The sequence below is a fragment of the Rhinoraja longicauda genome, chromosome 26 (genome assembly GCF_053455715.1).
Source record: "Rhinoraja longicauda isolate Sanriku21f chromosome 26, sRhiLon1.1, whole genome shotgun sequence".
NCBI classification, from domain to species: Eukaryota; Metazoa; Chordata; class Chondrichthyes; order Rajiformes; family Arhynchobatidae; genus Rhinoraja; species Rhinoraja longicauda.
Genome location: NC_135978.1, coordinates 1,863,727 through 1,935,815, shown reverse-complemented (window position 1 = coordinate 1,935,815; position 72,089 = coordinate 1,863,727). Strand labels below are relative to the sequence as shown.

General features: G+C 44.4%; 1 protein-coding gene across 5 annotated transcripts; it reads left to right on the top strand.

Annotated features, from left to right (window-relative positions):
• The first annotated feature begins 18,102 nt into the window (after positions 1 to 18,102).
• Positions 18,103 to 69,130, top strand: LOC144606453 (sodium-dependent serotonin transporter-like). 5 transcript variants are annotated; one of them, XM_078422564.1, is made up of 15 exons: positions 18,103 to 18,387; positions 18,611 to 18,725; positions 22,667 to 23,192; positions 29,625 to 29,759; positions 31,889 to 32,108; positions 38,419 to 38,557; positions 44,021 to 44,155; positions 48,002 to 48,105; positions 49,475 to 49,602; positions 51,155 to 51,267; positions 55,093 to 55,224; positions 57,214 to 57,313; positions 57,635 to 57,735; positions 62,421 to 62,588; positions 63,370 to 69,130. In XM_078422564.1, the coding sequence occupies exons 3-15, from the start codon at positions 22,799 to 22,801 to the stop codon at positions 63,445 to 63,447; spliced, it is 1,947 nt and encodes a 648-aa protein (XP_078278690.1). In that variant the 5' UTR covers positions 18,103 to 18,387; positions 18,611 to 18,725; positions 22,667 to 22,798; the 3' UTR covers positions 63,448 to 69,130. The 5 variants fall into 5 exon arrangements, with proteins under 5 accessions (XP_078278690.1, XP_078278691.1, XP_078278692.1 ...); XM_078422565.1 differs by having other exon boundaries at positions 18,103 to 18,414; XM_078422566.1 differs by lacking the exon at positions 18,611 to 18,725.
• Positions 69,131 to 72,089: the final 2,959 nt, after the last annotated feature.

The following is a 72,089-nucleotide window of genomic DNA, read 5'->3' as shown; positions in this document are numbered from 1 at the left end:
GCTGTCTGCACGGAGTTTGTGCGTTCTCCCCGTGACCTGCGTGGGTTTTGTCCAGGTGCTCCGGTTTCCTCCCACACTCCAAAGTCGTACAGGTTCGTAGGTTAATTGGCTTGGTATAATTGTAAATTGTCCCTAGTGTGTGTAGGTTTGTGTTAGTGTGCGGGGATCGCTGGTTGGCATGGACTCGGTGGACCGCAGGGCTTGTTTTCGCTCTGTATCTCTAAATTAAACTAACGGTTTCGAACGGAAACATCACCTGTTCCCTTTCTCCAGAGATGCTGTCTGATCTGCTGAGTTATTCAAACCTTTTGTGTCTAAACTTGGCAGGCAAGTCTGCAGAAACAAATTTCCTGACTGCGGTTAAGATTTCCACAGCAGAGAGCATCAAGTGATTGCTGATGGACACAAAAAGCTGGAGTAACTGTGATCCCTGGTTCTGGACTCCCCCAACATCGGGAACATTTTTCCTGCATCTAGCGTGTCCAATCCTTTAATTGGAGTTACTCCAGCATTGTGTGCCTTTTTTAGTAAACCAGCATCTGCAATTTCTTGCATCTTGACATCAGGTCCAGAATAGACATTTTGCGCCAAAGGGCCTGTTCCAGTGCTGTGCAAATGTTCTGTATGGATGAGATAGGTCAGCCATGATTGAATGGCGGAGTAGACTTAATGGGCCGAATCATCTAATTCTGCTCCTATTGTTTAGAAACTCATGAGCTTGTATGAATGTGATAAAAATGGTAAAGCCCATTATTTGATTGTAGATTTCAATGCCTTATTCATACAAACCAGCTACCTTCCCATCAAATGTATTTATTGTTGGTGAGTTTATTACAATTTTAGCTTATCTTAGGGGAAAAGATAAGAGACTCTTGTGCTGATGAAAAACGTAAGTGTAACTTTGGAATTGACATTGGACTGATCATCAATCAAGATTTAGAAATGTTTATGTTTAGTTTAGTTTAGTTTATTGTCACGTGTACCGAGGTACAGTGAAAAGCTTTTGTTGATTGCTATCCAGTCAGCGGAAAGACTACATGATTACAGTCAACCCGTCTATAGAGTACAGATACAGGATAAAGGGAACAATGATAGTAAAGCCCAGTAAAGTCAAGAATTACGGAGAGAAGGCTGGAGAATGGGGTTGAGAGGGAAAGATAGATCAGCCATGGTTGAATGGTGGAATTAACTTGATGGGCCGAATGGCCTAATTCTGCTCCAATGACATGAGCATATGAGTAAAGTCCGATTAAAGACAATCTGAGGATTTTCAAAGAGGTAGATAGGAGGTCAGGACTGCTCTCTAGTTGGTGATAGGATGGTTCAGTTGGCTGATAACAGCTGGGAAGAAACTGTCCCTGAATCTGGAGGTGTACTTTTTCACACTTCTGTACCTCTTGTCTGATGGGAGAGGGGAGAAGAGTTCAAAAGTGAAAGAAGCAAAATTAGGCCATTTGGCCCATCAAGTCTATTCCGCCATTCAATCATGGCTGATCCATCTTTTCCTCTCAACCCCATTCTCCTGCCTTCTCCCCATAACTCCTGACACCTGTACCAATCAAGAATCTGACAATCTCAGTCTTAAAAATATCAATTGACTTGGCCTCCACAGCCTTCAATGACAATGAATTCCACAGATTCACTACCCAAGTGGGAGGGACTGTGGTGAGACTGGTCCTTGATTATGCTAAAGATGGACACAAAAAGCTGGAGTAACTCGGCAGGACAGGCAGCATCTCTGGAGAGAAGGAATGAGTATGGAACGCAAATTCAATGCTAGCATTTATATCAAGAGGACTGGAATACAAAAACAGAGATGTAATGCTGAGGCTCTATAAGGGGCTGGTCAGGCCGCATTTGAAGTATTGTGAGCAATTTTGGGCCCCACATCTGAGGAAGGATGTGCTGGCTCTGGAGAGAGTCCAGAGGAGGTTTACAAGAATGATTCCAGGAACAAGTGGGTTAGCATATGGTGAGTGTTTGACAGCACTGGACCAGCACTCGCTGGAGTTTAGAAGGTTGAGGGGGGAACCTCATTGAAACTTTGAGAATAATGAAAGGCATAGATAGAGTGGATGTGGAGAGGATGTTTCCACTGGTGGGATAGTCTAGGACCAGAGGTCATAGCCTCAGAATTAAAAGGCGTTCTTTTAGAAAGGAGGTGAGGAGGAACTTCTCAGTTAATCTGTGGAACTCATTGCCACAGAAGGCTGAGGAGGCCAAGTCAGTAGATATTTTTAAGGCAGAGTTTGACAAATTCTTGATTAAACCGTGTGTGAAGGGTTATGGGGAGAAGGCAGGGAAATAGGATAAGGAGGCAGAGATCAGCCATGATTGATGGCGGGGTGGACTCGATGGGCCAAATGGCCTAATCCTAATCCTATAACTTGTGAATGGCTGCTGGCCTTGCTGAGGCAGCGAGAGGCGATGTTTGATTTTTTCAAGCGTACACCACTTACATTCTATGGCACCGTCGCCATAACAAGATTAAACTCTCTGTCACAAAATTCTTAAGGGATTGGACAGGCTAGATGCAGGAAAAATGTTCCTGATGTTGGGGGAGTCCAGAACCAGGGGTCACAGCTTAAGAATAAGAGGTAGGCCATTTAGGACTGAGATGAGGTAAAACCTTTTCACCCAGAGAGTTGTGAATCTGTGGAATTAGAGTCATAGAGTGATACAATGTGGAAACAAGCCCTTCGGCCCAACTCACCCACACCGGCCAACATGTCCCAACTACATTAGCCCCACTTGCCTGCGCTTGGTCCATATCCCTCCAAACCTGTCCTATCCATGTACCTGTCGAACTGTTTCTTAAACTGTTTCTTAAGGGATAGTCTCTGCCTCAACTACTTCCTCTGGCAGCTTGCTCCATACACCCAACACCCTTTGTGTGAAAATGTTACCCCTCGGATTCCTGTTGAATCTTTCCCCTTTCACCTTGAACCGATGTCCTCTGGTCCTCGATTCCCTTACTCTGGGCAAACCGATTTGCTCTGGTCCTCGATCCCCTATTCTGGGCATCTACCCGATCTATTCCTCCCATGATTTTGTACACCTCTATAAGATCTCCCTTCATTCTCTTGCGCTCCATGGAATAGAGACCCAGCCTACTCAACCTCTCCCTATAGCTCACACCCACTAGTCCTAGCAACATCCTTGTAAATCTTTACTGAGCCCTTTCAAGCTTGACAATATCTTTCCTATAACATGGTGCCCAGAACTGAACACAATATTCTAAATGCGATCTCACCAACGTCTTATACAACTGCAACATGACCTCCCAACTTCTATACTCAATACTCTGACTGATGAAGGCCAAAGTGCCAAAAGCCTTTTTGACCACCTTTTCTACCTGCGACTCGACCTTCAAGGAACCATGCACCTGCACTCCTAGATCCCTCTGCTCTACAACACTACCCAGAGACCTACCATTTACTGTGTAGGTCCGGCCCTTGTTCGATGTCCCAAAATTCAACACCTCACACTTCTCTGTATTAAATTCCATCAACCATTCCTCCGCTCACCTGGCCAATGATCCAGATCCGGCTGCAATCGTTCACAACCTTCACTATCTGCAAAACCACTAACAATAGTCAGAGGCCTTCAGTCCGAGAAGCAACCTTCCACCATCACCCTCTGCTTCCTTCCATTGAGCCAATTTGCTATCCATTCAGCTATCTATCCATGGATCGCATGCGATCTAACCTTCCAGAGAAGCCTACCATGCGGAACCTTGTCAAACGCCTTATTGAAGTCCATGTACACAACATCTACAACTCTGCACTCATCAACCTTTTTGGTCATGTCTTCAAAAAGCACCCGGAGAAATCCCACGCAGGTCACGGGATGAACATACAAACTCCGTACAGACAGAACCCGTAGTGCACAACCCGCAGGCATTGCCACTTTCATTTCACTGCACATCGTGTATGTGTAAGTGACAAATAAATTTGACTTGACTTGACTTGAACCTGGGTCTCTGGCGCTGTGAGGCAGCAACTCTACCGCTGCGCCATAGTACAGTTAATTCAGTTCTTCAGTTAATTTTTTACCATCTGTGAAATGACCTTATAACATCATGACCTTAATATCTTCCACTAGAATGCTGAGAATGTGTTATTTGCTTGTATGTGTATTTTACATTCCTGAAGATCACAGATATTGTTCCTAGAAATTTCTGATTAAATAAGATAGGCAGTGTGAGCATATTTCACTAAAAACAACAGTAATGATCCAATTATATTTGTTTCATGTTAAAGTCTTCCTAGAAAGACGGTAATTACAATCGGAAATAGTCATTTATATTCCTCTACACTGCAGGGATAGATTCTTCTAACGTCGACAGAACTAGCAAAGATTCCTGAAACGGAATTCTATCCCATAGTACTTTCACACATATGGACCAAACGCGGACTGGTGGGACTAGTGTAGCTGGGACATTTTGGCTGGTGTGGGCAAAGTTGGGTGGAAGGACCAGTTTCAGGTCGAGACCCATCGTCGGTCAGAAGTAGGGTCTCGACCCGAAACGTCACCCATTCCTTCTCTCCTGCCCTGCTGAGTTACTCCATCTTTTTGTGTCTAACATCCTGGTAAATCTTTTCTGCAAGCTTTCCAGCTTAAACTCAGGTGAGTTTTTAATGGAAAAGCTTATTAAACTAAGCATTGAAAATGTTTGGTTGCTAACTAGATAGGCAAGCAACTGCAGATGCTGGAATCTTGAGTAAAACTTGGAGGACCTCAACAGATCGGGCAGCATCTGTGGAGGGAATGGACAGATGACGCAGTGATCTCCTCAACATACAGAGTCTACTGGCTCAAGCCCAGGGCTAGAAAGAACACCTCTTGCCAGCATTGGCCATATAAGTTTATGTTCATCAGAGATAGGAGCAGGATTAGGCCATTCAGCCCATCAAGTCTACACCATTCAATCATGGCTGATCTATCTTTCCCTCTCAACCGCATTCTCCTGCCTTCTTCCCATAGCCCCTGGCACCCGTACTAATTAAGTATCTGTCGATCTCTACCTTACAAATATCTATTGACTTGGCCTTGACAGCCTTCTGTGGCAATTAATTCCACAGATTCACCACCCTTTTGGGTCGAGATCCATCTTCAAACACCCTGAGGAGATGGGGGAAAGTGAACATACTATTGGAAATGATAAAATATCACCAATGAATCCATTCTAATTTGATGTGGGAGACACAAGTGTGGCTATGGAAGGAGCAACTCCGCTGGAATCACCGACAGGTAAGAGGTGTTTACCTGGTGGTACCAAGCACTGCAACTGAATACAAGAAACTGGCACGAAGCACAGCGGTAGAGCTGCTGCCTCACAGCGCCCGAGACCCGGGTTTGATCCTGACCACGAGTGCTGTCTGTACGGAGTTTGTACGTTCTCCCCGTGACCTGCGTGGGTTTTCTCCGAGGACTCCGGTTTCCGCCCACACTCCAAAGACGTACAGGTTTGTAGCTTAATTGGCTTGGTATAAATGTAAATTATCCCTGGTGTGTGTAGGATAGTGCTGGTGTACGGGAGGATCGCTGGTCGGCGCGGACCTGGTGAAGGGCCTGTTTCCACGCTGTATCTCTAAACTCTAAAGTAAAGTATGATCTTTAAAACAATGGGTTTGTTTGATTTGATTCGGACTTGGCTTGAAGTATTGAAACTCCTCTACAGAATGCCATATATTTGAAGAAGATCAAAGAACAAGATGACAAACCAGGAGCACAAAGAGCCAAAGTAAATCCATGCAAAAAATGCAGACAATTTGCTTTATTTATATACTGTATAGCTGAAAAAATAACATTCTAGCCAGTCAGCACTACAAAGTAAACACCATCATCAGGTCCAGAGTCGAGGGTTTAATTGTCAATTGTACAATTAAATTCTTACTAGCTGCAGTTTAATAAGCCCATAAAAACTCAATAACACACAAATAATATGTAATAATCAATGTTGGCTCCCCCCACAATCAGTCTTGACTCGAAACGTCATCCATTCCTTCTCTCCTGAGATGCTGCCTGTCCCGCTGAGTTACTCCAGCGTTTTGTGTCTATCTTCGGTTTAAACCGGTATCCGCAGTTCCTTCCTAAGCAAAGAAAGGACCAGTCCCCCGGTCACTCCCTCTTCCCCCCTCTCCCATCGGGCAAGAGGTACAGAAGTGTGAAAAAGCACACCTCCAGATTCAGGGACAGTTTCTTCCCGGCTATTATCAGGCAACTGAACCATCCTTCCACAACTAGCGAGTAGTCCTGAACTACAATCTACCTCATTGGAGATCCTCAGACTATCCTTGATCAGACTTTGCTGGCTTTACCTTGCACCAAACGTCATTCCCTTATCATGTATCTATACATTGTGAATGGCTCGATTGTAATCATGTGTAGTCTTTCCGCTGACTGGTTAGCACGCAACAAAAGCTTCTCACTGTACCTCGGTACACGTGACGATAAACTAAACTGAAACTGAACGGAAGAATATTTACATAGAAATGCAAAGCAGATGTATTTAGCATTGCATTAAATACACCCCTCCCTATCCCCCCCCCCACTGAAATAGAATGCTGGTGTTTAATTCTGAGAACATTTCTAGATGCAGTCAAGAGCTACGTCTTTGTTCAAATGAAGTTGAAAATTGATGCTTGACATACACGAAAAAGTACCCCAAGAATGTTCTTGACTGCTTTATAATCAAGCATTGTACACACTGCCATCTGGCAACTAGTTTATTCATCTAAGAATGATTTCCTGTGAAGAATATTGAATTGTTTATCTGTGACAACATGAAGGTTTTGCTAAAATTCTCCACTGTCAGAGTCACTTAATTTGATTTTAGCAGTGAGATTATAGCCTTTCAGATTTATTTTATGTTTCAGTGCAAACATTATACCAGCACAAGGTTAGATCAGAGACACAGGGCGGCACTGTGGCGCAGCAGTAGAGTTGCTGCCTCACAGCACCAGAGACCCAGGTTAGATCCTGACCACGGGTGCTGTTTGTATGGAATTTGTACGTTTGTGGAATTATGACGCCAGAGGTCATAGCCTCAGAATTAAAAGGCGCTCTTTCAGAAAGGAGGTGAGGAGGAACTTCTTTAGTCAGAGAGTAGTTAATCTGTGGAACTCAATGCAATAGAATTCTGTGGAGGCCAAGTCAGTGGATATTATTAAGGCAGGGATAGAATGGGTGTCAAGGGTTATGGGGAGAAGGCAGGAAAATGGGTCTAGGTGGCAGAGATCAGCCATGATTGAATGGGGGAGTAGACTCAATGGGCCGAATGGCCTAATTCTACTCCTACACCTTGCGATTAAAGATGAGGAGCTATTTCTTTAGCCAGTGGGTGGTGAATCTGTGGAATTCATTGCCACATACAGCTGTGGAGGCCAAGCCATTTGGGTATTTTAAGGCGGAGATTGATAGATTCTTGATTAGTACGGGTGTCAGGGGTTATGGGGAGATGTCAGGAGAATGGGGTTGAGAGGGAGAGATAGATCAGCTATGATTGAATGGCGGAGACTCGATGGGCCGAATGGCCTAATTCTGCTCCTATGAGTTATGAGCTTATGAAGCTTAGTTGAACCTTTGATGGGTGAACTATAAAATGCAAAGCAGTATAGCACAGGAACAAGCCCTTCAGCCAACTGTGACTGCCAAACACAAACCAAGACCAACTCTTCACCTCTCTTGCCTCTCTCAATAACCCGGCATAGATGCCTTCAGATCCAAGGGATTTATGATCTTTTATGGACCGGGTCTTTGGTTTCACTACAGACTTTGGTTTTGCACTAGATGTTCTGGGAACCTAGTATTTTCTGATCATTCATTTATTGCATTATTGACTAGACTATAGATACACCAAGGAAACAGGTCCTTCAACCCACCGAGTCCATGTCAACCAGTGATCAACCGTATACTAGTTCTATCCTACATACAAGAGACAATTTACAGAAGCTAATTAAGCTACAAATCTGTACGTCTTTGGAGTGTGGCAGGAAACTGGAGCACCCGGAGGAGTGGGGTGAACGTACAAACTCCGTACAGACATCACCTGTAGTCAGGATCGAACCCGGGTCACTGGCGCTGTGAGACAGCAACTCTACTGCTGTGCCACCATGCCACCCTTATTTAGATGATTATTAGAATATTATTCTGATATTATCAGATAGATTAATTGATAATATTAAACATTTAGGATAGGAAATTAAACCAGTAATGCTTTAGGAATATTTCAGGTTCTTTTAGGAAGGAGATGCGGAGATTTTCTTTTTTAGCCAGGGGGTGGTGAATCTGAGGAATTCATTGCCACAAAAGGCTGTGGAGGCCAAGTCAATGGATATTTTTAAGGCAGAAAAAGATAGGTTCTTGATTAGTATGGGTGTCAGAAGTTATGGGGAGAACACAGGTGAATGGGGTTAGGAGGGAGAGATAGATCAGCCACGATTGAATGGTGGAGTAGACTTGATGGGCCGAATGGCCTAATTGTATTCCTATTCCTTATGACCTTATGTTAAATGCAAAAATGAAATTCTCAAGTAAGGAAGGGGTTAAGTTTAGAATAACAGAAACTTATTTTCAATCTGACAAAATTAAAGGATGAACAACATTTACTTTAAATGAAGTAAAGGGACGATCTGGAAATTGTTAAAAGTTGCAGTGCTGACTTTTAGGAAGGCATTATGTGTGTGTGCTGTACATGGAAAGATAAATAAACTTGAGGCTCTATCGTGATCAGTGTTTGTGTGCTGGCTTCAGCGCCGGACAATATTAACACGTGTGCGGTGCTTGTTTGACAAATTTGTGACGTGTTCTTCTCTTTGGTTGCTTAGTTCATACAACAACCAAACAATAACCTGTTAAAGCCCATTGTGTGGCAGGGGATAAAATCTGATGGCTTGTGGAAAAGAGTGAATAACGCACACACTGCACAATGCAAATAGAGGAGGGAATTGATTTCCCTATTAGAGGTAAGGACAGCTGTATCCTTCCAATAGATAGACACAGAGTGTTGGAGTAACTCAGCGGATCAAGCAGCATCTCTGGAGAACATGGATAGGTGACGTTTCACAGAGTGCTGGAGTAACTCAGCGGGACAGGCAGCATCTGTGGAGAACATGGAGAGGTGATGCTTCACGGATTGCTTGAGTAACTCAGCGGGTCAGGCAGCATCTCTGGAGAACATGGAGAGGTGACGTTTCACAGAGTGCTGGAGTAACCCAGCGAGTCAGGCAGCATGTCTGGAGAGAAGGGAGTTTCGGGTGATCCATTCCTTCTCCCCAGAGATGCTGCCTGCCCCACTGAGTTACTCCAGTATTTTGTGTGTCTATCCACTGCCACCTGTACTGTTCTATGGCTCGAACATGAAACATGCAACATGCAACATTTATCATGGAATGTAGAATATTAATTTTTAAGTTTAGATCAGTTAAGTTTAGCTTCGAGTTACAGCGCGGAAATAGGCCCTTCGGCCAACCGAGTCCGCACCAACCAGCGATCACCCCTTACACTAACACTATCCTGCACAAACGAGGCCCAATTTTACACTTATACCAAACCAATTAATGTAGAAGGTGGAGATAGATCCTTTATTCCGCACCTCTGGTTAATTAGTTTAGATTAGTATAGAGATACAGTGTGAAAACAAACCCTTCGGTCCACTGAGTCCGCGCCGAGCAGTGATCACCCCGTACACTAGCACCATCCTACACACACTAGGGAAAATTTACAATTTTTACCAAAGCCAATTAACCTACAAACCTGCACGTCTTTGGAGTGTGGGAGGAAACCAGAGCGTCTGTGGAAAACCCATGTGGTCACAGAGAGAACGTACAAACTCCGTACAGACAGCACCGCTAGTTAGCATCGAACCTGGGTCTCTTGCGCTGTGAGGCAGCAACTCTACCGCTGCACCACTGTGCCGCACATGGAACATGGAACATCTATATCATGGAACATGGAACAGTTCATGTTCATAAGTCATAGGAGCATAATTAGGCCATTCGGCCCATCAAGTCTACTCCGCCATTTAATCATGGCTGATCTATCGTTCCCATTCAACCCCATTCTCCTGCCTACTCCAAATAACGCCTGACACCCGTACTAATCTCCGGGTGCTCAAGTTTCCTCGCACACTCCAGACATACAGATTTGTATGTTAATTAGCTTTGCTAAACTTGTAAAATTGTCCCTAGTGTGTGTAGAATAGTGCTAGTGTGCGGGGATCACTGGTCGTTGCGGAAGGGCCTTTTTCCACGCTGTATCTCTAAGACTAAAACTAAAATTAAATCTGATTTAATATCAGAGATAAAATTTAATCAGGATGACAGTCAAACTAGGATGGGGGAGTGATAGAGAGAGAGGGAAAGCAAGGGTTACTTGAAGTTAGAGAAGTCAATAGAAGGGTGTCGACCCGAAACGTCACCCATTAATTCTCTCCAGAGATTCTGCCTGTCCCGCTGAGTTATTCTATCATTTTGTGTCGATCTTCAATATTCATACCGCTGGGGTGTAAAAAATAGGGGTGGAAGCTGCCCAAGCGAAATATGAGGTGCTAATCCTCCAATTTGCGTTGGGTGAAAGCCAATGTACCAAAAGGCCTCTTTGTCGCTCTATATACATGAGATGCCACTTTCTTTCGTATAACTAAAATTAACGGATGTATTAACGGAATACATATTGGCTGGTTTGTGATGAATTGATTTCTATACTGCTTCTAATTTGATAGCATGGTTACTACGGCTCAGGGAATTGATGTAAATAGAATAAAATGTAATTTACTTTCTCTCAGAAGGTCTTTAAACATGGATAATAATCTTGATCTTATTTAGTTTCAAGAGATTTATAGGCAAATATTGTACAGAAACTGTCAGATTAGTTATCTAGTTATATTAAACCATAGTCCGTATATTACCAAGAGGTCACTGATGGTTAAAAGATGAGAACATTATTGTTTTCGCAGAGTACAAAATTAATAATGATCCATCTACCTTAATTTAGTTTAGTTTAGAGATACAGCATGGAAACAGGCCCTTCGGCCCAGGTACGCACCAACTAGCAATCCCCGCACATTAACACTATCCTACACACACTATGGACAATTTACAATCTTTACCAAAGCCAATTAACCTACAAATCTGTAAGTCTTTAGAGTTTGGGAGGAAACCAAAGCACCCGGAGAAAACCCACGTGGTCACAGGGAGAACATACAAACTCCGTACAGACAGCACCCATAGTTAGGATCGAACCCGGGTCTCTGGTGTTGTGAGGCAGCAACTACCGCTGCATCACTGTGCCAACCCGAATTTATCTGATTTATCTGCACGGTAGTGCAACAGTAGAGTTGCTGCCTTTTACTGAGCCAGACACCCGGGTTCGATCCTGACTATGGGTGCTGTCTGTACGTAGTTTATACGTTCTTCCCATGACCTGATTGGGTTTTTTCCAAGATCTTTGGTTTCCTCCCACACACCAAAGAGACGTACAGGTTTGTAGGTTAATTGGCTTGGTATAAATGTAAATTGTCCCTAGTGTGTGTAGGATAGTGCTAGTGTGTGGGGATCGCTGGCTTGGTACGGAAGGGCCTGTTTCCGCGCTGTGTCTCTAAAACTAAAACTGAAACTAAATCTGATTTATCTGATTTATCAGAGCCCAGTGAACTAATTGAATGAGTGTTCGGGTTTGCTATAGAATCAAATTACTCATACTTAATACTCAATGCAGGGAACCAAGAGCCGTAGTATCAAAACAAACAGAGGGTGTTGGATATCTAGCAAGGGATTACAGAATAGCACGGGATTGTTTTATTTGGACCAGGTTATAAACCGCAAGAAGACAGCATGAAGGTTTGTTCTTTTGTAGCTGAGCGGCAAGATTAGATTACTGCTTGCAGCCCCCTGTTGGAGATTTCATGCAGTTTAGATCATACAGAATTAAATGGTAATAATGATAGTTTTTTTTTCAATATTGCAGACGGGCAGTGAATGATAAAGTCATCCGAGGATATTGAGCTAATTAGGATGATGCGATGTCAGATAAGCTGTCCATATTTCTCTTTTTAGTTCATAGAGACATACGGCGTGGAAGCGGGCCCTTTGGCCCAACTTGCCCACACCGACCAACATGCCCCAGACCCAACTGCCTGCTTTTGACCCATATCCCTCCAAACCTGTCCTATCCATGTACATGTGTAAGAAGGAACTGAAAATGCTGATTTACACCGAAGATAGACATAAAAAGCTGGAGTATCTCAGTGCGACAGGCAGCATTTCGGGAGGGAAGGAATGGGTGAACGTCACCCATTCCTTCTGTCCATGTACCTGTCTAAATGTCTTTTAAATGTTATAGTACCTGCCTCAACTACGTCTTCTGGCAGCTCCTTCCAAATGCCTACCACCGATTGTGTAAAAACAAATTCACCACTCAGGTTCCTATTAAATCTTCCCACCCTCACCTTAAACCTATGTCTTCTGGTTAGAATGTTGGTGGAATTATGTAATTCTACATTTCATTTAAATTTCATTGCATTGTAGGCCACCATGCCCTTTTTTTTAATCACTGTTGTGATTTATTTACTATTATTTTGATAGACAAGGATCAGTTTGAGTGGTCATCATAAGGTCATAAGTGATAGGAGTAGAATTCGGTCCATCAAGTCTACTCCGCCATTCAATCCATGACTGATCTAACTCTCCCTCCTAACCCCATTCTCCTGCCTTTCTCCATGACCCCTGACACCCGTACTAATCAAGAATCTATCTATCTCTGCCTTAAACATATCCACTGACTTGGCCTCCACAGCCTTCTGTGGCAAGGAATTCCACAGATTCACCAACCCCCTTAGCTTCCTTACCAAAGGACTTAAGGAAATCCACCATTTGCAGACCTCTGCTGTATCAGACTATTTTATATAATCTGTAATGCCCCTGTATTATGTTATGTATTATATTATGTTATGCACCTGTCTAATTGCTGTACCTCGTCTAGTTACCAGGACTCGAGGGTCTGACGAAATGTGTAAGAAGGAACTGCAGATGCTGGTTTAAACAGAAGATAGATACAAAAAGCTGGAGTAACTCAGCAGGACAGGCAGCATCTCTGGAGAGAAGGAATAGGTGACTTTTCAGGTCGAGACCCTTCTTCAGACTGAGAGTCAGGGAAAAGCGAAACAAGAGATATAGACGGTGATAGAGAGCGATATACCCCTCTCTCTCTGCCCCCCCCCCCCCCCACCCTAGTCATCATACTAGTTTCACTGTCATCCTGTTGAATTTCACTGACTGTATAACCTATTACCACCTCCCCACAGCCAACAATGGACCATTGTGGACTCCTCCTTTCCTTGATCATTCTTACTTTTTTGCATATCTCTCATTCATGTGTTCTATATCTCTCGACATCACTGAGTTCTCCAGCTTTTTGCGCCTATTCTCGGGGTCTGAGCTATAGGGAGAGGTTGAGCAAGCTGGGACACTGTTCCCTGGAGCTCACGAGGATGAGGGGTGATTTCACCGGGGTGTATTTCTCTTTAATTCCCCCCCCCTCCTTTGCCTCCCCCCTGAACCCTTCCACCTACTGTATATAGATAGGCAGGTGATTTAGTTTAATTTAGTTTTGAGATACATTGCGGAAGCAGGCCCTTCGGCCCACCGAGTCTGCACTGACCAGCGATCCCTGTACACCAACACTATCCTACACATACTAGGGATATTTTTTTACATTTACACCAAGCCAATTAACCTACAAATCTGTACGTCTTTGGAGTGTGGGAGGAACCGATGATCTCGAAGAAATCCCATGCAGGTCACGGGGAGAACGTGCAAACTCCGTACAGACAACACCCGTGATCAGGATCGAACCCGGATCTGTGGTGCTGTAAGACGGCAACTCTACCGCTGCGTCACCGTGCTGCCCTTATTGATGGGTATATTGATGAATAGATAGATTGATTGATAGATAGTCTGAAGAAGGGTCTTGACCCGAAACATCACCCATTCCTTCTCTCCAGAGATGCTGCCTATCCCGCTGAGTTACTCCAGCATTTTGTGTCTATCTGGATAGGTAGACACGTGGATACATAAATAAATGAGGAAATGAGGGAAGTTTACCTGAACCTGATCTCACAGTTTCTAAACACTTTCATTCCCCTTCCCATTCCCGCACTGATCTTTCTGTCCTTGGCCTCCTCCATTGTCAGAGTGAGGCTAAACGCAAATTGGAGGAACAGCATCTCATATTTCGCTTGGGCAGCTTACTCCCAACGGTATGATATTGATTTCTCTAACTACAAGTAACCCTTGCTTTCCCTCTCGCTCTCTGTCCCTCCCCCTAACAATGGCCTGTTTATATTATCATCGTTACTTTTTTGCATATCTTTCGTTCATTTGTTCTATATCTCTCTACTTTACCGTCTATATCTCTCGTTTCCCTTTCCCCTGACTCTCAGTCTGTAGAAGGGTCTCGACCCGAAACATCACCCATTCCTTTTCTCCAGAGATGCTGTCTGACCCGCTGAATTACTCCAGCATTTTGTGTCTATCTCTGGTTTAAACTAGCGTAGAGTCATAGAGTGATACTGTGGAAACAGGCCCTTCGCCCAATGCCCTCACCGGCCAACATGTCCCAGCTACACTAGTCCCACCAGCCTGCGTTTGGTCCATATCCCTCTAAACCTATCCTATCCATGTACCTGTCTAACTGTTTCTTGAATGTTGGGATAGTCCCAGCCTCAACTACCTCCTCTGGTAGCTTGTTTCATACACCCACCACCCTTTGTGTGAAAGAGTTACCCCTCAGATTCCTATTAAATCTTCCCCCCTTCACCTTAAACCTATGTCTTCTGGTCCTCGATTCATCTACTCTGGGCAAGAAACTCTGTGCATCTACCCCATCTATTCCTCTCATGAGGAACAGCATCTGCAGTTCCTTCCTGTCCACCTAATGACTAAAGGAAAGAGAGTACTGCCCGAGTCATGCTAACACCCAGTAACAGAACTAATCCATTGACAGAGGTGCTTGAATGAATTGACAATCTGCAAAGACATTTATAAATTTAATCTCAAGTGTTTTATTATCCTCCTTTGTCGGCTTCTGCTTATGATTATATATGAGGGATTTCAGATGATAATTTCATATTGGTAAGTCTGCTTGTCTGGGCAGTAATAGCTACAGAATCGCATGCAATGCGGTTTATGCATATTGTTTCTGCAGTCACATCTTGCATGCTGCAACATTCACTTGACCTTGACTTTGGTGGTCAGGACCATGCAAGAAATATTTAAGGCAGAGATTAACAGATTCTTGGTTAGTAAGGGTGTCAGGGGTTATAGAAACATAGAAAACAGGTTCAGGAGTAGGCCATATGGTCCTTCGAGCCAACACCGCCATCCAATATGATCATGGCTGATCATCCAAAATCAGTACCCCGTTCCTGCTTTCTCCCCATATCCCTTGATTCCATTAGCCCTAAGAGCTATATCTAACCCTCTCTTGATAACATCCAGTGAATTGCCACTGTCTTCTGTGGCAGAGAATTCCACAGATTCACAACTCTCTGGGTGAAAAGGTTTTTCCTCATCTCAGTCCTAAATGGCCGACCCCTTATTCTTAAACTGTGACCCCTGGTTCTGGACTCACCCAACATGGGGACCATTTTTCCTGCATGTAGTCTGTCCAATGCCTTAATAATGTCATATGTTTCAATAAGATCCTCTCTCATCCATTTAAATTCCAGTGAATACAAGCCCAGTTGACCCATTTTTTCATCATATGTCAATCCCGCCATGCCAGGAATTAACCTGGTGAACCCACGCTGCACTCCCTGCAGGAGATGGCAGGAGGATGGGGTTAGGAGGGAAAAATATCTCTAAACTTAAACTAAAGTTCTCCTCTCTCTGGCGGGAGTTCTGTGAGACACTCTCTCACCACTAAGAGCATATTATCCACCCACCCGCACCCCCTCACCTGTATCCATCTATCACTCACCGGGCTTTGATGTTGAGACACCCGCCACTCTGCTCCCCGGGACCAGACAACTCCAGCAGCGAGGTCCTACAGCCAGAGCCCAGGAATCAGTATCTCCACTGCCAGAGCCCAGGAACCAGTATCTCCACTGCCAGAGCCCAGGAGCCAGTATCTCCACTGCCAGAGCCCAGGAGCCAGTATCTCCACTGCCAGAGCCCAGGAACCAGTATCTCCACTACCAGCGACCAGGGGCAAGTATCTCCACAGCCAGAGCCCAGGAGCCAGTATCTCCACTGCCAGAGCCCAGGAGCCAGTATCTCCACTGCCAGAACCCAGGAGCAAGTATCTCCACAGCCAGAGACCAGCGGCAAGTATCTCCACAGCCAGAGACCAGCGGCAAGTATCTCCACAGCCAGAGCCCAGGAACAAGTTTCTCCACAGCCAGAGCCCAGGAGCAAGTATTTCCACTGCCAGAGACCAGGAGCAAACATCTCCCAGTGAAAGGAGACCAGGAGGACGATTCTCCCAGTGAGAAGGGACCATGGGGAAGTTGTCCATTGTCAGATGGGGCCAGGAACAAATATCTCCAGTGAGAGGGGACCAGGAGGAAGATTCTCCCAGTGAGAGGGGATCAGGGGCAAACATCTCCCAATGAGGGGGGAAGTTCTCCTCAGTCAGAGAAGACCAGGAGTAAGGTCTCCTCTGCTAGACGTGACCAGGACCAAGTATCTCAGTGCGACAGGATCAGGAGCAAGATTCGCCCAGTGAGAGGAGATCAAGAGGAAGGTCTCCACCGTCAGAGAAAATCAGAAGCAAACATTTCCTCGGCGAGAGGTGACCCGAAGCAAAGTCTCCCCCAGTGAGATGACACTAGGACCAAGTTTCTCTCCCAGTGAGAAAGGACCAAGAACAAACATCTCCACTGTGAGAGGGGACCAGTGACCAGTTGCAAACATCTCCCCAATCAGAGAAGATCAGGACCAAGATCTACCAGTGAGAAGTGACTAGGACGAGTATCACATTCAGCAAAACGGTACCAGGAACAAACATCTCCCCCAGTCAGAGAAGACCAGGAGCAAACATCTCCCCCAGGGAGAGGACACCAAGCGCAAGTATCTCACCAGCGTGAGGGAACCAGCAGCAAACATCTCCCCCAGTGAGAGGGGACCAGGCGCAAGGCTCACGCCGGTGAACGGAGACTAGGAGCAATCTGGAGACTAGTTAGAGGTGACCAGAAATAAGCATCTCCATGGAGAGAGGACATCAGGAGCAAGGTTGCCCACAGTAAATGACCAGGGACAAGCATGACACCAGTGAGAGGTGACCAGCGAGAGGTGACCAACGAGAGATGGCCAGTGTGAGGTGACATGGGAGAGGTAATGTCTGCAGATTTGGCAGAGACAGTAACAGTTTGTGCTACACGTTTAGGCAATGGATAATGACTAATAATATAGGAGAACTCAAATCTTGTGGATGTGTGCGTGTGTGCATGTGTGTGTGTACGTATGTGTGTGTTTGTGTTTCGCTCTTTGCGTGTCAATGTGCTGATGGAAGACGACTCTAGCCTTATTGTAGATGTTAAAAAATAAACTTTATTCGTAATAAAACATCTGTACAATGCGAAAAAACTGTGCAAAACTCTTAATGCATCCTTGGTGTGTCTCCACATTGAATATCACTCGTGTTATACCCAGTGGTGTTGACACCTCCCTTTGCACCTAAACCATGGGGTGATATTTTCCTCCTGGGATAAATAAAGTTCTATCGTATCATATCATATGGTATGGTATGGTATGGATGTCCCTACTCATGTTTCAGGGGGTGTCCCCACCAGATACTCTCTGCCTTCCACTCAATGTCCAGTAGGACATTAGACATTGGAAATTGATTCTAACTTTAATGTGAAGGTAGACACAAAAAGCTGGAGTAACTCAGCGGGACAGGCAGCATCTCTGGAGAGAAGGAATGGGTGACGTTTCGGGTCGCGACCCTTCTTCAGACAAGTATTTAAATCAATTTTCAACAGGACATTCGGGGAAGGAGCCTAGGCTGTGGTCCTCCCCCACAGAGCCTTGGCGTTGGCTGGAGCGGCAGTCCCTGTCCACCCAGTTTCAGTCTCGTTGCATTTGTGTTTGCAATTGGGCCACTGTATCTGTAGTTGTGCTCGCGTCTAACTTTCCACAAGCGTTAGGTTTTAGACTAGCAAGGCGCTGCATGCGGGGCTGCGTCAAGATCTTTCAGTTTGATACATGCACCGAGTGAAGAACAAAGGATATTAATTGTGTGCGTTAAAAAAAAAACCCCACAAACGGTGGATATAAGAGCAGGTTTGCAAGTAATGGTTTGCAGATTAGTGTTGACTGACTGCAACATCGAGGATCTGTGGTGTGTGAAATTGAATCTACTGGTGACAACCTGCAAAAAAAGGCAAGTGTTTTAGAAACCGAAAGAAAGGTTTGAGTTTTGTTTAAACTTTTTTTTGTGTTTGTGTTTGTGTATATATGTGTGTGTTGGTTAAATACACAAAAGGTATTAACATCCACACCAGGTGTTGGCTAGCTGTGTTTACTTTTCCTCTTTTATATATTGAAAAAAAGTGAAGGTAATTTATATGAAGCACCTGTTTTGTTTCGTTTTATTTCGGAGACAGTTTTATGGAAAACATTTGGAACACAACACGAAGTAACTCAGCGGCTGTGTAGGAAGGAACTGCAGATGCTGGTTTACACTGAAGACAGACACAAAATGCTGGAGTAACTCAGCAGGTCAGGCAGCAATCTTTCATTTTTAAAAAACACCCGCACTTGTGAAGAAGTCTCTCAGTCAAAGTGCGAATCTCCCGTTTAAAACCCGCACTCGTCTATCAGTTCCACAATGTGGCCGTTTAGCGTTCCAGCTTCCACTTAATATACCATCGTGGGGAATGAAAGTCTACTTTTAAAAAGCCCCACGCGTGTAATTGAAAGCATATTGCTTTCATTCTGGATTTTTGTTAAGGAGTCTAAAGACAAAGTCAGTTCTTAGTGCTAACATTTTTTTAAGTATTTGACACTGTTGAATGGACACTAAAAATGTGTGGAGAGTTTGTGCTCGTTATTTTATTTTCAATAATATATTTTGTATATCTTAATTTATTTTATATTTTTGTTTTAATATATTATAATATTTTATATAAATATAATATTTTTGTTTTATATATCATATATTTTCTTTTTATACATCATCTATTTTATTATGAATACATTTTATTTTTGTTTATTATATTTAAAATAATATATATATATTTACTTTACTTTTTTTAAATGTTTTTATTAAATATTATGTATAATATATTTTATACTTTTATATATAATAATATCTTTTAGGTCTTTATATGTTAGTATATTTTTTTATTATGAATACATTTTATGTTTGAATTTTAAAAAAAAGGTTTTGTTGTACAATCTGTATCTATACATGATTACAATCGATTACAATCGATTCATTTACAGTGTACAGATACATTATAAGGGAATAACATTTAGTGCAGGGTAAATCCAGCAAGTTCGATCAAGGATAGTCTGAGGGTCACCAACAAGGTAGTTGGTAGTTCAGGACTGCTCTCTGGTTATGGTAGGATATAGTTGCCTGATATCAGCTGGGAAGAGACTGGCCCTGAATTTGGAGGTGTGTGTTTTCACACTTCTGTACATCTTGCCCGATGGGAGAGGGGAGAAGAGGGAGAGAGACTGGTCCTTGATTATGCTGCTGGCGTTGCCGAGACAGCTTGAGGTGTAGATGGAGTCAATGGTCTGAGCTGTGTCCACAATTTGCTGCAATTTCTTGCGGTCTTGGATGGAGCTGTTCCCAAACAAGGTGTGATGCATCCTGATAAAATGCTTTCCAAGCTTTGTAAATGCTTTGTAAATCCAAGTACAACGTATTTAAAACCTCTTGCAGTTGACCGAAAATGAATAGATGTCCTTGTATGTAGAGTGTTCATTTAAAACTGTAAGCGACATCTGATCTACATGGTATGCTTGGAATTATGTTTTTTTTTCTTTTCGCAATGACGTTCCTTCCTATGTTAATCTGCACCAAAATAAATCTAGTCACCCGATATAATCTGTAGTTGCTTGGGTACAAAAATATCACAGGACATGGAACTGGCATTCTCCAAATAAGGGGTATTGTCAATTTATTGTTTGTTGAGTTTGGGCTTTTAAATATTACCTCATAAAACGATTGGTTTAATTAAGGGGCCATCCCTGATAATGCACAGTCTTTTCCAACACTCCTGTGGTTAGTAAGGGTGTCAAAGGTTACGGGGAGAAGGCAGGAGAATGGTGTTGAGACAGCATGATCTAATGACAGAAGAAAGGTCCCGACCCGAAACATCACCTATCCATGTTCTCCAGAGATGCTGCCTGACCCAGTTACTCCAGTATTTTGCGTCTATACATTAAAGGACGCTCTTTTAGTAAGGAGTTGAGGAGGATTTTCTTTAGTCAGAGGGTGGTGAATCTGTGGAATTCATTGCCATTGCCTTTGGTCTGGGCAGCAAAGAGCTTGAATTACCCTTTCCTTGAATACTGATGATGGTTAGAACATATGACAGTGATAACAGATTCTTACATCTGGCAGATTAATCCTATTTTAATAGATCACCTTTAAAGAGGTAATAAAATCGCTCATGGTCCCAGCAGTTAGTGAAAATACACATGAGAGACTTGTTCACCTAGTGTAGTGTTTAATGAAATACCTGATTGATGATTCCAACCTTTAGTGAAGTTCTCAGTTTTGAAAGATTTCGAGGAAGGATAATGTCGGGTGAGGACTCAGAAAATAAATAGCTTGGATGCCACAAGTTTTATTCTATAAGTACAGTACTTGCAATAACCAGTTACAGTTTTCACACAGAATTAACCAAAGGTGTGAGATGTACTCTCAATTTTATTTCAAATATAGAAAATGTCTCGTAAAATTACTAGAGATGGGAAAGAAATGTTCTTAAACCTTAGAAAGGTGTCATGGTGGCTCAGCCGTAGTGTTGCTGCATCACAGAGCCAGAGACCTGGTTTCCCTCCCGACTATGGGTGCTGTCTGTACGGAGTTTGTACTTTCTCCCCGTGACCTGCGTAGGTTTTCTTCGAGATCTTCGGTTTCTTCCCACACTCCAAAGACGTAGAGGTTTGTAGGTTAATTGGCTTGGTATAAATGTAAAATTGTTTCTAGTTTGTGTAGGATAGTGTAGCATAATGTTTATGAATTGTTTGAAAATATAATCACACACAAGTTCATGTATCATCTGCATTTATTTTCCTAATAACTTTACTTTATTAGCTACGACTTCTCTATATCTGTAAATATGACTGGATTTTTAAAATATTTTAAGAGTAAAGTAGAAATGTTAAATTAAAAATAACTAAGCAATTTTGCTCCATTTAAATTTCTGAGGAGATTGGAAACAATCAAGAATTTGTTCCACCCCGGTCATTCCTTCTTCTCCCCGCTCCCATCCTGCCTTCTCCCCATAACCCCTGACACTAGTACTAATCAAGTATCTGTCAATCTCCCCCTTAAAAATACCCAATGACTTGGCCTCCACAGCTGTCTGTGGCAATGAATTCCACAGTTTCATCAGCCTCTGGTTAATGAAATTCCTCCTCGTTTCCTTTCTTAAGGTACGTCCTTTTCTTCTGAGACTGTGCCCTCTGGTCCTAGATCCTCCCACTGTAGAGGTAGATGGGCAGATGACATTTCAGGTCGGGACCCTTCTTCAGCCTGAATTTACTTGTCATGGAATCATAGGGTACATTGCGGAAACAAATCTGCCATACCGGCCAACATGTCCCAACTACACTAGTCCCAACTGCACACGTTTGGTCCATATCCCTCCAAACCTGTCCTAACTGTTTGGATCTGTCTAACTGTTTCTTAAATGTTGGGATTGTCCCTGCCTCAACTACCTCCTCTGGCAATTTGTTCCATACACCCACCATCCTCTGTTTGAAAAAGTTACTCCTCAGATTCCCATTAAATCTTTTCCCCTTCACCTTAAACCTATGTTCTCGTGTCCTCGATTCCCCAACTCTGGGCAAGCGGCTCTGTGCATCTACTCTAACTATTCCTCTCATGCTTTTATACATCTCTATAAGATCACCCTTCATCTTCCTGCTCTCCAAGGAATAGAGTCATAGTCTGCCCAACCTCTCCCTGTAGCTCAGACCTTCAATGTTCCCTGGCCACATCCTCTAAAAGATCATAGTCATGGAGTGATACAGCGTGGAAACAGGACATTGGCCCAACTTGTCCACACCTGCCAACATGTCCCATCTACACTAGTCCCACCTGCCTGCATTCTGTGAAGAACATTTCACCTTTGCTTTGATGTCATAAGGTCATCAGGAATAGGAGTAGAATTAGGCCATTCGGCCCATCAAGTTTACTCTGCCATTCAATCATGGCTGATATATTTCGCCTTCCTTACCCCATTTTTCTGCCTTCTCCCCATAACCTCTGACACCTGCACTAATCACTTGGTAATACATTTATTACTCTTCAACGTTTCAAGGTCAGTTTATTGTCACATGTACCAATTAAGGTACAGTGAAATTTGAGTTACCAAATTTGAGCTGTGTTCCTCCAGAACTTTGGGTTTTGCTTAAGATTCTAGCCGCTGCAGTCTCTTGTGTGTTAATTTATGTTTATCTTTTTGTGTCTATAGAATCTGCAGGATTGAGCGGGGAGTGTAAGACTTGTGAAGAACAGTGGAACTTCCATCGAGAAGTTTCATTTGAGGGGCCGCACAGTGGTCTTGACTCCAATGGACATCAGAGAGGTCCCCTAGATCGGTGAAATGGAGATACTACATCCCTTGAACAACGAGGTCTATCCCCTCAACCCGGAGAAGCCGACGGCAGAGCCCGCCAAGGAGGAGGACGATTACAAGGAGAACGGGGTTTTGATCCGGAGTCCCAGTACTGCCCAAAAGATCCTGGGGAAGGATCGCAAGGCACCGTCCAACCTTCAGGAGAAGGGCGAGGAAGCCCAGGCCTCCGTCAGTGGACCTACAAGTGAGGGTGAGGGAGGAGGCGGTGCTCCACCCCTGCCCTCAGAGGCGCACAAGACCGTCCCTGGAAGTCGAGAGAGTTGGAGCAAAAAAGCAGACTTCTTGCTATCGGTCATTGGCTACGCGGTTGACCTCGGCAATGTGTGGAGATTCCCCTACATCTGCTATCAGAACGGAGGCGGTAAGCAATCTCTGATCATTGTCATTCTTGACCACCTGCACCATCTTCCAACCCTCCGTCTCCGAACCCCTCCGACTCCGAACTCCTCCATCTCCCAATCCCTCATCTCCCAATCCCTTCCAAACCTTCACCATTTCCCAATCATTAGACTTTGGACTTTGGAGATACAGCGTGGAAACAGGCCCTTCGTGTTCACACCAATCTGCACGCCTTTAGAGTGGGATGAAACCGGAGCAAACCCCTGTGGGAGAATGTGCAATCTCCACATGGACAGCATCCATAGTCGGGATTGAACCCGGGTCTCCGGTTTCCTCCCACACTCCAAAGACATACAGGTTTGTAGGTTAATTGGCTTGGTATAAATGTAGATTGGTGTGTTTTCAATAGTACTAGTGTACAGGGATTGCTGGTAGGTGCGGACCCATTTCCGTGCTGTGTCTTTAAACCTATCTTTTCACTTCATGATTTTATACACCTCTTTACACCAAGGAATAATGTCCTAACCTGTTATGATTTGATCTACCTTGATCTCAATTGTGAAATGGTGAGAATTGAATTGAAAGATACAACATGGAAACAGGTCCTTCGGCCCACTGAGTCCACGCTGACCATCGATCACCCGTTCACACTAATTCTACGTTATCGCACTTTCTCATCCACTCCCTACACACTGGGGGCAATTTACAGAGGGCCGATTAACCTACAGACAACATGTCTTTGGGATGTGAGAGGAAACTGGAACACCCGGAGGAATTCCACGCGATCACAGGTAGAACGTGCAAACCCCGTACAGACAGCACCCGTGGTCAGGATCCAACCCTGGTTTCTGGCGCTGTGAGGCAGCAGCTCTACCGCTGCGCCAACCATTTGTATATATTAACTTGTTAGGTTAAAGAGTCATGCAGTGTGGAAACAGGCCCTTGGGCCCAACTTGCCCATGCCGACCAACATGCCCCAACTACACCAGTCCCCCTCTGCCTGCATTTGGCCTATATTCCTCTAAACCTGTTCGATCCATGTACCTGGCCAAGTGTCTCTTAAACGTTGTAATAGTACCTTTCTCAACCACCTCCTACGGCAGCTCGTTCCATACACCCATCATCCTTTGTGTAAAAAACACAGTTACTCAGGGTCCTATTAAATCTTTCCCCCCTCACCTTAAACCCATGTCCTCTGGTTCCCAATTGCCCTACTCTGGGCAAGAGACTCTGCATTCACCCGATCTATTCCACTCACAATCTTGCACACCACTATAAGATCATCCCACATCCTCTGCGTTCCAATGAATAAAGTCCTAGCCTGCTCAACCAATCCTATAGCTCGGCCCTCGAGTCCTGGCAACATCCGCGTAAATCTTCTCTGCACCATGATGGGATATTTTGGGTGGAGTAGAGAATTTTGTGGTTATAGCCCTTGGGATGAAAATTATGACGTATTGGGGCAATAACACTTTACAAAATGGTTTGCACCTGCTTAGTTCAGTTTAGTTTATTGTCATGTGTACCGAGGTCTCGGGCAGATAAAGCTCGCCAGCCTGGGAAGGCAGTCCATCTAGGAGAGGGAAAACTGATCTAAAACCTCCACTGCTTTGTGGCCATATCCAGTCATGGAAAAGGCTCCAGGAGTAAACCTCAAGAAAAATCCGGAGTCGGAGTCCCTAAGGCAGTTCGTCGTTGTCTACAACATCGTTCTGGCAGCTCCTGTTACGGCGCTGTGCGTTTTTACACTTCTGTACCTTTTGCCTGATGGGAGAAGAGGGAGTGACTGGGGTGAGACTGGTCCTTGATTATGTTGCTGGCTTTGCTGAGGCAGCGTGAGGTGTAAATGGTGTTGATGGAAGGGAGATTGATTTGTGTGATGGTCTGGACAGCAAAAAGCTTGAAATGCCCTTTCCTTGAATATTGATGTTGGTTAGAACATTTGAAAGTGATAACAGATTCTTACAGCTGACGGATTAATAATAAAATCGCCCATGTTCCCAACAGTTAGTGAAGATACACACTAGAGACTTGTGAGTGGGGATGATATGCAGTGTGAGGTGACCCATCTGTTGTAAAGGTTTGGATTAGAGTTTTACGTTATGTAAATATTGTCTCAAAGATTCCTGGAGTTGTACTATGGTTAACAAGTGTTCAAGATCAATCACCGAGAGTTTAGTTTAGAGATACAGCGCAGACACAGGCCCTTCCGCCCTTTGAGTCCACGCCAACCAGTGATCCCTGTGCACTAGCACTATCCTACACACTAGGGACAGTTTTCAGAAGCTAGTTAACTTACAAACCTGCTCGTCTTTGGAGTGTGGGAGAAAACCGTAGCACACGGAGAAAACCCACACAGGTCACGGGGAGAATGTACAAACTCCGTACAGACAGCACCCGTAGTCAAGATTGAGCCAGGGTCTCTGGCCCCCTGAGGCAGCAACTCTACCACTGCGCCACCGTGCCATCCTAAGTCAAGTTTTACAAAAAAAGACACATATGCTGGAGTAACTCAGCGGGTAGGCAGCATCTCTGGAGAACATGGATAGGTGACGCTTCACAGATTGCTGGAGTAGTTCAGCGGGTCAGGCAACATCTCTGGAGAACATGGATAGGTGACATTTTGGGTCAGGACCCTTCTTCAGACAGGGCAGAGAAAACTGGAAAAGAGTGGTGGGGTGTGACAAAGTTTGGCAAGTGACAGGTGGATACCGGTGGGGGGGGAGTGAAAAGGAGAAGGAGGTTGTTTGTAGAATAGTTACCTATAATTGGAGAATTAATTGTTCATACCATTGGGTTATAAACTGCCCAAGTGGAATATGAGAGGAATAGATAAACACAGTCTGTAGCCCAGCATATGGGAATCAAGAACCAGAGGACATAGGTTTAAGGTGAGGGGGGGCGAGATTTAATAGGAACCTGACACGTAATTTTTTTATAGATACGGTGGTGGGTGTATGGAACGAGCAGTCGGAGGAGGTATTTTAGGCAGGTACTATCGCAACATTTAAGAAACATTTGGACAGGTACGTGGATAGGACAGGTTTAGAGGGTTATGAGCTAAATGCAGGCATGTGGGACTAATGTATATGGGGCATGTTGGTCGGCGTGGGAAAGCTTTTAAAGGACAAAACAGGGTGGTGAGGGCCTGGAACATGCTGCCAGGGTGGTGGTGGGGGCAGATACAATAGTGGTGTTTAAGTGGCTTTTGGATAAGCACATAGATATTCAGGGAATGGAGGGACATTGTGGGCCAAAGGGCCTGCTCCTATACTATAGTGTACTATGTAGAAGATGTGGGGGAACCTCATTGAAACATACAGAATAGTGAAAGGCCTGCATAGAGTGGATGTGGAGAGGATGTTTCCACTAGGGGGAGAGTCCAGGACCAGAGGTCATATCCTCAGAATTAAAGGACGTTCTTTTAGGAAGGGGATGAGGAGGAATTTCTTTAGCCAGAGGGTGATGAAGATGTGGAATTTATTGCCACAGAAGGCTGTGAAGGCTAAGTCAGTAGATAATTTTAAGGCAGAGATGGATAGATTCTTGATTAGTACGGGTGTCAGAGGTTATGTGGAGAAGGCAGGAGAATGGTATGTAGGTAGATCAGCCATGATTGAATGGCGTATTAGGCTTGATGGGCCGAATGGCCTAATTCTGTTCCTATCACTTATGAACATGAACGTATGTGGCCATTGCAGGCAAAAGGTGCTCTTTCTAGACCTGGACTTGTAGCTTTGAGCCATTATAGTCCGTATGTTGAGATCACAGCGCTGATGTGATTTAATGCCACACACTGGGGTTACAGGCCAAAGAGTTAAAATGGTGTGGGTGGATGCGGAGTCCAACACAGGCAGGCAATGCAGACTTTGTACTTGAAAGGCCATTAACGAGCCAAGAGAGGTTTTACACTAATCCCTCTGCTTCATCTCGTTTTTTTTTTGTTATTTCCAGTTACTGTAAGCTGCTTTCATTTTCTCAGTCCCGCACAGTGTGTCTTGCACTGCATTCTCTGCATTATTAGCTCAAGCTTCTAAATCACTGATCCATTAATGTATAATAACTGCACTCTAACCGTTGGGCTAAGTCAGGGTGTATTTCGAAACATAGAAACATAGAAAATAGGTGCAGGAGAAGGCCATTTGGCCCTTCAAGCCATTCAAATAATCATGGTGAATCATCCAAAATCAGTACCCCATTCCTGCTTTCTCCACATATTCCTCGATTCCGTTAACCTTAAGATCTGAATCTAACTCTCTCTTGAAAACATCCAGTGAATTGGCCTCCATTGCCATCTGTGGCAGAGAATTCCACAGATTCATAACTCTCTGGGTGAAAAAGGTTTTTCCTCATCGAAGTCCTAAATGGCTGACCCCTTATTCTTATATTATGACCCCTGGTTCTGGACCCAAGGTGCTCCGGTCTCCTCCAAGATGTAACAAAGATGTACAGGTCTGTTGGTTAATTGACTTCTGTAAAATTTGTTTGGAGGCTGTCATGCAAACTGGTTCCTCCACACTTAAAGACAATTTAATACAGTTTTAAGGGTGGCAAGGTGGCGCAGCGGTAGAGTTGCTGCCTCACAGAGCCAGAGACCCGGGTTCAATCCTGACTACGGGTGCTGTGTGTATGGAGTTTGCACATTCTCCCCATGACCTGCGTGGGTTTTCTCCGGGTGCTCGGGTTTCCTCCCACGCTCCAAAGACGTACAGGTTTGTTGGTTAATTGGCTTCGGTAAAAATTGTCGATTGTTCCTCGTGTGTGTAGGATAGTGCTACTGTACGGTGTAGTCGGTGTGGACTCACTGTATCTCTAAAGTCTAAAGACAATGGTTGATCAAATCTGGTTTGGCTGAGAAGTTTTTCCCTATTTTTTGTGACACGGTGGTGCAGCGGTAGAGTTCCTGTCTTACAGCACCTGAGACTCGGGTTCATCCCTGACCTCTGTTATTTTCTGTGTGGAGTTTGTACGTTCTCCCTGTGACTGTGTAGGTTTTCTCCGGGTGCTCATTCCAAAGATGTGCGGATTTGTAGGTTAATTGTCCCTCTGTAAATTGCTCCTAGTGTGTAGGGAGTGGATGAAAAAGTGGGATAACGTAGAACTAGTGTGAACGGGTGATGGATGGTCATATGGTCAAAAAGGATAGGAGTAGAATTAGGTCATTTGGCCCATCCGGTTTACTCTGCCATTCAATGATATCTGATCTCTCTCTCTCTCTCCTAACCCCATTCTCCTGCCTTGTCCCTGTAACCTAAGACACGTGTATGTTCTCCAGAGAAGCTGCCTGACCCGCAGAGTAATCCAGCACTCTGTGAAACGTTACCTATCTATTTTCTCCAGAGATGCTGCCTGACCCGCTGAGTTACTCCAATTTTGTGTCTATCTTTGATATGTCCTTTTATTCTGAGGCATTTTGCTCTGGTCCTAGACTCTCCCTCCCACTACTGGAAACATCCTTTCCACGTTCACTCTATTCATGTCTTTCATTATCTGGAAGGCTTCAATGAGATCCCCTCCCCCTCCCATTGAGATCTCCCAAAATAAGCACAATATAAACCAAAGTAAACACAATATTTCAATCTGAAAAGTCACCCATTCCTTCTCTCCAGAGATGCTGCCTGTCCCACTGAGTTACTCCAGCATTCTGTGTCTATTTACACAATATTCAATTCAGTTTAGTTGAATTTAGTTTATTGTCACTTGTACCGTGATACAGTGAAAAGCTTTTGTTGCGTGCTATCCAGTCAGCGGAAAGACTATACATGATTACAATTAGGCCGTCCACAGTGCACAGATACATGATAAAGGGAATAGTGTGAATAACATTTAGTGCATGATAAAGTCTGATCAAAGATCTCCATTGACGTAGATAGTAGTTCAGGACTGCTATCTGGTTGTGGTACCATGGTTCAGTTGCCTGATAACAGCTGGGAGGAAATTGTTCCTGAATCTGGAGGTGTGCGTTTTCACACCTCTGTACGTTTTGCCCAATGGGAGAGGGGAAAAGTATCAGTTTATTGTTATGTGTACCGAGCTACAGTGAAAGGCTGTCCTAAAGGTGTTAAGAAAGAGGAAGTAGTCAGGATCAAACTTTAGTTTAGTTTAGAGATGCAGTGTGTTGAAACATGCCCTATGGCCCACCAAGTCCATGCCCACCAGCGATCCTTGTACACGAGCACTATCCTACACATACGAGAGACAATTCACAATTATACCAGGCGAATCAACCTACAAACATGCACGCCTTTGGAGTGTGGGAGGAAACCGGAGCACCCGGAGAAAACCAATGCGGTCACGGGGAGAACGTACAAACTCTGTACAGACAGCACCCGTAGTCAGGATCGAACCTGGGCCTCTGGCACTGTGAAGCAGCAACTCTACTGCTGCGCCACCGTGCTTAGCGAAACTTTCCGCTTGTAATACTGATGTTGTCTTCATCTGTCCTGAACTGCAGGGGCCTTCCTACTGCCCTACATTCTGATGGCGATATTTGGTGGCATCCCTCTCTTTTACATGGAATTGGCACTAGGGCAGTACCACACGACCGGAGCCATCTCCATCTGGGCAAAGATATGCCCGCTCTTCAAAGGTAAGCCTTCACTGGAGTTTAAAAGAATGAGGGGGGACCGAATCAAAACGTACAGTATAGTGATAGGCATGGATCGAGTAGATGTGGAGAGGATGTTTCCTCTAGTGGGAGAGTCTAGGACTACAACGCACAGCCTCAGATTTTAAAGGACGTTCCTTTCGGAAGGAGATAAGGAATGAATGAATGACTAAGTTTATTGGCCAAGTATGCATATACAAGGAATGTGCGTTGGTGCTCCACTCACAAATGACAACACAAACATACAGTTAACAATTAAGAATAAAGCATAACCACATCAAAACTGTCAGAAGGTGGTTAATCTGTGGAATTCTTTCACAAAGAAGGCTGTGGAGGCCATGTCAATGGATATATTTAAGGCAGAGATAGATAGATTTTTCATTATTACTGTGTCAGGGGTTATTGGGAGAAGGCAGGAGAATGGGGTAAGGAGGGAGAGGTAGATCAGCCATGATTGAATGGTGGAGTAGACTCGATGGGCCAAATAGCTTAATTCTGCTCCTATCATTTATGATCCTATGAAGCCCACTGTTTCCTTCGTTTCTCTTAGTCATAGAGTAATACAGCATGGAAACAGGCCCTTTAGCCGACATGTCCCATCTCCACTCGTCCCACCAGCCTGCATTTGGCCCATATGCCTGCATTTGGCCCATATCCCTGCAAACCTATCCTATCCATGTACCTGTTAAATGCTTCGTAAACATTGCGAAAGTCCCAGCCTCAACTACCACCTCCGGCAGCTCAGTTCAGTTCAGTTTAGTTTATTGTCAAGTGTACTGAGGTACAATGAAAAACTTTTGTTGCCTGCTATCCTGTCAGCGGGAAGACTATACATGATTACAGTCGAACCATTCGCAGTGTAATCATGTATTCTCTTTCTGCTGAACCCGGGTCTCTAGCACTGTGAGGCAGCAACTCTACCGCTGTGCCACCGCTCATTCCAGGCACTCTCCGCTCTCTGTAAAACAAGAAGACCTGCCCCACATATCGCCTTGTAAACTTTTCCCTTCTCACCGTAAAAGAGCAAAACATGGTGTGACATCTGGATTTTATTACTCGTGGGATGTGCAGCTAACCTCCTATTATAACGTGGAGGCCCCATCAAAGGATGATCGGGGCACTGTCTTCCCGCTGCTGAAACTGCCTATTATTAGTGCAAAACGTTTTCCAAAGTGGGAAGATCAAAAGCAGCAGCAGAAAGGCATGCCCTGCCCACAAGCAATAGCTGAACTCACTGTTTTCACGCTGGTTGGGCAATATTGTCACTTACACTTCCCGCTGCCGAATTTTTCCAGTGATTCAAAAAGTTATTTTTTTAGAATTCATTGGAAAATGTTGGGATGGACGAAGCCAGCCTTCCTGATGAGTTTGTTAATCGCAGACACCCACAGGGTTGACAAGCTCTTCAGGAAGGCCTGCACCATCCTGGGGGTGAAGATGGAACATTTTGGACAATACAGCTCACCACCTCCATGACACACTGGTCAACCAGAGGAGCACCTTCAGCAACAGACTGGTTCCATCAAGATGCAGCACAGAACGCCACAGGAGATCCTTCTTTCCTGTGGCTATCAAACTGTACAACTCCTCCCCCTTCTGTCGTGGGGTAGACTGACTCCCCCTCCTCCCCGCCACAATCCTTGCACATCCCTTTCCACTTGTCACTTTAATTTTACTTTAATAGAACAAATAAATGAAAGATATGCAAAAAAGTAACAATGATAAAGGAAACAGGCCATTGTTAGCTGTGGGCTAGATGAAAACGAGTTACAGACAATGAGGCTCACCAGGACCACAGTGAAACTAGTACAACGACTAAAGTGGGGGAGGGATGGTGAGAGACGGAATGCAGGGGTTATTTGAAGTTAGAGAAATGAATATTCATACCACTGGGTTGTAAGCTGCCCAAGCGAAATATGCTGTTTCTCCAATTTACGTTTGGCCTCACTCTGACAATGGAGGAGGCCAAGGACAGAAAGGTCAGTGTGGGAATGGGAAGGAGAATTTTAAAGTGTTTGGCAACCGGGTGATCGGGTTGGTCTGGGCGGACTGCTTGTTCCTTCTGCAATAAAATAGCTTGATTTTACAAAAACCTTTTTGATTTCCTGCAGGAATTGGATATGCAATCTGTATAATAGATCTGTATATTTCCTTTTACTACAACACCATTATCTCCTGGGCTCTGTTCTACCTCTATTCATCATTCAATTCCGTGCCTCCCTGGACTTCCTGCATGAACGAGTGGAACACCGCCAACTGCACCAACTACTTCCACAAGGGTAACGCCACCTGGACCGAGTTCTCCGTCTCACCAGCGGAGGAATTTTATGTGTAAGTGCACGTAAGTGTTAGAAACATAGAAAATAGGTGCAGGAGCAGGCCATTCGAGCCAGCACCGCCATTCAATATGATCATGGCTGATCCAAAGTCAGTACCCCGTTCCTGCTTTCTCCCCATATCGCTTGATTCTGCTGGCCTTGAGTATATCTAACTCTCTCATGAACACATCCAGAGAATTGGCCTCCACTCCCTTCTGTAGCAGAGAATTCCACAGATACACAACACTCTGGATAAATCATTGTGTGATTGGAGGCAGTGCCAACAGTTACAACAGTTTATTGGTCTTGGTTCATTATTGGTGTTGGCTTACAGAGAACGTTGCGCAGTGGTACAGACACTGCCTGACAGTGCTTGCAGCACCACAGGCCCGGGTTCGACCCTGTGTAGGGGGGCTGTCTGTACGGAGTTTGTTCATTCTCCCCGTGACCTGCCTGGGTTTTCTCTGAGATCGGTTTCCTCCCACACTCCAAAGATGTACAGGTTTATAGACAATAGACAATAGGTGCAGGAGTAGGCCATTTGGCCCTTTGAGCCACCACCGCCATTCAATGAGATCATGGCTGATCATCCACAATCAGTACCCCGTTCCTGCCCTCCCCCCATACCCCCTGATTCTGCTATCATTAAGAGCTCTATCTAGCTCTCTCTTGAAAGCATCCAGAGAATTGGCCTCCACTGCCTTCTGAGGCAGAGAATTCCACAGATTTACAACTCTCTGAGTGAAAAAGCTTTTCCTCATCTCCGTTCTAAATGGCCTACCCCTTATTCTTAAACTGTGGCCCCTGGTTCTGGGCTCCCCCAACATTGGAAACATGTTTCTTGCCTCTAGCGTGTCCAATCCCTTAATAATCTTATGTTTCAATAAGATCCCCTCTCATCCTTCTAAATTCTTGTGTAGGTTAATTGGCTTGATGTAAGTGTAAATTGTCCCTAGTATGTGTAGGATAGTGTTAATGTGCGGGGATCGCTGGTCAAAGGGCCTGTTTCCGCGCTGTATCTCTAAACTAAACTAAAATAACAAGATGGCAACCATCCCAGTGATATGGGCCAAACGCAGGCAGGTGGGACTAGTACAGATGGGCCATGTTGGTCGTTATGGGAAAGTTGGGCCGAAGTGCCTGTTTCCATGCTCTATGACTGACTGTTACTTCATCTTGTGTTGTTCCATTGTTGACTGAGTTGCCAGCCTCATAGCTTAGTTTTGGCTTTACGTGCGAAAATGAAGTCAGTCTGAAGAAGGGTCTCGACCCGAAACGTCACCCATTCCTTCTCTCCAGAGCTGCTGCCTGTCCTGCTAAGTTACTCCAGCATTTTGCGTCTATGTTTGGTTTTAAACCAGCAGCTGCAATTACTTCTTACACTTTACTCGTTAACCTCTAACGTCGTTGGAATGTGGGAGGAAACTGGAGCATCCGGAGAAAACACAAGCAGGTCACAGGGAGAACGTGCAAATTCCACGCAGACAGCACACACAGTCAGGATGGAACCCAGGTCTCTGGCGCTGTAAGAAAGCAACTCTACCGCTGTGCCACCATGTTGCATCTCAAACTCAATCCTTTCTCAGTATTATTGAAACTGAGATAGAGAGAGGTTGGACAGGCTGGGACTTTTTTCTTTGGAGTGTAGGAGGCTGACAAGTGACCTTATTGAGGTGTACAAGATCACAAGGGGCATGGATAAAATGAACGTTCATGAATGTAAAACTGTTCTCTGCCGTAATGCATGGCTGTATTCAAACAAAGGCGCAGGTTGTGTTTAGAATTGAAACATTCCCCGAGGAAGCCTGAGAGTACATATTGAGCACTCTGGGTCGACGGGGAAACGGAGAGACCAAAGGGTCTAGGCAGAGCCAGCGGAAAGACCATCAGTGTGCAAGCTGATGCAAGGCTACAGAGGATGTTTAAAGCTGCAGAGATACTTCAGAAGAAGGCTTGAGAGCTTCACAGACAACAGAGAAGATGAGGGAGAGTCATCGGAGGTCATAGTTGTCGTTAAGCAGCATGTTGTCAAGTTGGAAAGGGTGCAGAGAAGATTTACGAGGATGTTGCCAGGACTCAAGAGCTTGAGCTATACAGGGAGTGGTTGAGTTGGCTAGGACTCTATTCCTTAGAGCGCAGGAGGCAGAGTGGTGATCTGATAGAGGTGTTTAAAATCGCGAGAGGAATAGATAGGTTAAATGCACAGTCTCTTGCCCAGAGTAGGGGAATGGAGAACTAAGGGCATAGGTTTAAGGTGAGGGGGGAAAGAGTTAATAGGAACCTGAGGGATACTTTTTTTACGCAAACGGTGGTCATAAGATCATAAGTGATGGAAGCAGAATTAGGCCATTCAGTCCATCAAGTCTACTCCACCCTTCAATCATGGCTGATCTATTTCTCCCTCCTAACCCCAATCTCCCGCCTTCTCCCCATAACCCCTGATACCCAATGGTGAGTGCATGGAACGAGCCGCCTGTGGAGGCAGTTGAGGCGGGGACTATCACAACCTTTAAGAAACATTTGGACAGGTACGTAGATAGAGGTATATGGGTCAAACGCAGGCAGATGGGACTAGTGTAGATGGGACATGTTGGTCGATGTGGGTAAGCCATGCTGACGGGCCTGTTTCCACACTGTATCACTCTATGACTAGTGTAGCTGTGGCATGTTGGTCAGTGTGGGTAAGTCAGGCTGAAGAGCCAGTTTCCATGCTGTAGCACTCTGTGACTATGACTAGTGTAGCTGGGGCATATTGGTGGGTGTGGGTAAGTCGGGCTGACGGGCCAGTTTCCATGCTGTAGCACTGTGACTCTTGGTACAAGATGGTTGCAGAGCTCTGGATAATCAGGAGGTAAAGAATGGAGGTTTGAGCGCAGCATGGTGGCGCAGCGGTAGTGTTGCTGCCTCACAGCGCCAGAGACCCGGGTTAGATCTTGACTACGGGTGCTGTCTGTACAGAGTTTGTATGTTATCCCCGTGACCTGCGTGGGTTTTCTCCGGGTTCTCCGGTCTCCTCCCACACTCCAAAGACATACAGGTTTGTAGGTAAATTGGCTTGGTATAAATGTAAATTGTCCCTAATGTGTAGGATAGTGTTAGGGTAGGGGGATGATCGCTGGTCAGCGTGGACTCAGTGGCCCGAGTATCTGCCCTGTATCTCTAAAGTCCAAATGATGTGTACATTTGGGGAACGTCCTTGCGAGAGGTGGCTGGCCACTCGTTCACGAGTACAAAGTGAGGAGCAGCAAATCAATAGCTCTGTTTACACATCTCCACTTTCATGCGCAGTATTTCTGCGTGTATTTGATGGCCTTGGATTTCAGCCATAGAATCGTACAGCAGGAAAACAGGTCCTTCAGTCCACCTTGTCCATGCCCACCAAGTTGGCATACTGGGGCTAGTCCCATTTGCCTGCATTTGGCCCATATTCCTCTAAACCCCCCAAATATCTGTCCAAATGTCTTTTGAAAGTCATAAAAACCTGTTTCCTTCGACAGGCTGCCTGATAACTGAAGCGGCCTCAGTTCCAGTGTGTTAGAACTTTGCTGTGCGGTGGATGTTATTAATGAGGTGGTAAATGGCTTAGATTTGGGTAAGGTGCTTGAACTTTTTTTAGTGTAGGAAGGAACTGCAAGTGCTGGTTTGCACCGAAGATAGACACAAAATGCTGGAGTAATTCAGCGGAACAGGCAGCAACTCTGGGGAGAAGGAATGGGTGACATTTTGGGTCTGAAGAAGGTTCTACACCCGAAAAGATGCTGCCTGTCCTGCTGAGTTACTCCAGGTTTTTGTGTCTATCTTTGAAGTTTTTTTAAGTATGGTTTAGATTAAAGATGCAGCACGGAAACAGGACCTACGGTGCTTCACATGTTCCTGACCGTGTCACTGGACACAATGTCATACGATCACAAGGTCATACGATCACAATCTCCGCCTTCAAAATATCCATTGACGGCCTCTGCATCACATTAAGTCTAATCTGCCATTCAATCATGGCTGATCTATCTTTCCCTCTCAACCCCATTCTCCTGCCTTCTCCCCATAACCCCTGACACACGTACCAATCAAGAATCTGTCAATCTCCACTTTAAAAATATCCACTGACTTGGCCTACACCGCCGTCTGTGGCAATGAATTCCACAGATTCACCACCCTCTGGCTAAAGAAATTCCTCCTCATCTCCTTTCTAAAGCAACATCCTTTTATTCTGAGGCTGTGCCTTCTGGTCCTAGACTCTCCCAATGGTGGAAACCTCCTCTCTACATCCACTCTCTCCAGCCCTTTCACTATCCAGTAGGTTTACGTGAGGTCCCCCCCTTACCTCAATGAGATCTCAATAAGTTCCTCCTCATCACCATTCTGTTTGTCATGTAGTTATAGTCAAATAGCACGGAAACAGGCCCTTCGGCCCAATTTTGTACACGCCAACCATCATGTCCCATCTGTTAATTCCCAGAATGGCGGGACTGTCGTATGTTGAAAGGCTGGAGCAATTAGGCTTGTATACACTGGAATTTAGAAGAATGAGGGGGGATCTTATTGAAACATATAAGATAATTAGGGGATTGGACACATTAGAGGCAGGAAACATGTTCCCAATGTTGGGGGAGTCCAGAACAAGGGGCCACAGTTTAAGAATAAGGGGTAGGCCATTTAGAACGGAGATGAGGAAGAACTTTTTCAGTCAGAGAGTGGTGAAGGTGTGGAATTCTCTGCCTCAGAAGGCAGTGGAGGCCAGTTCGTTGGATGCTTTCAAGAGAGAGCTGGATAGAGCTCTTAAGGATAGCGGAGTGAGGGGGTATGGGGAGAAGGCAGGAACGGGGTACTGATTGAGAGTGATCAGCCATGATCGCATTGAATGGCGGTGCTGGCTCGAAGGGCTGAATGGCCTACTCCTGCACCTATTGTCTATTGTCTATTGTCTATATCTGTACTAGTCCCACCTGGCTGCTTTTAGCCCACATCTCTAAACCTGTCCACTCCACATGTCCCCACCCTCATCGTGTCTCTCGCCAATGTTACTCTGTCCCCCCCGAGGACCTTGTCGAGTTTGTACACTCACCGCCATGCAATTCACCTACAAACCTGTACGACTTTGGAGTGTGAGAGGAAACCGGAGCACCCGGAGAAAACCCACATGGGGGAGAAACTCTGTTCAACAGCACCCGTAGTCAGGCTCCAACCCTGGGTCTGTCAGATACAGCAACTCTACCGCTGCACCGCCGTATAGTATCACCTCTTAAAAGTTAAGGACTAAATTTTCAAATATTTAATATGACAGAAAGATTATTAAACATTTAAACTTAAAACTTATTAATTAAAGTAGGCAGTCAAATCTTTAACCAGCTTGTACAGATCGTATAGGATGACAATTATTCATAGACACCAACAGCTAGGAACAATATAGATGTATTCAATGGGTATTTTTAAGGCAGAGAAAGATGGATTCTTGATTAGAATGGGTGCCAGGGGTTATGGGGAGAATGCAGGAGAATTCAGAGGGAGAGATAGCTCAGCCATGATTGAATGGCGGAATAGACTTGATGGGCCAAATGGCCTAATTCACAAGTTCGCAAGTTCACAAGTTATAGCAGTAGAATTAGGCCCTTCAGTCCATCAAATCTACTCCGCCATTCAATCATGGCTGATCTCTGCCTCCTAATCCCATTCTCCCGCCTTCTCCCCATAACCCTTGACACCCTAATCAAGAATTTATCTATCTTAAAAATATCCATTGACTTGACCTCCACAGCCCCCTGTGGCAATGAGTTCCACAGATTAACTACCCTCTGACTAAAGAAGTTCCTCCTCACCTCCTTACTAATCCTGATCCTACAACTTATTACTTATGAATATAAGTAGCGGCATCTTTACGTCTATAAAAGATCATCACATGTCCCTTGCACAGACAGAGTTGTGAAATGCCCTCCTGCCCCTGTTCATTCCCACCATCTAATGCCTGAAGCATTCCTTCTTGATAGACGCCATGTTTAGTTATTTTACTTTTGTGTGTTCAACCCTGCGAGGTCAAATTCTAAATGGCGTGGCTTTCACTGAGGTTTTGATTACCTGATCTATCTCTAAACTATTTCCAGTTCTTGTGAAAGTTTGTTTTGTCTAAACTATCATGTTTCACCTCTCCCATGGTTGTTGTTTGACCTCCTGAGTATTTTCGGTATTCTCTCATTTTTGTTATATTTCTGAATTCTTTAGACTTTAGATACACAAATATAGCACAGAACTAAACTAAAATGAGGCGTTTGGGATGTAAATTTGCAATTGAAAGTATTCTTGTAACCTGACAGATCTTCTTTATTTTGCAGTCGCCATGTGCTTATGGTTCATAAATCGAATGGTTTGGGTGATGTTGGCGGTATCAGCTGGCGCCTTGTAATTTGTCTGATCATAGTATTTACTGTGGTGTACTTCAGTATTTGGAAGGGCATACGGACCTCTGGAAAGGTAGGTGAAGTTAAGTCAAAATGGGTCAAGACTTTTTCACACAAAGGGTGGTGGGTGTATGGAACGAGCTGCCGGAGGAGGTAGTTGAGGCTGGGACTATCCCAACGTTTAAGAAACAATTAGACAGGGACATGGATAGGACAGGTTTAGAGAGATATGGGTCAAACGCAGGCAGGTGGGACTGTAGCAGCTGGGACATGCCGATGTGGGCAAGATGGGCTGAAGAGCCTGTTTCCGTGCTATATGACTCTACAACTACATGACAAATAGAATGGAGATGAGGAGGAACTTTTGAGATCTCATTGAGGTGGGGTGGGGAGGGGAGCTCAATTAAACTTACTGGATAGTGAAAGGCCTGGATAGAGTGGATGTGGAAAGGAGGTTTCATTTCATCATCATTTTCATTTCATCATTTTATTTCGTACATGTTAAAAGACATCAACTAAAAAACAAAAACAAACAAACAAAAAACAAAAAGACTCTTCCAGTAGTGGGAGAGTCTAGGACCAGAGGGCACAGTCTCAGAATAAAAGAATGTACCTTTAGAAAGATGTGGAGGGATTTCTTTAGCCAGAGTGTGGTGAATCTGTGGAATTCATTGCCACAGACGGCGGTGTAGGCCAAGTTATAGGATATTTTTCAAGTGGAGAGTGATAGGTTCTTGTTTAGTACGGGTGTCAGGGGTTATGGGGAGAAGGCAGGAGAATGGGGTTAGGAGAGATAGATCAGCCACGATTGAATGGCGGAGTAGAAGTGATGGGCCGAAAGGCCTAATTCTGCTCCTATCACTTATGAACTTATGACGATGACTTCCTGATTATTGTACTCAATGCCTCAATGTTGGGCAGTGTGGGCAAGTTGGGCCGAAGGGCCTGTTTCCACACTGTATCACTCTATGACTAATTCCACAGATTCACAACTCTCTGGGTGAAAAAGTTTTACCTCATCTCAATCCTAAATGGCCTACCCCTTAGGCTACCCAAGTGAGACTAGTGTAGCTGGGACATGCAGGTCGATGTGGGCAAGTTGGGCCGAAGGACCTGATTCCATGCTGTATCACTCTATGACTCTATGACCGATGAGGGCAAGCATACCATATGCCTTCTTCACAAGTCTAACTAGTGTTGCCACTTTCAAGGAGTTATAAACTTAGACCCTGAGATTCCTCTGTTCATCACTGCTGTTAAGGGTCTTGGTAGAGTAACTGTATACATTCAACCCACATTTGACCTCCCAAAGTGTTACACCTCACACATGCTCGGATTAAAATCCTGCTGTATCCTATGGCATCTAATGAAATATTCATGTCTATGGTTGAACATTCTATTTAATGACTTTAGTAGAAGTGTCGAAACAACTCTATTGATTTACGCAATAAAATTAGACACATTAAACCGTGGGTGGCACGGTGGCGTAGCGGTAGTGTTGCTGCCTTGCAGAGCTTGCAGTGCTTGGAGACCCGGGTTCGATCCTGACTACGGGTCCTGTCTCTATGGAGTTTGTACATTCTCCCAGTGACCTGCGTGGGTTTTCTCCAAGATCTTCGGTTTCCTCCCACACTTCAGAGACGCACAGGTATGTACATTAATTGGCTTGGTGTAAATATGTAAATTGTCCCTAGTGTGTGTAGGATTGTGTTCATGTGCGGGGATCGCTGGTCAATGCGGACTAGGTGGGCCAATGGGCCTGTTACCGCACTGTATCTGTAAACTAGAGTAAACTAAACTAAACAAAAAAATCCCCTTCATCTTTACTCCTCACAATTAATACGCTCACAGCACGATATCGACTTCAGAACTGAATCACAGAACTATTCCCCCCAAATTTTTTTAGAAGTCATTAGTTTTGTTCACTGAAGCAGAACCAAAAAAATCTACCACAAAACAAGTGCATTGGTCAACTAAATTGAAGGCTGGAAAATTATATATTATTTTCAAATTACTGATGGAAATCTCGATTCTTAATAAAGTGTAGTGTAAAACAAAGTAATCCGGGATCTGGTTGTTTGGGAATTGAGAAGTATCTTTCCCTGGGTTATGTTTTCCGCGCGGTCTTTGAACACACTGTGGTCCACATTCTCTTTAAACAAGCTTGGAACTTTAGTTTAGTTCCGAGATACAGCACAGAAACGTGCTCTTCGGCCCACCGAGTCCACTCCGACCGGTGATCCCCGCACATTAACAATATCCTAGCCACACTAGGGCCAATTTACAATTATACCAAGCCAATTAACCTACAAACCTGCACGTCTTTGGAGTGTGGGAGGAAACTGGAGCACCCGAAGAAAACCCACGCAGGTCACGGGGAGAACGTACAAACTCCGTACAGACAGCACCCGTGGTCATGATCAAACCTGGGTCTCTGGCGCTGTGAGACAGCAACTCTACCGCTGCACCACTGTGCTGCCCTGGTTTTTGTGCTTTCTTTAAACTTGCCTCGTTTTCTGGAAAATTTAAAACGTTAATTAAAATTTTGCAAGGATATTAATATTAGCAAAGCTAATTGTCTACAATATTCACCAGTGCGGTACAATCAGTCATACGGAGGAGGCATGATTGTTAGAATTTTATTTTAATTGTTTTATTCCCCAGATGGGCAATTAAATTAAAGGGTGGAGCAGTGGTGCAGCGGGTAGACCCGGGTTTGATCCTGACTAAGGGTGCTGTCTGTGTGGAGTTTGCACGTTCTCCATGTGACCGCATTGGTTTTCTCCGGACGCTCTGGTTTCCTCCCACACTCCAAAGATGTACAGGTTTGTAGGTTAATTGGCTTGAAGTAAATGTAAAATTGTTCCTAGTGTGTGTAGGATAGTGCTACTGTACAGGGATTGCTGGTCGATACAGACTTGGTGGGCCGAATGACCTTTTCCGTGCTGTAGCTCTGAAAAATCTGAAGTGTACAAAATCATCAGGGGCACCGATAAAGTGAGCACTCACAGTCATTTTGCCAGGGTGGAGGATTGTCAGGGGTTATGGGGAGAAGGCAGGAGAATGGGGTTGAGAGGGAAAGATAGATCAGCCATGATTGAATAGCGGTGTGGACAATGGTCCGAACGGCCTAATTCTGCTCCAATCACTGATGAACTAATGATTCTAATACCGGAATGGATGATCGATAGCTAGCATGGACTGGATGGGCCGAAGGGCCAGTTTCCATGCTGTATTGTTCAATTCAGTGCAATCTGTATGTGTCTTGAGACCACAGTTCCTTCTCACTTGTGCTGTGAACATCCTCAGTCCCGTTTGCTGTCCTGACCTTGACCCCAGTGTTGTTAAACACACGCCTTTGGCTCTGCTGACTGCGACAGAACAGAACTGGCAAGGTCGGCCTCGTTTAAAGGTTACCTTGCATCTCGTAAACCCCTTTGTTCTTCCGATCTGAAATGCAGTGAAGTGCCCTGGGTCTTACCGCATGGTGAGAAGCCTGGATAGAGTGGATGTAGAGAGGATGTTTCCACTCGTGGGAGAGTCTAGAACCAGAGGGCACAGCCTCAGAATAAAGGGACATACCTTTAGGAGGGAGATGAGGAGGAATTTCTTTATTCAGAGAGTAGTGAATCTGGAATTCATTGCCACAGAGGGCTGTAGAAGCCAAGTCAATGGATATTTTAAGGTAGAGACAGATAGATTCTTGATTAGTACGGGTGTCAGGGGGTATGGGGGGAAGGCAGGAGATTGGGGTTAGGAGGGAGAGATAGATCAGCCATGATTGAATAGCGGAGTAGACTTGATGGGCCCAATGGCCTGATTCTGCTCCTATCACTTATGACCTTATGAACACAGACCTATATCATATCATATATATACAGCCGGAAACGGGCCTTTTCGGCCCACCAAGTCCGTGCCGCCCAGTGATCCCCGTACATTAACACTATCCTACACCCACTAGGGACAATTTTTTACATTTACCCAGCCAATTAACCTACATACCTGTACGTCTTTGGAGTGTGGGAGGAAACCGAAGATCTCGGAGAAAACCCACGCAGGTCACGGGGAGAACGTACAAACTCCTTACAGTGCAGCACCCGTAGTCAGGATCGAACCTGAGTCTCCGGCGCTGCATTCGCTGTAAAGCAGCAACTCTACCGCTGTGCTACCGTGCCGGCCTAGCGTTTAGTCAGACCTGACCAACTATAAAGGATTCTAAAGAGGCTGGGGTATGGAAGCATGAAGTTAAACAGGGCGCCAATATTTGAGGGGACTTTAGAGATACATCGCCGTAACAGGCCCTTAGGCCCACCGAGTCCTCGCTGACCAGCACACTAACACTATCCTATACACTAGGGACAAATTACAATTTTACTGAAGCTAATTAACCTACAAACCTGTACGGCTTTGGAGTGTGGGAAGAAACCGGAGCACCCGGAGAAAACCCACACATGTCACAGTGCAAACTCCATACAGACAGCACACGTAGTCAGGATCGAACCCGGGTCTCCGGCACTGGAAGGCATCAACTCTACCGCTGCGCCACCATGCCACCCTCTAATAGAAACATAGAAAAAAAGGTGCCGGAGTAGGCCATTCGGCCCTTTGAGACAACACCGCTATTCAATATGATCATGGCTGATCATCTAAAATCAGTACCCTGTTCCTGCATTTTCCCCATATCCCTTGATTCCTTTAGCCCTAAGAGCTAAATCTAACTCTTGAAATCCATATATATTTATTTCATGTCCAAGTTAAATAAACATTTAGGCAGGAACATGGATAGGACAGGTTTGGAGGTTTATGGGCCAAACGCGGGCAGGTGGAACTAGTGTAGATGGGTCATGATGGTCGGTGTGGGTGAGTTGGGCTGAAGGACCTGTTTCCGTGCTGTACGACTTGTCAATATTTATGGAGAACTGGTAGCAAAAATAGGAATTTATATGACGTGAATTAGATGGCGTGGAGTTATTGTGTTTGGAGAAGCTGAGCAAAGATAAATCATTTTCCAATCAGATTTTCTGACATGATGTAATGGAGACTGGTACATGGATAGGACAGGTTTAGAGGGATATGGGCCAAACGCAGGCAAGTGAGACTAGTGTAGTTGGGACATGTAGGTCGGTGTGGGCAAGTTGGGCTGAAGGGCCTGTTTCCACGCTGTATGTTGCAAAGATAGACACAAGAAACTGGAGTAACTCAGGGGGACAGGCAGCATCTCTGGAGAGAAGGAACGGGTGGCATTTCGGGATGAGACCCTTGAAGTTGTCATGACCCATGAACATTTGCCTTGATCACATTCCCTTTGTCCTGTTTTCACACCTTACACTCCTTATCTATACATTTCCTTATCTATGTACCTCCCACTACCCTGACATTAGTTTGAAGAAGGGTCTCGACCCGAAATATCACCCATTCCTTCTCTCCAGAGGTGCTGCCTGTCCCGCTGAGTTACTCCAGCTGTTTGTGTCTAATTTGGGTTTAAACCAGCATCTGCAGTTCCTTCCTCCACTCTACATATGTTGTGTTCCTGTAGGTGGTGTGGGTGACGGCCACTCTGCCCTATATCGTGCTGTTCATCCTCCTGATACGTGGGGCCACACTGCCAGGGGCTTGGCGAGGAATCGTCTTCTACCTATATCCGCAGTGGGGAAAACTCTTAACCGCTCAGGTGAGTGGGGCGATCAGGCAAACATGAACTTGTCCAGGTTGTCAGCAAGTTTGGAATCATCCCGATCAATCTCTTTTGCGAGGTGAATCAGTGGAATTCTTTGCTGCAGAAGGCTGTGGAGGCCAACTTAATATATATTTTTAAGGCAGAGATGGATAGATTCTTGATTAGTACGGGTGTCAGGGGTTATGGGGAGAAGGCAGGAGAAAGGGGTTAGGAGGGAGAGATGGATCAGCCATGATTGAATGGCGGAGTATTCTTGATGGGCCAAATGGCCTAATTCTACTCTTATCACTTATAAACATGAACTTTTGCATTGGTTTTTACATTTACCTTTTTCTCCTTACTTGCGCCGGTGAAGGTAGCAGGTAGTCCACCTGTCAGGTAGTCCAGCCACCTGTAACCTCTGCACATCCAGAGAAATACTTCAAAGAAACAGTTCAACAGGTACATGGATAGGACAGGTTTGGAGGGATATGGACATAGCACAGGCAGGCGGGACTAGTGTAGATAAAACATGTTGGCCGGTGTGGGCAAGTTGGGCCGAAGGGCCTGTTTCCAGGCTGTATTTCTAAACTAAGCTAAATCTTTCCCTTCTCACCATAACCCTATGACCACTAGTTGTTGATTCCCCTATGCTGGGGAATGGAGGGTTCACCTTATCTATTCCCCTCATGGTTTTACACACCTCTATCACATCACCCCCGGATATATTTACATTTTCATCTTCCGCGAGACGGTTGATCGATGGTCGGCATGGACAGAGTGGGCCGAAGGGCCTGATTCCATGCTACATCTTGAAACTAAACTAAATTATTCTAAGAGCAACACACCGGGTTCCCTGTATAACACCAGGGGAGTGTTTATTCAAAGGTCCTTGCAGTGAGACAGACAGAGGCATTGGGGGTATCGAAGGCTGTGGCACAGAGTCAGGGTGTTTAATTGTCATATGTACCAGTTCAGTTTATTGTCACATGTACTGAGGTACAGGGAAAAGCTTTTGTTGCATGCCAGCCAGTCAGCGGAAAGACAATACATGATTACAATCGATCCATTTATAGTGCATAGATACATGCTAAGGGGATAACGTTTAGTGCAAGGTAAAGCCATTAAAGTCCAATCAAGGATAGTCCGACGGTCACCAAAGAGGTAGATAGGTGTTCAGCGTTGCTCTCTGGTTGTGGTAGGATGGTTCAGTTGCTTGAAAATAGCTGGGAAGAAACTGTCCCTGAATCTGGAGGTGTGCGTTTTCACACTTCTGTACCTTTTGCCCAATGGGAGTAGGAAGAAGAGGGAGTGACCGGGGCGAGACTGGTCCTTGATGATGCTGCTGGCCTTGCCGAGGCAGCATGAGGTTTAGATGGAGTCAATGAAAGGGAGGTAGACACAAAAAGCTGGAGTAACTCAGCGGGTCAGACAGCATCTCGGGAGAGAAGGAATGGGTGACGTTTCGGATCGAGACCCTTCTTCAGAATCAAAGGAAGGGAGGTTGGTTTGTGTGATAGCCAGCAACAAAGCAGTTAAATTCTTATTTGCTGCAGCTTTACAGGCCCGTAAAGACAATAACACACAATAAATATACAGTAGCACAATTAATTAACAATCAGTGACACTCAGTTATCCGACCTTAATAATTCAAAACCAAAGTCCACAGTGCTACCGAAACAAAGTCCATAATATTTCCTTCCAACCACGTTACCAACGTTTGCCTATGTATTCGCCTGTAAATTGTATAGTTTAGTTTAGAGATACAGCGTGGAAACAGGCCCTTCAGCCCACTGAGTCCACACCAACCATCGATCCCCACACACTAGCACTATCTTACACACTAGGGACAATTTACAATTTTACCAAAGCCAATTAACCTACAAACCTCTGGAGTGTGGGAGGAAACCGGAGCACCCGGGGAAAATCCATGGAGAGAATGTGCAAACTCCGTACAGACAGCACCATTAGTCAGGGTCGATCCTGGGTCGCTGGCGCTGTAAGAGCCATAGATACATAGAAACATAAACAATAGGTGCAGGAGGAGGCCATTCGGCCCTTCGAGCCAGCACTGCCATTCAATGTGATCATGGCTAATCATCCACAATCAGTACCCCCTTCCTGCTTTCACCCCATACCCCTTAATTCCACTAGCCCTAAGAGCTCTATCTAACTCTCTTTTGAATGCATCCAGTGAATCAGCCTCCATTACCTTCTGAGGCAGAGAATTCCACAAATCACAACTCTGTATGAAAACGTTTTTCCTCATCTCAGTTCTAAATGACTTACCCCTTATTCTTAAACTGTGGCCCCTGGTTCTGGATTCCCCCAACATCGGGAACATGTTTCCTGCACCTAGCTTGTCCAATCCCTTGAATTTAAAATGTTTCTATAAGAAGTAAGTTCCTATAAGGCAGCAACTCTACCACTGTGCCACCGCGCTGCCTCTAAACTTGGGTGTGTTGAGGGTGGTGCTCTCGTCTGCTGGCAATGGTGATCACACCTCTTCATGTACATCGTTGGGGGAGCGGAATCTGCCGTGGAACCTCTGATTCTAGACTTACTGACACGGTTAATGTTTAGATACCCTTTGACAAGCGAGCGAATATAGTTGGTTAATAACTATTCTGGTTAATGAATTAACTTAAGTTAGACACAAAAAGCTGGCGTAACTGCGGGACAGGCAGCATCTCTGGAGAAAAGAGATGGGTGATGTTTCAGGTCGAGACCCTTCAACTTGTCAGCAAAGTCCACCAGCAAATGAGAAAACCCACTGCTCTTAAGGAACGGGCAAATGACTAATATTATCTTCCATCAAAATTAAACCTAAACAAACGAGCGGGTTTGCCTTCATCAAAATCAACTTGCACACAAAGCGGCACGGTGGCGCAACAGGTAGAGCTGCTGCTTTATAGCGCCAGAGACCCATCGAGACCACACCGGGACCACACCGGGACCACACCGAGACCACACCGAGACCACACTTTATAGCGCCAGAGACCCATCGAGACCACACCGACCATCGATCACCCGTTCACGAGTTCTATGTTATCCCACTTTCTCATTCACTTCCCACACAGTAGAGGCAATTTACAGAGGGCCGATTAACCCACAAACCCGCACGTCTTTGGAGTGTGGGAGGAAACCGGAGCACCCGGAGAAAACCCACGCGGGTTATGGGGAGACCCTGGTTCAGACACCGACATGAAACGTCACCTCTTCCTTTTCTCTGGAGATGCTGCCTGACCCGCTGAGTTGCTCCAGCATTTTGTGCCTATCTTCGGTTTAAACCAGCAGCTGCAGTTCCTTCTTTTGCAAGATTTATAGATATGGACCAAACATGGGCAGGTCGGACTCGTGTAGATGGGGCATGTGTAGGAAAATAACTGCAGATGCTGGTACAAATCGAAGGTATTTATTCACAAAATGCTGGAGTAACTCAGCAGGTCAGGCAGCATCTCAGGAGAGAAGGAATGGGTGACGTTTCGGGTCGAGACCCTTCTTCAGACTGATGTCAGGGGGGTGGGACAAAGGAAGGATATAGGTGGAGACAGGAAGGTAGAGGGAGAACTGTGAAGGGGGAGGGGAAGAGAGGGACAGAGGAACTATCTAAAGTTGGAGAAGTCAATGTTCATACCACTGGACTGCAAGCTGCCCAAGCGAAATATGAGGTGCTGTTCCTCCAATTTCCGGTGGGCCTCACTATGGCACTAGAGGAGGCCCATGACATTTTGTGAATAATGTAGATGGGGGATGTTGGTCGGTCTGACGGGCCTGTTTCCACGCTGCATCACTCTATGACTAATTGCTTTAGAGATCTGAAAAGTTGGTTTAGCGTAACTTCTGTTCTTTGCTTTGCAGGTGTGGATTGATGCGGCTACACAGATTTTCTTCTCGCTGGGCCCCGGGTTTGGTGTCCTGATGGCATTTGCCAGCTACAACAAATTCAACAACAACTGCTACAGGTCAGTGTGCAGGAAGGAACTGCAGATGCTGGATTAAACTGAAGATAGACACAAAATGCTAGAGTAACTCAGCGGGTCAGGCAGCATCTCTGGAGAGAAATCTGAAGAAGGGTTTCGACGCGAAATGTCACACATTTCTTCTCTCCAGAGATGCTGCCTGTCCCACTGAGATACTCCAGCATTTTGTGAAAATCTTTTACTGCAAGTCCGTGCGTGGATTAATGCTGTAGCACGGCTGTCTTGTCCAGGCTACCATGAGAACCTCCTTGTTGAAAGTGGGCTCACATAAGGTTTCTGCAGCTCAATGCACGGAGATGTGCGTGTATTTATATATATATTTATATATATTATACATATATAATATATATTTTTCTGCAGTTATTTTCTTACACTATATATTTATATATGTATATATATATGTGTGTACACAAATGCATACACACACTCGCGCACACACACACACATATATATACACACACGCACACATATATATACACACGCACACACATACTTGTGTGAATGTATACATATATAGATATATATATAAATAAATACACACCCACACATCTCCCTGCATTGAGCTTGTTTCTGTGTGAGCTATATATATATATATATATATATATATATATAGCTCACACAGAAACAAGCTCATATATATATATAGATGTGTGTGTGTATTTATGTGTAGATATGTGTATATGTAGACACAAAATGCTGGAGCAACTCAGCAGGATAGGCAGAATCTCTGGAGAGAAGGAAGGAATACATATATATATATATATAAATATATATATATAAAATAATTTCCATCTTTGCTGTCCATAGGATAGGGCAGGTTTAGAGGGATATATGGGCCTAATACAGGCAGGTGGGGCTAGTGTAGATGGGGGCATGTTGGGCGGTATGGCCAAGTTGGGCCGAAGCACCTGTTTCCATGCTGTGTGACTATGATTCTCTGGTTTGCCTCCCCAGTTATGAGGTGAAGGAAGAGATTAACGCTGTCATGAACAGCTCACCAAGAATGGTCTCCAGAACACAAGGGCGGCACATTGGCGCAGCGTTAGAGTTGCTGCATCACAGCGCCAGAGACCTGACCACGGGTGCTGTCTGTGCGGAGTTTGTACGTTCTCCCCATGACCCGTGTGGGTTTTCTCTGGGTGCTCCGGATTCATCCCACACTCCAAAGACGTGCTGGTTATCTCTGCCTGATGCAAGAGTCAAGAGTGTTTTATTGTCATAATTCCCAGATAGAACAATGAAATTATTACTTGTGTAACTGCTGAGTCATTTTGTGTCTGTCTTCGGTGTAAACCAGCATCTGCAGTTCCTACCTCCATGATGATCTTTGTGTGTTCTCTTGGTGCTGTAGGGATGCAATGATCACCAGCACTGTGAATTGTTTGACCAGTTTCCTCGCTGGCTTTGTCATATTCACCATCCTGGGATACATGGCGGAGAAGAGGAATGAAGATGTTTCAGAAGTGGCCAAAGATATGGGTGAGATCACATCGCCAACTCCTTCATTGCTTCATGACCATTGGTCTTTTAAATTGCATCCTTCTTGCAAGAAACCGCACGACGTATCTTCAAAATGAGTGACCATGCGTTTTGAGAAACTATAATACCTGGAGTGTTTGTAATACAGTTTAGTTTAGAGATACAGTGCAGAAACAGGCCCTGCGTCCCGTCGAGGCCATGCCGCCCAGCGATTCCCACACACTAACACTATCCTACACACACAAGGGACAATTTTATATTTATACCACGTCTTTGGAGTGGGAGAAAACTGAAGAGCGTAGAGAAAACCACGCAAGTCACGGGGAGAACATACAATCTCTGCAGATTAGGAATGAGAAGGAATATGTCCACGATGTACATTATTTTAGCACTGAAAACTATGATCTGACTATCTTGTACATTATAAGTAGCCAGCACTATTGACTGGGGGTTAGGTCAACCTGTCAATATTGTCAACAATAATTTTTTTGACTTGTTTTATTTGAAATCCAAATCTGTTGAATAAAGTACATTTTCCATTTTAAATCTGTAAAGGAACACAAAAGCACCTTAGGTTCATGTTAAGAGCTTTGTAATAGTCACTTTCAGGGAACTCGGTACCAGCATTCCTAGGTACCTCTGCTCGACAACACTCCCTGTTTGCCTGTGACGCCATTTTCAGTGAACTATTTACCTGCAGTCCTAGATCCCTCTGCTCTCCAACCTATCTACCTGTGATGCAACCTTCAAGGAACTATGGACCTGCACTCCTAGATGCCTCTGCCCTACAACACTCCCTGTCTACCTGTGAGGCCACCTTCAAGGAACTGTGGACCTGCACACCTAGATCCCTCTGCTCTACAACTGTCCCCAGAGCCCAACCATTCACTGTATAGGTTCTGCCCATTTTAGACTGCCCAAAATGCAACACCTCACATTTCTCTGTACTAAATTCCATCAACCATTCCTCAGCCCACCTGGCCAATTGATCAAGGTCTTGCTGCAATTTTTGAGTGTACGGTCAAGTCAATGGGTCATAAGGGATAGGAGTAGAATTAGGCCATTTGGCCCATCAAGTCTACTCCGCCATTCAATTATGGCTGATCTATCTCTCCCTCTGAACCCCATTCGCCTGCCTTCTCCCCATAACCTCTGACGCACGTACTAATCCTCTCCACATCCACTCTATCTAAGCCTTACACTAATCTGTATAATTCAATGATGTCCCCCCCCTTATTTTTCTAAACTCCAGCGAGTACAGGCCCAGTGCCATCAAAAGCTCACCGTAGGTTAACCTACTCATCCCTGGGATCATTCTTGTAAACCTCCTCGGGACCCTCTCCAGAGCCAGCACATCTTATCCCAGATATGGTGCCCAAAATTGCTCACAATATCCCAAATGCGGCCTTACCAGCGCCTTATAGAGCCTCAACATTATATCGCTGTTTTTGCATACAAGCCCTCTTGAAATAAATGCTAGCATTGAGTTTGCTTTCTTTACTATCGAATACAATGTTTTGCCAATTGCCCCTGTTGTCTCTGCTGCCTGTAGGACCGAGTCTTCTCTTCATCACCTACGCAGAGGCATTGGCCAACATGCCCGCATCCTCCTTCCTCTCTGCCATCTTCTTCCTCATGCTCGTCACTCTGGGTCTAGACAGCACGGTAAGCATTGGCGTTGCTCGAGTTTCCTCGGCTAGCAGCATAATCGAGGACCAGTCTCACCCCGGTCACTCCCTCTTCTCCCCTCTCCCATCAGGTAAAAGTTACAGAAGTGTGAAAACGCACACCTCCAGATTCAGGGACAGTTTCTTCCCGGCTGTTATCAGGCAACTGAACCATCCTTCCACAACCAGTGAGCAGTGCCAAACTACTATCTACCTCATTGGTGACCCTCACACTATCCTTGATCAGACTTTGCTGGCTTTACCTTGCACAAATATTATTCCCTTATCATGTACAGTACCCTCCATAATGTTTGGGACAATGACCCAAATTTATTTATTTGCCTGTACACAATTTGAGATTTGTAATAGAAATAAATCTATTACATGTGGTTAAAGTGCACATTGTCAGATTTTAATAAAGGCCATTTTTATACATTTTGGTTTCGCCATGAAGAAATTACAGCAGTGTTTATACATTGTCCCCCCATTTCAGGGCACCATAATGTTTGGGACACAGCAATGTCATGTGAATTAAAGTAGTCATGTTTAGTATTTTGTTGCATCTCCTTTGCATGCAATGACTGCTTGAAGTCTGCGATTCATAGACATCACCAGTTAGTTGCTGGGTGTCTTCTCTGGTGATGCTCTGCCAGGCCTGTATTGCAGCCATCTTTAGCTTATGCTTGTTTTGAGGGTTAGTTCCCTTCAGTTTTCTCTTCAGCATATAAAAGGAATGCTCAATTGGGTTCAGATCGGGTGATTGACTTGGCCACTCAAGATTTGACCATGTTTTAACTTTGAAAAACTCCTTTGTGGCTTTGGCAGTATATATGGGATCATTGTCTTGCTGTAGAATGAACCACCTGGCCATTGAGTTTTGAGGCATTTGTTTGAACTTGAGCAGATAGGATGTGTTTATACACTACATAATTCATTATGCTACCACCATCAACAGTTGTATCATCAATGAAGATAAGTGAGTCAGTACCATCAGCAGCCATACATGCCCAGGCCATAACACCCCCACCACCGTGTTTCACAGATGAGTTGGTATGCTTTGGGCAGTTCTTTCTCTCCTCCATACTCTGCTCTTGCCATCACTCTGATATAAGTTAATCTTCGTCTCATCTGTTCACAAGACCTTTTTACAGAACTGTGGATGCTCTTTTAATTATTTCTTGGCAAACTGTAACCTGGCCATCCTATTTTTGCGGCTAATCAGTGGTTTGCATCTTGCAGTGTAGCCTCTATTTCTATTCACTGTTCTGCGGACAGTGGTCATTGACAAATCCACACCTGACAACTGAAGAGTGTTTCTGATCTGTCGGACAGGTGTTTGGGGATTTTTCTTTATAATAGAGAGAATTCTTCTGTCATTAGCTGTGGAGGTCTTTCTTGGCCTGCCAGTCCCTTTACGATTAGTAAGCTCACCGGTGCTCTCTTTCTTCTTAATGATGTTCCAAACAGTTGATCAGTCGAAGGTTTGGCTGATGCCTCGAACAGTTTTATTCTTGTTTCTCAGTCTCATAATGGCATCTTTGACTTTCATTGGCACAAATTTGGTCCTCATGTTGATAAACAGTTATAAAGGTTTCCAAAGGTGATGGAAAAACTGGAGGAAAGACTAGGTGCTGAGAGCTCTATTATACCTGCATTAAGGAGGCAATTAAACACACCTGAGCAATTATAAACACGTGTGAAGGCATGTGTCCCAAATATTATGGTGCCTTGAAATGGGGGGACTACGTATAAACACTGCTGTAATTTCTTCATGGTGAAACCAAAATGTATAAAAATGGCCTTTAATAAAATCTGACAATGTGCACTTTAACCACGTGATTTTTTCTATTACAAATCTCAAATTGTGGAGTACAGAGGCAAATAAATAAATAATGGGTCTTTGTCCCAAACATTATGGTGGGCATTGTATCTGTACACTGTAAATGGCTCGATTGTAATCATGTATTGTCTTTCTGCTGACTAGTTTGCACACAACAAAAGCTTTTCACACATGTGACAATAAACTAAACTGAACTGAACTAAAATTTGTATTTCAACTCAGTTATAAGAAACAAATGTTTTACTTTAGCCATTTAGATTTCAGATATATAGCGTGGGAATAGGTCTTTCGACCCACCGAGTCCATGCCGACGTATAATGAGCGTTTGACGGCACTGGGCCTGTACTCACTGGAGATTAGAAGGATGAGTGAGGACCTCATTGAAACGTACCGAATAGTGAAAGACCTGGATAGAGTGGATGTGGAGAGGATATTTCCACTAGTGGGAGAGTCTAAGACTAGAGATGATAGCCTCAGAAAAAAAGGAAGTACCTTTAGAAAGGAGATGAGGAGGATTTTCTTTCATCAGACGATGGTGAATCTGTGAAATTCTTTGCCACAGAAGGTTGTGGGGGCCGTCAATGGATATTTTTATAGGCCGAGATAGATAGATAGATAGATAGATAGATAGATTCGTGATTGGTACGGGTGTTGGGGGTTATGGGGAGAAGGCAGGTGAATGGGGTTAGGAGGGAAAGATAGATCAGCCGTGATTGAATGGCAGAGTAGACTTGATGGCTGAATGGCCTAATTCTGGTCCTATGACTTATGAACTTATGCATTGGGCCCTTCAAACCATCCGGTCCATGTTGACCATTGATGAACTGTTCACACTAGTTCTATGTTATCCCGCTCCCTTCACCCTGCGGTCAATTTTACAGAGGGCCACTTAATCTACAAACCCGTACATGTTTGGAGTGTGGGAGGAAACCCACGCGGTCACAGGGAGAATGTGCAAACTCCACATGGACAGCACCCATAGTCGGGATTGAACCTGGGTCTTTGGCGCTGTGAGGCAGCAGCTCTACCTGCTGCGCCACTGTGCATTCCCATTAAAAAATTAGCTTCACAGTATTGACAGTGAATGCAAAATTATTAGCACAGTCAAAGTTGGTATGTGATAGACACAAAATGCTGGAGTAACTCAGCGGGACAGGCAGCATCTCTGGAGAGAAGGAATGGGTAACGTTTGGGGTTAAGAATCTTCTTGACCCGAAACATCACCCATTCCTTCTCTCCAGAGATGCTGCCTGTCCCGCGGAGTTACTCCAGCACTTTGTGTCTACCTTCGGTATAAACCAGCATCTGCAGTTATTTCCTTCACGGTAGGTATGTTGAGTTCAGTTTGTTGTAACATGTACCGAAGTACAGTGAAAATCTTTTGTTGCGTGCTAACCAGCCAGCGGAAAGATCATTTTGCTGAACACCTTCACTCAGTCTGCCTGGACCTATCTGTCATTGTCAGAGTGAGGCCAAATGCAAATTGGAGTAGCAACACTTCATATTTTGCTTGGGCAGCTTACACCCCAGCGATATGAATATTGATTTATCTAACTTCAAATAACCCTTGCATTCCCCTTCTCGCTCCATCCATCCCCCACACAAGTCCTACTAGCTTCAAAGTCGTCTTGTTGAGTAGTATTGTCTGTAACTCGTTCTCACCTAGCCCACAGCTAACAGTGGCCTGTTTCCTTTATCATTGTTACATTTTTGCATATGTTTCATTCATTTGTTCTAAATCTCTCTACATCACCATCTCTTTCTCTCATTTCCCTTTCCCCTGACTCTCAGTCTGAAGAAGAATCTCGACCTGAAACGTCACCTCTTCCCTTTCCCTAGAGATGCTGTCTAACCCGCTGAGTTACTCCAGCATTTTGTGTCTGTCTTCAGTGGAAAGACTATACGTGATGTTCTACTTAAAATTCACAGCGGTAAAATTCTTTCAGCATATTATTTTGGTAAGATGTTGTTTTGTATCTTTAGTTCGCAGGTCTGGAAGGTGTGATCACTGCAGTAGTGGATGAATATCCGCACTTACTGAGGAAACGGAGAGAGTGGTTTGTGCTGTTACTGATCATGGTCAGCACTTTGGGATCGATGAGCACCCTCACGTTTGTAAGTGTAAAGGTCTAATCTTAATTGTTAAGTCAAGAGTGTTTTATTGTCATATGTTCCAAATAGAACAACAAAATTTTTACTTGCTGCAGCACAACAGAATATGTAAACATAGTACACTGTAAACAATATATTAAACAAGAAAAAAAATTCTGTTTGTGTATATATAGTGTGTGTGTGTGTGCATATAAAAAGTATATATACTGACCGAATAGTAAAAGGCTTGGATAGCGGAGATGTGGAGAGGATGTTTCCACTAATGGGAGCATCTAGGACTTGAGGTTATAGCCTCCGAATAAAAGGGTGTACCTTTAGAAAGGAGACGAGGGGGATTTTCTTTAGCCAGTGGGTGGTGAATCTGTTGAATTCATTGCCACCGATGGCTGTGGTGGCCAGGTCAATCAGTAATTTTAAGGCGGAGATTCTTGATTAGTACGGGTGTCAGGGGTTATGAGGAGAAGGCAGGAGAATGGGGTTGAGATGGAAAATAGATCAGCCATGATTGATTGGCGAAGTAGACTCGATGGATCGAATGGCCTAATTCTGCTCCTATAACTTATGAACATGAATTTATGAACTTATCGTTCCGTCCTACAAGCTACTTCTCCAGAGATGCTGCCTGACCCGCTGAGTTACTCCAGCACTCTGTGCCTTTTTTACATTTCCATATTGTTTGCTTAGTACAGACATGAGGGAGAGTTATTTGTCATAATGTGTTTATCTTAAAAACGTATAATTGCCTTCACTGGGCTGATTAGTGGGTTTGTTAAATATCCCTGCAACTGCGTCTGTTTAGCACATGCTTGACTGGAATGGTATGCAGGATTCTAAGTGTGATTTTATTGAATCTGGTTTATTATTGTCACATGCAAAAGGATTCGGGGAAAAGCTTTTGTTTGTGGGCTGTCTAATTAAGTGCTCGAATAGTCTAGAATAGTGAGCGGCTTGGATAGAGTGGACGTGGAGAGGATGTTTCCACTAGTGGGAGTGTCTAGGACTAGAGGTCACAACCTCAGAATTAAATGATGTTCTTTTAGGAAAGAGATGAGAAATTTCTTTAATCAGTGGGTGGTGAACCTGTGGAATTCTTTGCCATAGACGGCTGTGGAGGCCGTCAGTGGATATTTTTAAAGCAGAGATTGATAGATTCTTGATTAGGAGGGGTGTCGGGGGTTATGGGGAAAAGGCAGGAGAATGGGGTTGGGAAGGAGATAGATCAGCCATCATTGAATGGTGGAGTAAACTTGATGGGCCGAATGGCCTAATTCTACTCCTATTCTTTATGACCTTATGTGGAATTCTCTGCCACAGAAGGCAGGGGAGGCCAATTCACTGGATGTTTGGGCTAAAGGCATCAAGGGATTTGGGGAAAAAGCAGGAACGAGGTGATCAGCCATGATCACGTTGAATGTTAGTGCTGGCTCGAAGGGCCGAATGGCATCTTATGACATCATACAACACATGAGTACAATCAAGTCAAGAGGGGAGGGGAGAACTGCGGGCGGCACAGTGGCGCAGCGGTAGAGTTGCTGCCTCACAGCACCACAGACTGGGACAGAAAACTTCATTTTCACGTTTTTAATATTACTGATGTTTAAAAAGTAAAATGTATGAATTAAATTAGGTGGTCAGGCTCTTAAATTGTCATAAGGTCATAAATGATAGAGCAGAATCTTACCACAACCAGAGAGCAGTCTGAACTACTATCCTATTTCTTTGATGATCCTCGGACTTGATCGGGACTTTGCTGCCTTTACCTTGCACTGAATGTTATTCCCTTACCATGTATCTATACACGTTAAATGGCTCGATTGTAATCGTGTATAGTCTTTCCGCTGTTTGTTTAGCACACAACAAAAAGCTTTTCACTGTACCTAGGTACACGTGACAAAAAACTGAACTGTTGATATTACTGAATTCCTAAAAGCCATTGTTCCTCTGCTCTGCAAAGTATTCACAGCAAGCTCTTGTTTACTTGTTTCAATTCAGGGTGGAGCATACGTGGTAAAATTCTTTGAAGAATATGCTACAGGAACCGCTATTATTGCTGTGGTGTTTCTGGAGGCCATTGCTGTGTCTTGGTTTTATGGTAAGTTACTCTGCACTTGTGCAAGACTGATTCCAGCTGGGAAGAAACTGTCCCTGAATCTGGAGCTGTGCGTTTTCACACTTCTGAACCTTTTTGCCTGATGGGAGAGGGGAGAAGAGGGACTGGCCAGGGTGAGACTAGTCCTTGATTATGCTGCTGGCCTTGCCAAGGCAGCGTGAGGTGTGGATGGAGTCAATGGAAGGGAGGTTGGTTTGTATGATGGTCTGGGCTGCGTCCACAATTTGCTGCCCCTGCACTTTGTGTTTTGCACAAGTGTTGAACTGTGTTGATTCATGTTCACTTTTTGTCTCAATGCTTTAGGTATGAAACAATTATGCGAAGATATTAGGGAAATGATTGGGTTCATTCCTGGGAAGTTCTGGCAGATATGCTGGGTCGTTATTAGTCCACTTTTTCTTCTGGTAAGATTATTTCTTCCATTCTTCCCACTGTTGTTAAGTTCTGTCAGAGCAGGGGGGTGGCGGTAGAAGCATCTCCTGAGTTAATGCCTTGCAATAGAGATCTGTCTGAAGAAATGTTATCTGCAAGACATGGACATTACCCCGAAGATAGACACAAAAAGTTGGAGTAACTCAGCGGGACAATCAGCAGCACAGCAGCAACCAGCAGCAGTAGCAGCCACCAGCAGCAGTAGCAGCCACCAGCAGCAGTAGCAGCCACCAGCAGCAGTAGCAGCAATCAGCAGCAGCAGCAGTAGCAATAGCAGCAGCTTGGGAAGTATTGTGTGGAGATAGTAAGGAGTAAGACCTGTGTGATCTCCCGGACAAGTTTCGATCGCCTAGCTTGGGGTCGGAGAGGAATTTCCCGGATTTTTTTTCCCAAATTGGCCTGGGTTTTTTATCCGGTGTTTCGCCTCTCCCAGGAGATCACTCAGTTCTTTTGGGTGGGCGGTTGGAGCGGGTGGAGCAGCGGCCGGGCGGTAGGTTTAGTAACCGAGCACAGGGCTTTGTTTGGAGAGTATGAGTGCCAGGGCAGTTTATTGTTCTGGGTGTCGGATGTGGGGAATCTGGGAGTCTGATAGTCTTCCAGGCATCCACATCTGCGCCAAGTACGATGAGATGGGGCTCCTAAGGGACCGTATTAGGAACCTGGAGCGGCAGATTGATGACCTCCGTCTGGTTAGGGAGAGTGAGGAGGTTATAGAGAGGAGTTATAAAGAGGTGGTCACAAAGAGGTGGTCACTCCAAGACCACGGGAGGTAGACAAGTGGGTCATGGTTAGGGGGGGCAAGGAGCAGAGGCAGGGACGAGAGAGTACCCCAGTGGATGTACCCCATGGTAATAAATACTCCTGTTTAGGTGTTGTTGGGGAGTATAGCCTACCTGGGGGCAGCGACGGCGCCCGGGCCTCTGGCACGGAGTCTAGCCCTGTTGCTCAGAAGGGTAGGGAAAGGAAGAGGAGAGCGATAGTAATAGGGGACTCTATAGTGAGGGGGTCAGATAGGCGATTCTGTGGACGCAGTCGGGAGACCCGGATGGTGGTTTGCCTCCCTGGTGCCGGTGTCCGGGATGTGTCTGAGCGTGTCCAGGATATCCTGAAAGGGGAGGGAGAGGAGCCAGAGGTCGTGGTACATATAGGTACCAACAATATAGGTAGGATAAGGGAAGAGGTCCTGAAAGGAGAATTTAGGGGGCTAGGAAGAGAGTTAAAAAAAGGACTAGGTAGAGGATTGAAGTGTAGGACATCTAAGGTTGTAATCTCTGGATTACTCCCTGTGCCACGAGCTAGTGAGTATAGAAATAGGAGGATAGAGCAGTTTAATGTGTGGCTCAGGAGTTGGAGCAGGGGGGAGGGATTCATTTTTCTGGATAATTGGGCCTGTTTCTGGGAAAGGTGGGAACTGTATAGGCCGGACGGTCTCCACCTTAACCAGAGGGGGACCAATATCCTGGCGGGGAGGTTTGCTAGCACTGTTGGGGAGGGTTTAAACTAATTTGGCAGGGGGTTGGGATACAGAATGGAGCGAGTATAGGGGGTGAGGAGAAGGAAAATATAGAGGAAAAAACTGGTCAGATTGGGAGGCAGAACAAGAATACCCCAGCACAATGGGGTAGGGCAAGACTGAACGGCATTTATTTTAATGCAAGGAGTATTGGAAGCAAGGGGGATGAATTGAAGGTGTTACTGAACACATGGGAGTACGACATTGTTGCCATTACGGAAACATGGTTGAAGGAAGGGCAGGACTGGCAGCTCAATATTCCAGGATATAGAATCTTCAGGAGAGACAGAGAGCAGGGAAAAAGGGGAGGGGGTGTTGCAGTATTAATCAAAGAATCTATTTCTGCTGTAAGAAGGGATGACATATTAGCGGGTTCCTCAAATGAGGCTATTTGGGTGGAATTGAGAAATAGAAAAGGGGCATGCACCTTACTGGGTGTATACTACAGACCCCCAAACAGTCAGAGGGAAATAGAAGAACATATTTGTAGGCAAATCTCGGGGGTGTGTGAAAACAACAAGGTAGTAATAGTAGGGGATTTCAACTTCCCGAATATTGATTGGGATAGCCAGTGTCAAGGGCCCTGAGGGTGCAGAGTTCCTAAGGGTCATCCAGGAGGGCTTTTTGAGCCAATATGTTGAAAGTCCAACAAGGGAGGGGGCGGTATTGGACTTAATCTCGGGAAATGAGGCCGGACAGGTGGTTGAAGTGTCAGTGGCAGAGCATTTTGGTGACAGTGATCACAATTCAGTGATATTTAAGGTGGTAATGGAAAAGGATAAAGAGGGACCAGAGGAAAGAGGAAAATTTCTAAATTGGGGCAAGGCCGATTTAAATCTGATAAGGCAGAAGTTGGCCCTGGTGGACTGGGATCAGCTTCTCGTGGGGAGGACCGCATCAGAACAGTGGGAGTCATTCAAAGGAATAATTGAAAAAGTACAGAGGAAGCATGTTCCCCTAAAGTTTAAGGGTGGGACAAACAAGTCCAAAGAACCTTGGATGTCGAACGATATAGTAGGATTGATTCGGTAAAAAAGGGGGGCTTTTGGAAGGCATAAAGAACTTAAGGCACAGACATCATTAGAGGAATACAGAAGGTGTAGGGCGGTTCTTAAAAAAGAAATTAGGAGAGCAAAAAGGGGCCATGAGATAGCACTAGCGGGCAAAATAAAAGAAAATCCCAAAGTGTTCTATAAGTATATCAAGGATAAGAGGATAACGAGGGAAAGAGTGGGGCCCATCAGGGACCATAGTGGAAAGCTGTGTGTGGAGCCAGAGGATGTAGGAGATGTTTTAAATGAATTTTTTGCATCTGTTTTTACGAGGGAGGAGGGCGATGCGGACTTAGAAATGGAGCTGTCTATCTTTGGTGTAAACCAGCATCTGTAGTTCCTTCCTATGCATTCTATTGATGGAGGCATTGGAGAGGGTGCAGGGGGGTGTGCCAGAATGATGTAGGAAAGAACGGCAGATGCTCGTTCTACACCGAGGATAGACAACAAAGTACTGGAGTAACTGAGCGGTGACGTTTCGTGTCTGAAGAAGGTTCTCAACCCAAAAAGTCATTCATTCCTCTGTCCAGAGATGCTGCCTGTCCTGCTGAGTTACTCCAGCATTTTGTATCTATTTGCCAGAATGATGCCTGAATTAGAGGGTTTTAGCTGCAGGGAAAGGTTGGACAGACTTGGTGTGTAGAAAGGAACTGCAGATGTTCATTTAAACGGAAGATAGACAACACAGTGCTGGAGTAATTCTGCGGGTCAGGCAGCATCTCTGGCGATAGGTATGGGTGACGTTTCGAGCCAGGACCTTTCTTCAGTCTGACTTTGTGTCTATTTTTGAACAGATTAGGATTGTTTTCTCTGGAACGCCAGAGGTTGAGGGGAGACCCCGATAGAAGTAAATATAAATTATGAGAGGCATAGATAGGGTAGACAGTCAGAACCCTTCTTACCTAGGATGGAAAAATCAAATACTAGAGGCATAGTTTGAGGTGAGAGGGGCAAAGTTTAAAGTAGATGTGAGGGGGCAAGTCTTTTGGCAAAAGCTGTTTGGCAATAAATGGCGGTAGTTAGTTAATGAATGTGGTAACTGCTTCAAAGCTGATATTGCAAATATTAATTAATTATACGATGTATTAATAATTAATTTATTGTATTAGTTAATATTATATATTTATTTGTGCAACCATAGTTCTAATAAGCTGCAGCAAGTAAGCATTTCATTGTTCCAATGGTGCGTTACTGTCACACGTGCAAAGGGCAAACACACAGTAAAATTATTTTCTTATAAACAGTCCAGTAGAGTATTGCAATAACGAAACACAAATCCAGATTAGCAAAGCGTACAGAAATAATCCACTGATGTCTGCATGCAAGAGGAACCATGTTTTGATGCCATTTTCCAAGTCCAAACATAATCAATGACCAGTCTCATCCCGGTCACTCCCTCTTCTCCCCTCTCCCATCGGGCAAGAGGTACAGAAGTGTGAAAACACACACCTCCAGATTCAGGGACAGTTTCTTCCCAGCTGTTATCAGGGAACTGGACCAATCCTACCACAACCAGAGAGCAGTCCTGACCTCCCATCTACCTCATTGGAGACCCTCAGACTATCTTTGATCGGACTTTACTGGACTTTATCGTGCACTAAACGTTATTCCCTTTATCCTGTATCTGTACACCATGGACGGCTCGATTGTAATCAGGTGTAGTCTTTCCGATGTCTGGTTAGCACGCAAGAAAGGCTTTTCACTGGACAATAAACTAAACTCAAACTCAGTTGTTATGTAGCTACGTATCGCTTCCAGAAGAATCATTCGGGATGTGGAATTAATTTACAATTATAATTTGGACCGGTATTGAGGAAACTCTGACAGTATTAAACCCTTTTAGTTCTGATCTATTGGCTCTCAATAAAAAGCAAATGTGAACATTTAACACATCTGCACATATTTCTTACCAAAACCATTGTTGTTTTGTCAAATGCAAATGCTTGGCACATCAAAGTTAAAATTAGTCAGAAAAATTAAACTTCTTGGCAGCACTACTTATTTTCCTTTCTAATCAAAGAGTTGCACATGTTTAGATTTGGGTTTGTTCCTCTGTTTTCATTGACCCTTGTCCTATTATTTTTCCCAACAGTTCATCCTTATCAGTATTCTGATAACGCCGATGGAACTTAAACTCTTTAATTACACCTACCCTTACTGGACTAAAGTGTTGGGCAATGTCTTGGGAATGTCCTCAATTATCTGTGTTCCACTCTATATGGTTTACAAAATCATCATTACACCTGGAACGTTTAGAGAGGTAGGAGGCAAACATTCAACTAACTATTTTAACATGTGGTGGTGCAGCGGATAGAGTTGCTGCCTCACAGCGCCAGAGACCCGGGTTCGATCCCAACTACGGGTGCTGTCCGTACAGAGTTTGTACCTTCCCCCCGTGACCACGTGGGTTTTCTCCGAGATCTTCGGTTTCCTCCCACACTCCAAAGACGTACATGTTTGTAGGTTAATTGGCTTGGTAATATTGTAAATTGTCCCTAGTGTGTGTAGGATAGTGTTAGTGTGTGGGGATCGCTGGTCGGCATGGACTCGGTGACCCAAAGGGCCAGGTTCCGTGTTGTATATAAACTAAACAAAAATAATTTAACTAATTAGTTTAGTGCGGCACTGTGGCGCAGTGGGTAGAGCTGCTGCCACTCAACGCTAGTGTCCTGGGTTCGATCCTGTGTGGAGTTTGTACGTTCTCCGTGACCTGCGTGGGTTTTCTCCATGTGCTCCGGTTTCCTCCCACATCCCAAAGAGTGCGGGTTTTTGTAGGTTAATTGGCCCTCTGCAAATTGTCCCTAGTGTGTAGAGAGTGGATGCAAAAGTGGGATAACATAGTTTTAACGTGTAGATTGACAGATACTTGATCAATACGGGTGTCAGGGGTTATGGGGAGAAGGCAGGAGAATGGAGTTGAGAGGGAGACATAGATCAGACATGATTGAATGGCGGAGTAGACTTGATGGGCCACATGGCCTAATTCTGCTCCTATGACTTACGAACATCACTTAACAACATGTTTTTGATTGTTTTTACAGAGGATCTTGAAAAGCATAACGCCTGAGAGTAGGGAAACCGTATCCCCCACTGTTGTGCTCCACCTGAATGCTGTTTAATCGACAATTATTGGTGTGCTTTACTACTTGGACTAACTGTTCCGATCAACAAGAGGTTTTACAAGGTCAAAGAACCAAACCCAGAGTAACAGCACTTGTGTGCAGAGACTGCCTCAAATGGAAACTTTAGAGATATCAGTATTTCCCTCAAAATATGTTTAAATTGTCTTTTTATTGTACTGGGACATATCAAGTATTGAAATAACTTAATAAGTTAGACATTCCAATTTCTCTTTGCTGCTCACAGGGTGTAGTCCTGCACCTTGATAACAAATACCATGTGACAACAGACTGTTGCTATGTTCTATAATGTAGCTTATGTATTTTAATTGAGAAAATTGGGCGGCACAGTGGTACAGCGGTAGAGTTGCTGCCTCACCGGCAAAGATACTAGAGGAACAAGATAGACCACTTGACCCTAAAAACCGTAGCATGTCATGACGCCATTTTAGTAGGCAGAAACTTGCAGAAACATTTTAAAAGAAAAATAACAAAAATCTGTGAATTGATAGATGAGATATATTCTGCATTTTAATGGTATCATCACACATACTGTTCCCCAAAACACTGATTACACTGCGAGAGGCAGAGCGAACGGCGGGGTTTGCCTACTAAAATGGCTCCTAAAATGGCTCCTTTGCGTACTACATTTCAGTATAGGCAATTTCAACAAAGTGGTCCATCTTGTTCCTCTAGTATCTTTGCTCACAGGCCAGAGACCCGGGTTCAAACCTGACCATGGGTGCTGTCTGTATGGAGTTTGTACATTCTCCCCGTGACCTGCGTGGGTTTTCTCCGGGATCTTTGGTTTCCTCCCACACTCCAAAGACGTGCAGGTCTGTAGGTTAATTGGCTTTGGTAAAATTGTAGATTGTCCCTAGTGTGTGTAGGATAGTGTTAGTATACGGGGTGATCACTGGTCAGCACGGACTCGGTGGGCCGAAGGACCTGTTTCTGCACTATCTAAAAAACTAAAATAATTTGTATTTCTAGGTGGATAACATATTACTGAAATACAAGTTTTTTTCATGACCTTGTTCTACAAAGCGCCGTATCAAGGTTCATTATGAAATTGCATTAAATGCAAACTGGATTTTTGTTGCATTGCAATGGCTACTGGAGGTTATGCCTTAAGAAATTTGCTCAAAAATGTATTTTATTAATTTTTAATTATTCACAATGCTGTTACATTTGATGTAACAATTCACATCATTGTTCTTTGTGCCTTATTTCGTAATTTCAAGTTTTCTAAACTGATCAGAATTCAAAGTCACTCAAATAAAATTAGCTGGAATAGATTGTAAACTTTTGTTTTTATAAAATTAAGTAGGGTTTTCTGTTTCAAATATTAAGCAAGAAATAAATTATATAATTTTTACAAAACATTCTAATACATGCCTGGGGAAAGGAGACAAATGCTGGAGTAATTCAGCGGGTCAGGCAGCATCTCTGGAGAACATGGATAGGTAACGCTTTGGTTCAGACCCCTTCCTCAGACTGATTGTCGTCAGGAGGCAGAAAGCTGGAAAAGAGACATAGGTGCAGGACAAAGCCTGGCAAGTGATGGGTGGATACTCCAGAGATGCTGCTTGATCCGCTGAGTTACTCCAGTGTAGTTGGTTTGGTTTACCAGAATCTGGTGTCCAGATGTTTGGGGACTTCAATGCGGTCTCAACAAACAGCATTACTAGTATGTGGAGGAAGGAACTGCAGATGCTCGTTTACCTGGATGTTGGTTCGACGCTGGAGTAACTCAGCGAGTCAGGCAGCATCTCAGTAGAGAAGGAATAGGTGACGTTTTGGGTCGGAACCCTTCTTCAGACTCAGTCTGACCCTGACCTGCCCGAGTTACCCCAGCGTTGATATATATATATGGCAATCTCTTCAGCTAAAGGCTTATACTCACATTTTCTTGACTCCCCAAACTGCTTTCAGGCATTTTGAGCACAGCAAACTAACTGAAACAACAGGAGGTTAGTTCAATAACGCGAGTCGCATGATAACATTAATATCCTCATAGAATCATAGAGTGATACAGCGTGGGAACAGGCCCTTCGGCCCACCTTGCCTGTGCCAGCCAATACGCCTCATCTACACTAGTCCCACCTGCCTGCGTTTGGCCCATATCCCTCCAAACCTGTCCTATCCAAGTACCTGTCCAACTGTTTCTTAAATGTTGCAATAGTCCCAGCCTCAACTACCTGCTCTGGCAGCTTGTTCCATACACCCACCACCCCCTGTGTGAAAAAGTTACCCCTCAGATTCCTATTAAATCTTTTCCCCTTCACCATAAACCTATGTCCTTTGTTCGATTCACCTACTCTGGGCAAGAGATTCTGTGAATCTATCCGATTTTCTTCCTCATGATTTTATACATCCTGGCCAAAGTTTAATTCTGCAGCCAGATATAATTATGACCATAATTGTTAGTTGTACATCTGGGCTGTTTAAAAACAAATTAATCTGTTTGAAATGTATCACATTTACTCATTTCTACAAATCCCAGAGATGCTACAAATTTAGTTTTGATGTTTCCAAAGTAGCAAACTAAAGCTTTTGAGGATCCATGCTTACTCTAAATCATCTGTTGAATGTTTTTTGTCTTTAACAGCCTCTGTAAAAGGTAGGGAAAAGACTTCACGATCGAACAATAAAATCCAATTTGATTGTAGGATTATTAAAGGTCCTATCGATAAAAAGATAAATGGAATATTTCAAGGGTGGCACAGCAGTAGAATTGCTGCCTATGGGCACTGTCTGCACGGAGCTCATACGTTCTCCCCGTGGGTTTTTTCTGGGTGCTCCGGTTTCCCCCCACACTCCAAAGACGTACAGGTTAGTAGGTTAATTGGCTTTGTATAAATGTAAATTGTCCCTGGTGTGAGTAGGATTGTGTTAGTGTGCGGGGGGGATCGCTGGTCGGCGGGGTCTCGGTGGGCCGAAGGGCCTGTTTCCGTATCTCTAAACTAAACTAAATAGCATGGAATTGCTGTTATTGCTTTATGAAATTCTGTCTTGTGCCACTACCCTTTAAAGGGAAACATCAGTCACGTACTCATCCTTAGAAACACTCTGGTCTTCACCTCCTTTGAAATCAGTTACTGCTTTCTGTTTCAGTCAATTAACAAGCTGTTAGCTATGCATTCTTGTGACTAACCCTCCTGCTGTTATAATCTGTGAGCATCTCGGGTCCAAGTGGGATACATCGTACAAAGTTGTGTTTTGTGGCCAGAAGGCGGCATTTGGCAGAGGTGATACAGGGGTTAGGCAGATTACATTTTCTCTCATCAGAGTCCCAAGGGCAACGATGAAGGGCAAAGTGTTCAACAAAGTCTTAAACAAAGTGATGGAGTGAGTGGCTTATTCTGATACTGTGTGTAAAACAAAACATCTGTGAATTGTTCCATTCACATGTTTTCCCATTTCACACCATCCAGTAATGTGTATTCTCGTCAAAAAAGACACCGTGCTAGAGTACCTCAGCGGGTCAGGTAGCATCTGTGAGGCACATGGATAGATAGATACTGTCTGACTCAGTGATTTAGGTCAAGAGTGTTTTATTGTCATATATCATAAGGCCATAAGTGATAAGAGTAGAATTAGGCCATGTGGCCCAGCAAGTGTACACTGCCATTCAATCATGGCTGATATATCTCTCCCTCCTCATCCAATTCTCCTGCCTTCTCCCCATAATCCCTGACACCCGCATTAATCAACAATCTATCTCTGCCCTAAAAAATATCCACTGACTTGGCCTCCACAGCCTCTGTGCCAAATAATTCCACAGATTCACCACTCTGACTAAAGAAATTTCTCCTCATCTCTTTCCTAAAATAATGTCCTTTAATTCTGAGGCTGTGACCTATAGTCCTAGTCTCTCCCACTAGTGGAAACACCCTCTCCACATCCAATCTATCCAAGCCTTTCACTGTTCTTCACTATTCTGTACGTTTCAATGAGGTCCCCCCTCATTCTTCTAAACTCCAGCGAGTACAGGCCCAGTGCCGACAAACGCTCATCGTAGGTTAACCCACTCATGGGATCATTCTTGTAAACCTCCTCTGGATCCTCTCCAGAGCCAGCACATCCTACCTGACATACAATGCCCAAAACTGCTCACAATATTCCAAATGCAGCTTTACCAGCGCCTTATAGAGCCTCAACATTACATCCCTGTTTTTGTGTACATACAAGCCCCCTTGAAATAAATGGTAGCATTGAGTTTGGTTTCTTTACTACTGATTCGACTTGCAGATTCACATTTTGGGAATGCTGCACCAGCACTCCCAAGTCCCTTTGCACCTCCAATTTCTGGATTCTCCCCCCATTTAAAAAATAATAAATCATATGTCCTGAAACGGAACAATGAAATTCTTACTTGGAGCAGGACAACAGATATGTAAACATAGCATTCTGTAACACGATAAATTATCCCTAGTGTGCGTAGGATAGTGTTAGTGTGCGGGGATCGCTGGTCGGCGCGGACTCGGTGGGCTGAAGGGCCAGGTTCCCCACTATATCTCTAAACTAAACTTGACAACAAAAAATAAATTCAGTTTATAAAAAAATATTAGCGCAGACAAAAATAACGTCCCCAAAGTCTATGTAGTTCAGAGCTTAGTTGGAGGTTATAGTGTTTAATAATTAATAATTTGATTAGTACGGGTGTCAGGGGTTATGGGGAGAAGGCAGGAGAATGGGGTTAGGAGGGAGAGATAGATCAGCCATGATTGAATGGCGGAGTAGACTTGATGGGCCACATGGCCTAATTCTATCACCTTATGACCCTAATAGCCTGATAGCTGTAGGGAAGAAGCTGTTCCTGAACGTTACAGTTCTCAGGCTCCTGTACTTGCTTCCTGATGGCAGGGGTGAAACGAGAGAGTGGCCAGGGTGGTGTAGGTGTCTGATGATGCTTACTCCAGCACTTTATCTCTTTTTGTTTTGTAAACCAGCACTGCTAGTCCTTGTATCCATGTGTATTCTTGTCATTTGCTTTCTAACCGTAAGCCATGGTTTGTTGTATTGGCATAGCTGGAGAGGGTAGAATGGTAATAAATCATATGTCCTGAAACGGGTCCCTTGCTTGTACCTGCAAACTGATTACACCACAAAATTTTAAAACGGTTTAACCAAATCGATGAGAATGATCACAGAACCAGAGTTGGTACGGGTGAATATATCCCCTGAATTTATAAACGTTTTCTCTGGGGCTTGGTAGTATATATTTCCAGCCTGATTGTTAGCATCAGAACGTATTTGTATGTAAACGCTATTTGACATTACTGAGATATAATGTGACTATTGTAAAAGTTGGCTAGCTTATGAGATGTATGTCTGAAAGCCTATATATATATATATATATATATACACACACACACACACACACACACACACACGCACACACACACACAGAGCAGCTCCATCTAGTGATCGTCACAGGTTAGCCCCACAAACACAGTGGGAGCAAAACAGATGAGTATTTTTGTGTGTGTGAGATTGACCTGGTTGTTTGTGGAACAGGTTATATAAAGCCATTTTTGTACATCTGCTGTATTTGTAACTCAAGTCTGTCTGTTTTATCAAATCTGCTATTCACGTGTTTCTCACCCATGTACTTGTGCAGCTTTTGTACGCCGATTATTTCTAAATCGTCATTTATGCAGATGTATGCCCACTGTTACTGGAATCATTTTACATGATTAAATAAAGTTTATCATTTCCATTAGTTAGCATTGACACTTTGTCAACCTCGCACATTTCCACTTCAAGTAGAAATCACAGGCACTCAAGTAAATTCGTGCTCAAGAGTTTAATATTTTAGAATCAGCAAATTGGAATTTTCATTCCAACATCTGGCACACTGTAATCATGTATTGTTTTTCCACTGGATAGCACGCAACAGAAGCTTTTCACTAAACGTTATTCTCTTGTCATCTATCTATATACTATAAATGGACTGATTGTAATCATGTATTGTCTTTCCACTGAATGGTTAGCACGCAACAAAAGCATTTCACTGTACCTCAGTACACGTGACAATAAACTAAACTCAAACTCAATACTCGTTTTCATAACCAGACATCCGTTTTAAAAATCTACCTGGTCTTGTTTCAAGTTCACTCCCTCCCACTCTCCACCTAGGGTCAGGGTCAGGGTCAGACTGGGTCTGAAGAAGGGTCCCGACTCGCCCACTCTATCTCTAACCCAACCCAGTTTCTTCCCAGCTGTTATCAGGCAACTGAACCGTCCTACCACAACCAGAGAGCAGTCCTGAACTACTATCTACCTCTTTGGTGACCCTCGGACTATCCTTAAATCGGACTTTGCTGGCTTTACCTTGCACTAAACATTATTTCCTTATCATGTATCTGTACACTGTAAATGGCTCGATTGCAATCATGTATAGTCTTTTGCTGACCGGATAGCACGCAACAAAAGCTTTTCACCGTTCCTCTGCACACGTGACAATAAACTAAACATCTCTCCCGGTCTCCCACCCGAGCCGCCCTTCACCTTCCCCAACCTCTGTACACTCATCTCCCATCCTCAAGACTCTAATTTCCTTTTTATTCATGGACATAAGTTTAAGGTGAGAGGGGAAAGATTTAATAGGAACCCGAGGAGCAACTTTTTTTTTTTATGCACAGAGGGTGGTGGGTGTATGGAACGAGCTGCAAGAGAAGATAGTTGAGGCAGAGACTAACCCAACGTTTAAGAAACAGATAGGTACATGGATAGGACAGGTTTGGAGGGATATGGACCAAACGCGGGCAAGTGGGACTAGTGCAGATGGGCTGTAGTTGGTCAGCATAGGCAAGTTGGGCCGAAGGGCCTGTTTCCATGCTGTGTGACTCTACCTGTAGTTTCCTGAATCGCTACCTACTGCCGAGTAATTTCCACCAGAATAGTATTCATTTCAGTCGGCATTACATTTAGATAAAAAGATCACCAAAGTTAAAAAATAAACATTATTAACAAATGAGGTGGTTCATTGGACTTTATCCTGTACTAATTGCTCTTCCCTTTATTCTGTAACTATACACTATGGACGGTTTGATTATAATTATGTACAGTCTTCCCACTGACTGGATAACAGGCAACAACAAAAACTTTTCACTGTACCTCAGCACACATGACAAAAAACTAAGTAAATTAAATAGACATCAAGCTGTTCATCTTGTGATGATCCGCCGTAGATACCAACAGCAAGGAATGATATTCATTCCAGAAGATAAACACAAAAAGCTGGAATAACTCAACGGGACAGGAAGTGTTTCTGGAGAGAAGGAATTGGTGACGTTTCAGGTTGAGACCCTTCTTCAGTATAAGAAGGGACTTGACCTGAATCGTCATCCATTCCTTCTCTCCAGAGATACTGCCTGTCCCGCTGAGTTACTCCAGCATTTTGTGTCGATCGTTGGTATAAACCAGCATCTGCAGTTCCTTCCTGCACATATGCATACTCGCATCATTTTGGCTACAAAGCACTAGGACCAAGCATCTCAACACTTCTGTTCGGTCTGCACCTTAATCGTTTTCAATTAGAACAAAACCTTCATAGAGAGGAATAGCAGTTGATAGCTGGAAGGAAGGCCACAGAGACTGGGTGAACTGTGGTGTTAGTTGTAGTTTTAGAGATGCAGTACGGAAACAGGCCCTTCGGCCCACCGTGTCCACACCGTGCAGCGATCCCCGCACATTAACACTATCCTACACAGGCTGGGGACAATTTACATTTATACCAAGCCAATTAACCTACAAATCAGTACGTCTTTGGAGTGTGGGAGGAATCTGAAGAACTTGGAGAAAACCCACACAGGTCACATGGAGAACATACAAACTCCATGAAGACAGCACCCGTAGTCAGGATCGAACCCGGGACCCGGGTCTCTGGCACTGAGAGGCAGCAACACTACCGCTGTGCCACCGTGCCTCCCCTGGTTCTTTATATTGAACGAGGCAGGCAAGTGAAAACTTGGCAGTTATTCAAGATGAAATGAAAGGAAGGTGCTTTGAGAAGAGGAGATAGATGAGTCAAGTGGATATCATGAACTGAACTGAAAACCATTTGGCCCATCATCTATCTCCACACAGATAAAAGAGCTATACACAATCTAATTCCTAGTTAGTCATAGAGCCATACAACTAAGAAACAGGCCCTTCAGCTCAACATGTGTAGGGGGAAAAAACTGGATGCTGGTTTAAATCGAAGGTAGACACAAAATGCAGGAGTAACTCAACAGGTCCAGCGCCATCTCGGGAGAGAAGGAATTAGTGGCATTTCGAACCGAAACGTCACCCATTCCTTCTCTCCCGAAATGCTGCCTGACCTGTTGAGTTACTCCAGCATTTGTGTCTACCTTCAGCTCAACACTTCTATGCCGATCAAGGTGCTTTATCTAAGCTCGTAGGTCCACATCCTCTAAACATTTCCTCTCCATGTACCTGTCCAAATGACTTTTAAACGTTCTGATGGTACCTGCCTTCACGGCTTCCTCTGACAGCTCTTTCTATATACCTGTATGAAAAAGTTGGCCCTTGGGTTCCTAATAAATCTTTCCACTCTCACCTTGAACTATGCCCTCTAGATCTTGATTCCCCTGGGTAAGGGAAAAAGACTGTACATTCACCCTGTCTAT

Coding starts and splice junctions, on each gene's coding strand:
- LOC144606453 (XM_078422566.1), top strand. CDS start 22,799: ATGGAGATACTACATCCCTTGAACAACGAGGTCTATCCCCTCAACCCG. Junction 49,603..51,154: donor AGAAGTGGCCAAAGATATGG/GTGAGATCACAT, acceptor TGCTGCCTGTAG/GACCGAGTCTTCTCTTCATC. Junction 55,225..57,213: donor CGATGAGCACCCTCACGTTT/GTAAGTGTAAAG, acceptor GTTTCAATTCAG/GGTGGAGCATACGTGGTAAA.